The sequence below is a fragment of the Scomber japonicus genome, chromosome 2 (genome assembly GCF_027409825.1).
Source record: "Scomber japonicus isolate fScoJap1 chromosome 2, fScoJap1.pri, whole genome shotgun sequence".
Lineage (NCBI taxonomy): Eukaryota > Metazoa > Chordata > Actinopteri > Scombriformes > Scombridae > Scomber > Scomber japonicus.
In genome coordinates this window covers 25,728,575-25,800,663 of record NC_070579.1, presented here as the reverse complement: position 1 = coordinate 25,800,663, position 72,089 = coordinate 25,728,575, and the positions used below count along the sequence as shown (strand labels likewise).

The window sequence follows — 72,089 nt, the reverse complement described above, 5'->3', positions numbered from 1 at the left end:
GCTCTGGTTGCAGTCATAGTTGTGTATATTCTGTCACTGTCTGTATTGCACACTGTAACACATGTTTTCTGTAACTATATACAAAATGAGCAAAACAAATGCCTGGATATATAATCTGCTTGGAAGCTTTGAAATAATTGATTTTGATGGTCATAACAATCAACTGAAATTGGGAAGAAGGCCATTTTTCATCAAGAGAGGAGAAAATGGCAAATTAAGGAAAGAAAGAATGAAAGAGTAGAGGACAGATAGCAAGGCATGGAGGGAGTCATTTAAGTGCCAAAGCTCGTTGCTGTCAACCCAAGATAAGAGCACCCCATACTCACACACACACACACACACACATGCACAAAAGCTGCTCTTTGCCCCTCTTCCTCCTCAGGGATCCTTGTCACCCCAAACCAAAAATCAGTTTGTCTCACTCACATCAGTCTCCTTGGCAACGACTTGCTGTCCATTTTAATAAGCCCTTAAGGGCTTTCTTAGTGTAACACTGAGACAGTTTAGCTGGGGACATTCAAAAAAATCTAGTCTTTCTTCTTTGACATATAAGAAAACATGAAAAGAAGCAGAAAAAACACAGTCGAGCTGTGTCACATCCAGTTTATATGAAACATTTTTCACTGGTGCTTCACAGAGAATTTCTGCCTGTTGAAGATTAGGGCCTTGCATAAACTGTTTGATTTTATGTTTATGAATACATTTTGACAACTTAAGAAGACAGTAGCAATGGATGAGCAAGAGCTGTGAATAATACGAAAACAAGGTGCTTACAGTATATCCAAAGATGAGGCATAATTCTCCTGTACACACTGTCACACACAAGCTAAATGTAAATGCACAAGGCACAAATTCAACAATTCACCATCTCTTAGACATTGAGTGTCTTGCAAGAGTGAAAAAATAAAAAGTAAACTGTGGATTCCTTTGACATTCAGTTAAACATGTGACAAAACAGGGACAAGAGGTGGCTCCTGTGTCTTTTTTTACCCACTACTCTGTTATTTACCAACCAAGGACTGTATCACTGATCCAAGCACAACACTCTCCACCCAAATGAACGAAGCTCTGAACACAGCCCTCAGACAATCTCGTCCTGTCTGGAGAATATTAGAAAAACAGTTGATTCTCATGCCCAAAACATTTAGGACATGAGCACACTCTCTTGGACTACAGACAGAAATGATGAGTTGCAGCGCACCAAAAACCTTGAAGCAGACAAAATGAACCTTCTTGTGAAAGCAGAAGTTCTAGAAGATTAGATCTGAAGGTTGTCAGGATAACTTGTCTGCTTAGTAGACCACAGTACTCTGACTGCCAGACAGGTTGATATAGTGGCATATGCATCTATTAACTCGTTGTGGAATAATGTAAGTCCACTAATCCCCCATCATCCTCTATCTGCCTTGAAGAGCTGTTGTTTTTTTTAACCATGAGAAGATCAATTCACCCGTAGTCAGTTTCTATAAGAAATGGCTATGCTTGATAGATTATTTCAAGAGCTTTTGAACACTAATTCTTAAATAGAAGAGGAACATTATATAACTATACAATATTTGTATTCACTATCACACACTGTTGCTTAACGTTATTTATTTAGAAGACCTTTTCTATTTTCTTTTGTGCTTTATTTTCTTATCTGGAATCAATGTCTTTGTGTATTTAATTTGTATCTTTATGGACTTTTAAGGTAAGTGATGGAGGGGATGGGTGAGAGGTGAGGAGGGATGTTTGTTTAATTGATTGTTGAACATTGAATGATAGTATCTGTCCTTTAATTTAAAAAATAAAACATTTACAGAGAAAATAAAAAGATGTGGACTACAGAGAATTTCTTCAGCATCTTAATGAGAGAGGAGAGGAATGTGATGTTCCTTTCTTCCCTACACATCACAGCTCAGTTATTGGTGAGAGGTTGAGGAAATGGGCGTAGAACAAAATGTGTGTGTGCGTGTGTGTGTGTCTGTGTGTGTGCCTGTGTGTCTGTGTGTGTGTGTGCGTGCCTCCATTATCCCTGGGCTTTCTACATAACGTGTCAGCATGTGTTCATGCTAAGAAGCTCTGTAGTACTCTACAAAGATCTTAATGTGTGTGTGTGTGTGTGTGTGTGTGTGTGTGTGTGCGTGTGTGTGTGTGTGTGTGTGTAGGTGTGTGTGTGCATCTACAGACCTTGGGAGTGAGGAGAAAAAACAAACTAGAATACAGATGGTTATGTTTGATGGTTATGTTTAAGTGTTATCCTTGAGATAAAGTGTGTGCAGTTGACAGTGGTTATGCTGAGGATAGGTAAGAGCTTGTTGCTGTAGATGTTCAATATGACCACTGTAGTAAGTAATGACTATGGTTCAACATGTGTATCTTGTAGGGAAAATGGATCGACACATTAAAAATGTTACAATGAAAGTTGCTCAATAGGAAAATACACTCTCGGGCTTCCTTGTTTTTGATCACATATCCTACTCTCAATGAGCAGGACAGACAAAAAGTGATGCTCTGGTAACATTCATAATCATTTTACAGCTGTACCTTTTATAACAATTGTGCATGGGAAAAATCTTTTGGGGGCCGTTGGCATCATGTGACCTGCAATTCTGACTGTGGCCACTATGCCAAAAATCGCTTCACAACTCACTACAGCTCAGCTGGAGCTTTGTAGAAAGTAGAAAGTTGCATGAATGTATGAAGGTATACTCTATGCTGAAGTTGTCTTCACAACACTGTCTCATGACCCTAAAACTTTCTGTCTGTAACCTGAGGAGATGGTGAAGAGGTCAGTCCATACAAAAGCTATTTTTCATTAGTAAACCAACACAGACCAACACACCAGCACAGTACCTTTCAATATACTGTACACTGCTGATTTCACACCAGTGCCACATTATTCATTTCAGCAGATTCCCTCTCTACTGTGATTATAATTGCTACATCCTCCACATAAAGATTAATGGAAATTTGGTCAAACATGACAAGCATATCAAATAGCAATATTTGTTTTAAAAAATGACAATGAAATGTTTAAAAAGATCGTCATTGTCATTAGAACCTCTGTGTTATATGATTCCATTTCTTCCTTGGACATCAAGAAATCAAGAAATGTAGCAACACAGTCAAATCATGTATACATGATTTGACCATTTTCCATTTCCATTTTCCATTTCTTATAGGAATATGATCATGAATCATGAGGAAATATTTTACTCAACTAATTCAATTTCATTTCATTTTTTATTTGGTTTAGATAGCTTCTATCAGTACTATAAGATATGTTTAGATAATAATATTTATATCAAACCACACTAATACGATCTATACTTTTGATGCACTGTTCAGATGTGTTTAGTTTGTTTTTTCTTACACTTCAATTTTACAAAACAGCTGGTCACATTTCACCACGTTTTGGATAGCTTATGTTATCTCTGCATGTATAGCAACAAGAAAGAGAGGTTGTTGAGGGAAAAAAAACTCTCAATTAACACAATTTAATTCTCCATTTTATCAGTAGAGACATAAATAACTTAATATAACCAATGGGTTTTTAATGTGGGGGCTGTTTCTCAGCTTACAAATAAAACATAGTAAAAAAGATGTGATTCATTGTTTTATTTTAAGCACATTTCAGGACAGAGAACCTATAATTTAACAGTTGGATTTGATCACTGACAATTAGTAGAAAGCAACCACTGCAAGTATAAAGCATCCACATCCAAAAATAGCCACAGATACAGAGACAGCTTCAACAAGAGAGGACCTGATCTTATGGGTGTTACATCAATCATACAGCTTTAAACTTGAGCATCTTGAACTGTATGAATATTGAGTCATCTCATGTGGTTAGTTAGTTTACCCTCTCTGACCCAACATTTGGAGTTTATAAAAGGCTTTCTTGACAAAACTCACCTTATGAGCACGGACACCCCCACGTCCTCACAGTTCTTGTAGACGTGCCCCCACGTGTCCTGGATGATCTCTCTCTCGGCATCGGACAGCGGCTCGGCCCGCTCCGGACGATCGTCACACTCCACCTCCGCTCTCCTCACTCCGATCAGCTGCGGGGTTGGAGGTGGCGACGGCGGCGGTGGAGACTCCCTGCGAGACATCCTCCTGCGGCGCAGTAGCCCGGAGGCACCCAGCAGGGCTCGGGGGAGGTAGGGAGCGAGGGAGGGGGGGAGGGAGATAGAGAGCTGAGACCCCACGGCGGGAGCTGGGAGAGGAGAGTCGGGATGAGAAGAGGAGTAGAGAGGAGGAAGAAGAGGTGGAGGAGGGGGGAAAGGAGGAAAAAAAAGAAGAGGCAGGCGGCGATCACAGCCAAAAGAAAGAGAAGAAAAGGGAAGGAAAAAAAATGAAGCCCCCCCACTGCCTCCCGCCAAGCTCTCACTCCAAACTCACCCTTGCACTCTCTCCCCTTCTCCTCTACCTGTTTGTCTTCCCTCCACCAAAAAACTTATTTCTCTCACTGTCCTTCTCCCTCTGTCTTCTTCTTCACTCTCCTCTTTCTCTCTCCCTCTCTTATCCTTGCCCTCTCCCCCAGTGAGGGAGATCCTTGTCAGTGAGGCTGATGTTGCTCCCCCGTCACTTCTCCTCTCCCTGATCCTGTCGCTCTGATGGAGGAGATGAGGCGTTTGGAGGATGTGGTGTGTGTTAACTTGAGAGAGAGAGAGAGAGAGAGAGAGAGAGAGAGAGAGAGGTGGTGGAGAAATCTAAAGAGAGGGAGAGCGTCAAGGGTCTCTGACAGCCCCCTCTTTGCACATGTCTGAGCACACATATTGATATATCCAGCCTTGGAGAATGGATTTGTCTGATTCTATGTTCTGAAGACAAACTGTATGAAAGTATAAGTATAAAAAACATAATTATTTTATCATTATTAGTATTAATATCCCATTTATAGAATGTATAATTACCACTGAGGTCACTAGTTAGGCATTATTCACACTGACCAGCTGCTTCATTAGGTACACCTGTGCAGTCTATGCAATCCAATACAAAAGCCATACATTCTACATTTACGAAGCTTATACATTTTCAGTTTTGAAATGACAAGTAAAAAGATATTTTTCCTCTGCTTTAGCCCAAAATATGAAACCATTACCATTAATGTGTGTGCAATCGTAAAATTAATCTTTATGCAGACAAACACTCTTTTCTGTGTTGTTTTTTTGTTCAATTAGCTTCTGAGAAATTAATTTAAAGTTGCTTGGATCAATATTTTTAACAATGAATTACATGACGTCTCTATGCTGATATTCCACTACAGAGCGTTTTAGCCGATTTAAGCGTATTGTTTTGATTTTACGGCAAAGTCCTTCACTGTTCTGGTTCACTCTCACTGTTCTCATTAAACTTTCTTCCACACAGTATCTGAACCAGCATCAAACAGCAGATAGATAAATGTAGTAACTAGCTACTGAACATTGTGAAGCATTTAGCAGCTAAAAAGCCAACATCTGGTTCTGGAGTTGATGGAGACCAAAACTGAACTCAAAGAAGAATAAATAGTGCATATTTGTTAGTTGGTAGGGTTAGGGTTAGTCAAAATAAATGCGGATGCTGCTGGCCAGGCTTACAGGAGGTTTATTATAGTATAAGGTCTCCCTCCTCACCCACCAGTGCCTCCATGGAACTGCCCCCACATACCTCAAGGACCTCCTCACTCCTCAGACATCCACACGTTCCCTCCGTTCTTCCTCCACCCATCTCCTTAAAACCCCAAGGACTAAGCTCCACACAATGGGTGATCGGGCTTTCTGCTCCGCCGCCCCCCGTTTTTGGAACGCCCTCCCAGAACACCTGAGGGCACCACAGGCTACTGACACTTTTAAATGTGGCCTGAAAACCCACCTTTTTAAAAAAACATATGATTGCTGATTTTATGTGTCGTTTTTACTCTGTAGCACTTTGAGATTGTTTTTATGAAAAGTGCATTACAAATAAAATTTATTATTATTATTATTATTATTATTAACATGTGTCCAGACAGTAAAAAAAGCACATTTTTGCCACGCCTCACCCATGCATATTTGATATCAGTTCTGTTATCCAGTATTTTTTTACCCCAATATGAAAACCTTTTTTAACTCATCTGACGCATGTTTGTGTCGTTCCACTGACTTTGTATGTAATCGAGTCACATCTATAATTCCATTGGCCTTCTAAACACAGCTGAAAACTGCAAACTTGTACCTGAGATAGAACATACAGAGATAGATGGCATCTGGCTTGATAAGAAATTCTAACATTTAAACAGGGAAAACCTTGTTGGGAAACAACGTCTGGCTTGTTGTACAGAATCAGTAGCTTCCCTCTGACTTGTAAGAAGAAGATTGTTGAAGCAGATTTCCACTCACTTCGGGATTAGGGAGATGTCAAATATGGACATGCTTCTGGCTTCCCTCTGAGGCCCCTCGATTTCATTTACCAGCTGGCCCTGAGATTCATCACTGGTGATTATTATAACATTCACTACTGCTTTCTATAGGATCAAGTTGATAGGCTTCCCCTGTCTGAGTGATACACGGTAATAACCACAGGTACTGATCCAGCCATGCTATTGTTGGAAAATTGCTTTCTCATATCTCATCTTTGCTCCTCTGGCACTCTGGCCCATGTTTAACCCGCTCCGATGACTGGCTGACGCTTCAGGAGCTCTGAACCAGAACTGATGTAAGAAAGACTGCCTTCACTGTCAGTGCAGCAGTCTCATGCAATAATCTAAAATATCTCTGAAATATCACTTTCACCAACTTGACAATCACTGACCATTCTTAACTATTACTGAGCTTGTACTGTTTTTTCAGTTATCTGTTTAATTAATTGCACACTGTCTAAACATGATAAATATGCATTAGATTGGATGTACTGTACATCTTAGGAACATAACACATGATGTTAAGATAAAACATTCAGTCTATTATGATTTTCTTTCATAGGTTAATTCATAGGTTAATTCTTTTCTTAGCTAATCAGTGTGTATCATACTGTATATTGTGTTATTTGTCTTTATCCACTATTTTCCTTTATGTGCTTTAGCAAGACAAATATATTGCTTGTACATGCCATGCCAATAAAGCAATGTGTGTATAGTTTAATGGTGTCTGGTGTGTCTCAACCACGATGTCCACAAACTCTGTCTGGACATTACAGCAAACAGGAAGCTAAGGGGAACCTGATGCAGGACAGAAGATAAAACAGAATGTCATTACTGTCAACGCACCGGTTGCTACATGATCAAATTTCTGTTTTTAACCCTTGATTCAAATTGAATCAATCGCCGCTGTCATACAGTACCACAGTAATTGATTAAGTCTTCAAAAATAAATCATGGTTGAAAAAGAAGATATTTTAGAAATGTCATGTTTGTCATGAGTCCCAAAATCAGTAAGGAGGCATCAATAAAGTAAAATAAAGGCTCTTCGATGTTGAGCTTATTTTGGATTTGTCATATTTTGTATAGTTAACAGTTCAGTCTTTTATTCTTTAGATATTATCACAATGGTCGGAATGTCTCAACTCCTTTTGCACAGGAACATAAGAGTCTACAAACACTAGACTCAGCCTATAAAATAATCATAGCGTGGTATGTAAATTTTCACCATGCTGTGCACATGATCTCAGTGGCTATGGTCCTGTCAGAGTCTACTGTGTCCCATAAGGAAAGAAAACAACTTTTTTTTACCTGTTTCCAACAGAAGCTTTATTTATTTGAGAATGAATCATTTATACAGGGACAGGACAGAATAACTATTACTATTACTTATTATTATAATTATTAATATAATATAATTATTTTTCATTGGACATAGGTGAACTGACTTTTCCCCTGAAGAAAATGAGATTTTTACAACTCATAAAACAGACACAATTACTCATTAATATGGAGATGTATATAGAGAGCAAGTGCCAAGAGAGCCCATCAATCTATACTTGTGCAGAAAATGGAAGACAGGGCCTGAGGAGGTCAAACATTTATCTCCAACCAATCTGGCAGGGTGGTATTGAAAAAGCTACATTTGACATTCCTTATCTACGCTTGTAAGGAAAAAAGAGAAGATATCTCCAACCTTTTTGTTTGATAAACTGCTGTCTAGACAAAAGCAGGAGAGGGATGGTGGAGGACGATGCTGATGACAGGTCTATTATGCCACAGAGGCGACTGGAGAAGCCAACAATTGAGAGATGGAGCTGTCACAGCATTTTGCAAAATGGCAGATTTCTGCACCACACCAAAGGATGTCACTCTGTCACTCGTCAAGACTAGATGAAATTACTCGCTCAGACATCTTGCATCTGTCACTCAAACTATGCAAGTACTCAGTATGTGACATGAAATTTAGAAAGTGTGGCAACGTATGTGTGAAGTGATGCTATGAGTGAACTTAAGGGAAGCACACATGAGGACAAATAGACAGAAAATGTTCCTGTACAAGTAGAATCGGCAATCTGACATCTTTAATACATGTTTAAAACATGCATTAATTCAAGTTATACTGTTTCAGTGGGACAAACACAACAGTGTATTTGTCATGCAGTTTACAGTATGTGAAAATGTGAGTAACAAATGCATTAAGGCTGCGGTCCAGTTAATGAAGACCATGTATAGATCTGTCTGGCTGATGGCTTACAAAGTTTTTCATTTACCTCTGCTGCCCTCTACTGGCTGCTGCACTTATAAACAAAGAAACATTTAGGTACATAACCAAAATATTTTTCAGTTAATTAAATAAGGTAATGTTTGTTTTTTAAAGTGTCACCAGACTTTTATTGCTGTATGCAATTTGCCATTTTCAATTTTCATCTGACAAGTGGAGGCGAATGCTGTTGATTTGTTATAATGCAATATTTAAATCCACTGCTACGTCACTTAGCTGTGAGGAAATTAACAAATACAATGCTTATATGATAAATATGAGTTTTTGGGGAGGGAAATATATCACTCACAAATCACAACACTGATTTGTTAACCAAAATGTAAAAGTGCAGCATAATACTGTATAACAGAGTGAGTCAGCAGGGATGGTGGTTGGTTGTATATCATCTTTAAAGCTACACTGGTCACTTTTTTCTTACAAAAATCAGTTTGTAGTCAGGGTGACATACATTTCAGATGTGAGTGTTAACTAACTATTGTAAGTAGTATAAATGAATACTCAACTGCTGCTTACACATTGTTGCATCAGTATTAATACTCTAATAATGTCATAAAGTATATATATATATATCATAATATATCAGTCAGAAGGATCAAACAAATACTACTTGATACCTTAATTACATTTTGCTGCTAATATGTACATTTTTACTTGAGCAGATTTTTTTCAAGCAGGATTTTTACTTGTAATGGATTATTTTAACACTGTCAAATATAGTATAGGTACTTTTATTTAAGTAAAGGATCAGGATACTTGTGTATGATGATCCTCAGGGTATGACGCCCTGTGACCTGGATGACTGAAGATCTGAACATAAACCTACCTACTCTCTATTGTATCTGTCCCACAAAACATTATGGTATAGTCTTAAAAATTAAATCTTTAAGACCAAACATCTCATCAAACGCCTTTATCCATAACTAGCTATGACAAAACTACTGCTCTGATGTTCCCTCTGTGGCTCTCTGACTCTATCATGTGGCCAACAGTACTAAGTGCAATCTCTGTTTGCATAAATGCCACCTTTGTTCATCCAGATTGTCAAAATGAGTCACAAGTCATGATGAACCTGTACTGGTGAGCAAACATGGATCAGTTTGTGCTTGTGATCTTATGCTAAGAGGTTTAACCACTTAACGCACGCTGTTCCGTCTAAGGAACGGGACGGATGTTGGGAGGTAGCCACAAGTTCTTCTGGATGTTTTAAACACCAACCCTTAAACATATATATTCATGCCGTACATTGTTGGAAAGCTTAGATTGTCCTGATTCATTCAAGACCTCTCTTATATGGTTGCTCACAGCCGTAATAGTATTAGCGATTAGCTCGGCTAGCCCCTGAGCTAAGTAAGAAAAGCTATAATGCTACATACCTTCAAAGTCTTCCCTTTATCCACAACGATCATCTTATGACTCAGGACTTTCTGTACAGCTCGCCAAGTATCCATTCTTGTGAAATATGAAATCCGTTTTCATAAAACCGAAATACTTTCCTCAATATGTCCATGTATTTAGTCCAACACGTAACGTAATAACACAAATAACAAACCATAGACGGTCCGTTTACGTCATTTCCTGACCTGCGCGCCCATCTCAGAGTACACGTGACTAGATGTTTACGACCGTGAGCCTCTTCTGCTTCTGACGACACCACACACCAGCCAATCGGTGTTTAGGATTAGGCAGTACATGTCTCCAAAGCCAATGAGGACATGTGACCGATAGATATGGCCAAACAAAAAAATATGGTTATATGTAATAATAATAATAATAATAATAATAATAATAATAATAATAATGATAATATTAATAATAATAATAATATGGTGTCAGCTTTCATTAGAGACCAAGATTTTGATTGTAGGCAAAGGGGATGTGAAGTTATAGGTGTTTGATTGTGGTTATACAGCTTTGGTAACCAAGTGTCCATTTGGAGTCTCCAAAAAGGACCTGAGGAAAACGCATGGACATACCTGTTGAAAAATAACTCTGAAAAATTCATCTTCTGGTCTTTTGACTCCAAATTTGGACTGCATGAAGCCAAGACATGTGGCTGTGGCCTCATTGTGTCTATATCCTGCTGAGAGGTCCCTGAATGTCTGTACACATGTCATTGTAAAGGCAAACCTATGGGCGAGTAAACAACCCCATCATTGTAACCTCTGCCACTCTTTGTCAGTCACAGAATCACACAGACACTTTTACAAGAATCCTGAGAGTGTTTCCTTTCCAATGATACCAGACACATCTCTGAGTCTCAAACTATGTGGGATCTGTGCTGTTCACAACTTGGGCATGTCGTTTAGGCTACAGCATAAAAAACAGGGGCGTGTGTTAAGTGGATAAATGGTTTTGATCAAATAGAAACCAGGCTTCCTAGATTACACTCAGTTTAATCTCCACATACCCCCAAATTTAAATTGGTATCTCATAATGGTAATAATGACACTAATAACAATAATAACTTAATAGAAATGATCTTTATTGATTTAAAAAATGGTTCAGATCATTCTGGGAGGTTATTCTATAAAATAGACTAAGCGGACTCCTCAAAGAGTCGGCTTAGTCTATTCTAAAGGAATCCACTAGAAACTAAATATTGTTAATCTGCACAGAGCTGCAGTTCCTGAATGACAATTGTGACCAGTGTGTGTTAACATTTCTAGTGGAGCAACAATGACATAATGACATTATTAATAACATTAATTACAACTTCATGATATTTAAGTGCCACAGCCTAATAATTATGACACTTTCTCACACCCAACACATGGAGTCATTATTGAATTAAGTTACACACATGCTTTTTCCTGCCATGAAAAGTTTTTGCAGTGAAAAAGGTTTATGGCTTAACTACACTGATGCATTAAAGCAGTGTTTTACTATATCCCTATTTAGAAATGTTAGAGACCAAGTTGCCCTGTACCAAAAATTGTGCTGATGTCTCATTTACTAGTTGTATGAATAAACTAAATGTTATGAATAGAGACTGAAAAGATGAAAGATAGAGAATACCTGACTTGCATTTTTGTAGCTCTTCATTATGGATTAATTTTAGACGGGCTTGTGCACAGTCTGCAATAGTGATGTCTATGTTAATGCAGCAGGGGGCACTATTTAAACATAGAAAATCTGTTGTCAACATCATTTACAAATCATTGCAAGCAAAGCAGACATAACAGAGAGTGGATATATGTTACATTTAAGATAAAAGACAATGTGAGATAAGTTAAAATAAGTTAAAAATATATAAAAATAATAAGAAAGCCCAGTGGTTACAGTAGCATCAGAAACACACCAGATAATGATTCTGAAAAGAAAGGGTTTAAGAAAATTTGAAAAAGCAAATAAAATAAAATAAAAAAGAATAATCATAAAAACTGCACAATCAAAAATGATAGCTATAAACTCCATTAATAGGAGCAACATAGAGTTATGAACATCTTGTTGTGAACAATCCTTTGGCTGGTGTTTATCCTCCTACACATGTTTCAAATTTCCATCAGCCCTGCAGTTACCTTTCTTACTCCTTAAACTCATTACCTGCAATACTTTCCCTCATCAGATACTCACTGCTTATACCGGTCCATTTCCTTTGTTCTCTGCCAAATTGTTAAATTGCCATGTGCTTCACGTCTTGCCTTCTGCCCTCTATATTTCGTTTGTCTGTTGAGACCTGCTACCTTCCTGTTTTGGACCTTGCTTGGTTAATGGACTTTTGATTCTTGCCTGGTTCTGTAAACTTTTATTCCTCAATTTTGTGTAATAAATCATTGCACTGCATCTAGCTCTGCCTCAGACATCTGCATTTGGGTCCTTCCCCTGTACCTTTGTGGCACTTCTTGCACCTGCCATGACAGAGCAATCTGGCCAATAATGGACCCAGCAGATTGATTGTTTTCTCAAGAACTACGTGAGATAACTTCTAACCTTTTGTGCCTTTGTAATGACTGGAAATACACCTCCAGCAGTGAGGACAGAGAGGCAGCTGTATCACAGACAGTGTCTTCAAAGTATAAGAACAGCGTCTTCAAAGTCTTGGTTAAGGACTTTATTAACACATCATATCCAGTGGTCACCCTTTGAAGGGATTCACCTTGCCATTTTCATGGGACGCCATGGAGTCTGCAGAAGTGTGGTCCCCATGGCTCCTGGCTCCAGTGCCACAGTGGCTTTTTATTGCCCAGCGCCTCTCCATTGCCCAGCGCCAGTGTCCTGTTCTTTGCTACAGATATCTTTGGTTTCTGTGCTGCAGCAGACTTCAGTACCTGTACTGCAGCTGTGTCCTGTTCCTGTGCTGTATTAATCTGCTGAGCTGCAGCAGTGTCCCCCCTCCCATCACTCTAGTAAGCGGTCCTTCATTTTTTTCATTCCTTCATTACGCACACACACTGCTAAAAGAACATGGCCATTTGCAGCCCAGACCACCTAGGAATGTGTTCTGAGCAATTTGACCTCAATATGTCTTGGGTGCATTCACACCTGTTGTTAGAGCTGTCCTGCCCACTTGTGATCAGATCAACCAAGATGCACAGCGGATGGCGCGCGTGGCGCACGTGTCTTTGTTAGTTTCCCCCGGCGCAGTTGTCATTTTCTCGCCCTCGTCTAAATAGCAAATGCACTTGCACCAGTCTGTGCGCCTTTGGGCATGTTGGTCTCAAAATGAGGTGTAGTCAGGCGCATTGCTATTTTGAGGCAGAGGAAAGCTATTGCGCTACTGACCAAAAAAAAAACAAACAAAAAAACAGGTCTAAAGTCACTGGTCAGTGAGGTTAGCAGCTCATCAGCCAACTTTCCTTTCAGCAAAAGTAACTCATGGTATATTATTGAAACGCATTGCTGGGTAGATGCGCTGTTATAATAGCAATCCGCCAATGTGACAGCAGGGAATGGGAGATTGACACTCTGATTGGTTTACCGCGTGTTACGCCTATGATTAATGAGGGGACTTAAGTCCATCCCTTTTAGACCATGCGCCTGGCGCAGTGACCATTTTCCCGCCGTTACAATAGCAAAAGTGGATTTGGATACGCCCCAAAGGCACTTACGCCACACTCTTCACCCCATGCGTCATAGATCGTTAAAATAGGGCCCTCTGTCTCTATCTCCACAACTTGCTACTTCCCCGGACCTGCCATCCTCAAGCTGTCCACTAGATGCCCTCGGACTTTCCCTCTTTTCTCCATCTACACACCTGCTCAGACCTGTTCCCACCTCTCATATATCCTGCAGGTACTCTGCCCGCTCCTGACCTGTAGTCATTCCCTCATCAGACATTCATTACTGGTCCATTTCCCTTGTATTCTGCCAGATTGTTAAATTGCTATTTGCTTCATGTCTTGCTTTCTAGCCTCTGTGTTCTGTCCGTTTGTTGTACCTGAGACCTGTTGCTTGTTGTTCCTTGTAGGATTTATTTGGTCTGCCTTCTCTTTTTTTAACCCTCGCCTGCCTCAATTCTGTAATCTTTTGTTCCTCCATTTTGTGTAATAAATCAATGAACTGCTTTTAGCTCTGCCTTCCCTGTTGCATTTATTGCACATGCTGGATTATTGTAAAAACTTAATTTTTAATTAACGACTTACTTCTTAATGACTTAACATGAACAATTACAGGCTTGTTGGCCTATCAAAAAGTGACAAATTCTTGACAGTCAGTGAGATTATTCACAATTTATCAACCTGTACTTATTAATGGTTAGTTATCATATCTTTATTAACCATTACTAAAGCCAGGAATAATGATATATGATACATAATATGACATAGAAACAGATATGTATTTGTATTTAAACATTTTAACATTTTGTATTATAATAGCAGTATTTTACCACAGTTATGTAGCTTAAATGCTAACAAATACTACTATTACACATACTTAATTACTGCAAATGTAGTAAAATAAGACAATGTGCAATCTGCAATTGCAAATTTCTCATATTTTTTTATTATATTATATTATATTATATTATATTATATGTAAGTGGACTATAACATAAGTGAAAAATTGAAAATGCTATTAATTCAAACCAATCATCTTACACCACACCGCAGCAGCATCCACTGAGCTGCAGGTGTTGATAGCTTGAGCGGCAGTCATCAACTATCAAAGTTTTGGGATGGAAATTATTTTCGACCAATCACGGATCGACATCAGACTTTGAGAGCCAATCATATTGCAGATTTGTGTTGTGGGTGCTGCCCAAAAAGAAAAAAAAGCGACTGCGGCTGAGCGGCGCATCCTCCTCCCGGCAGCCCGGCGAGAGTTCGGTTGAGAGGGTGCTGGATGGTGGGGGGAGTACCATTGATGAGAGAGGGACTATTTTAAACACACATTGGAGGACCATTACTCTTGTCTACTGGGTACCAATAAAATCCTGGGAAGGGCTTCTTCATCTGCTGTGTGCGGTAAGTGGAGCAGGGAAGCCGGGGTCATTTTAAAGCAGGATCCAGTTAGATGGCGGCTAGCAACAGTATCGGTCCCCGTTAGCTAGCGGATTATTGTGCCGTGACTTCTCAATGATGGAGGACCGTCAGCCTCTGCTAATGTTAGCCGGCGCCGAACAGCCTGTGTGCTATTTATTTAGTCACATCAGAATCGGAGTTGTATTCATATTTGAATGAGAGATATCAGTGTGTGTTAGAAGTTGGATCTTTTTAGCGCTACAGTGAAGCGGTGTGGTCATTGTCCGCACCCAGCCGTGCTGTAAACCACCCACACCCATGATGCCCGAGGAGGCTGCTCTCTAAAAAAAAAACCCCTCAAACTTCAATTAAAAAATATAGACTATCTTTTTAATTGTTGTTTACCTGATAATGACCTCACGTTGTGTGAACCAGCCCCTGCAGGGCTCCCATTGTGATGAATGAGTTAACCAGTGCAGTGCAGTCCCTTGCAGGCTGGGACATGAAGCACAGCACGACAACTTCTCTGAGCTAGCCTTATAGCCAGCTAACCGAGACGATGCAGCTGTTTGGCCTGGTCCACGCCAGGAATATCAGTCATACTACGAGCTAGTTTCACTGCCAATTGCACACTCCCAACCCTCTTTTGTTGAGATATTGCACCGGAGATGCTGCATACTGCATTACTACAGTTCAATGAGGGATGAAAGTAAGTGTTTTTCCAGCTCTGAGTGAGGGGCTGCGGTGACAAGGCAGCCTGCAGCAGCCACCACACTGACTGATCCCCCCTCCATCCCGTGACCTGACCCAGTTTCGTGTCTAACCAGTGCCTGGTTTAAGCATGGGACTTGATTGTAGGTTAAATATCTCTGAGCAGTCATCAGCTGAGGTTGTCTCAGATTATTAAGGAGCAATCTGGAGTGGTGTTTTCCCTCCATGGCTAACATACAGACTTGTCTGAGGGCAAGTTTCACAAAGTTACCCTGTCCTGTTCTGTTTTCAGCTCAGTTTGTGGAAATATTGAATGAAAGAAAGCATAAAACTGCTCATCAGTCATTTTGTGTTACTGTATATCTAGCCCTGCAATTAAGTATTATTGTCTTGTCCTCACCGTTTCCTAAAGCCAAAGGTCTTCAAGTTAACCAGTATTTTCATGATTGATTATCTATTTTCCTCATTAATAGTTTGGCCTGGAAAATGGCAGAAAAAAGAAATCCCAAGGTGACATTTGAAATTTTCATTTTGTCCAATCAGCAGTAAAGAAACAAAATATGTACAATACACTATCAAACAAGACAAGAAAACCTGCAAATCTCTTTTAGTTTTTAGCACTATTGTCAGAATAGTTGCTAAGTAATTTTCTGTCAGTCGACTAATCTTTTAGCTCTAATTATTTCAAAAGCAAGTCCAAGGTTATATATGTTAGGTCAATGCTTTGGTTCATTTCTTTATTACACAACACAGTGGAGGTTTCCTTTGGCTTCTGAAGAGGCTCAAATGGCCAAGTTGCTGTACTGTAGATGATGTGGGTTGGTTATGCACGAGGATGGAGGTGTAAAGCTTGGAGCTCTTGCAGCAGTCTGTGTGGACCAAACAAGTAATACTTTGAAAATAATGCAAAACCCTAAAGCAAAGAGAGAGCAAATGAGCCAAACTAAAAGAAGGAATACAAATAATTCACATTATATTATTTATTGGTTTCAGTTTCTGTCATATGGTAAGAATATATAGTTTGCTTTTCTCAGAGTAACGTAACAGGTGCTCCCTCTAATGCGCATTCTGTCACTGTTTATTTGAGGTGTTGATTCAGAAGGCTGATTGAAACTGTTGTTGTATTTCATGCTCAAACATTTTTTCTTTTTTCATTAAATGATACATACACTTACTGCACACACACTGGCACACCGGTAGGGTCCATTAGTTGATTTTCAAAGTGAATCAGCAATATTTTAAGGAAAAGCTGGCTCCATTGTCTGAGATGTGAGGATTTTCTACTTTTCTAAACTTAATATGTTTGGATTTTGGACTGTTGCTGGGACAAAACAAGCTGCCACTTTATAGACAAAATGACAAATTCATTAATAAAGAAAGCAATTGACAGATTTATGGTGAATATAATTATTAGTTGCAGGCTTACTTATTATACCACAGTATCTCTCCTGTGAAACAGTAATGTTGAGATTTTCACCAAGGCAAACATTATAGAAACGATGGCATTAGTTATTGGCAACATAACTTCTTGTGGAAGAAATATAGTCGCTTAAAATAGAGTCCAAGTTTTCCTGGAACCAGTGCTGAGCAGCCATTAGAGAAACTGCTTCATCACGAAAGCACTTTACCATCAATTTTAGCATTCAGCTGCATTGGCAGCAGTGAGGTTGAATCGATGTCTTACCAGAAATGGTCAAAAAGTGAGTCAACATGCAATCACCCAGCAGGCATTAGGCAGGCTGTTTTACTGTGGTAGCTCTCCTTTAAACATCTCTGCTTGTATTTGACCTTCGTGGTCAGTTTTCAAACCTAGGAGCAGGACTTCATGGCATTTTTTGATATTTTTAAGGTATTAAAATGTCTGGATTAACCGAAATGACATATTTATCTTATTTATTAAAAAAAATATCTTTCTTTAGATTTATCATATATGATCAGCCAATTAAACTTTACGCTCAACACAAACTTTAATTACTGGTGTGACACATTTGGCCTTTTTCATGAAAGACATATCACAGGAGAAGAAGCACAGGTGTAAATAGTCGAGTTAATGATAATCTATGAAGCTGCTTTTGTTTCAGGTGTTCATGCTATTGTTCATTTTGGCTCACTGTCATGTTGTCATGGCTTACTGGAACATTTGAATATAAAATGAAGACATAATTAATGTTGTTAGTAGCACCTCTGCTTTAGTTACTATGAGATGGTAAAATGTCCACTGTGAAAAATTAGACCTAGTGAAAGGATGTTTTTAGTCCTGAGTCAGATTGCTGTGGACTGAACAGCATGAAACTGTTTGGCTAGATGAACATTAAACTCTGTCTCTTCTCTACAGGTGGCCTTGTGTGTTCTGCGTCTGGTTTCCAGCAGAAATGTCACAGAGGAGTGGGCAGGAGGACCCGGAGCGGTACCTCTTTGTGGACCGCGCCGTGGTCTACAACCCGGCTGCACAAGCTGACTGGACTGCCAAGAGGCTAGTATGGGTCCCGTCAGAACGCCACGGCTTCGAGGGTGCTAGTATTCGTGAGGAGCGTGGAGATGAGGTGGTGGTGGAGCTGGCAGAAAATGGGAAGAAGGCGGTGGTCAACAAGGATGATATCCAGAAGATGAACCCACCTAAATTCAGCAAGGTAGAGGACATGGCCGAGCTTACCTGCCTGAACGAGGCCTCAGTGCTTCACAACCTCAAAGACCGCTACTACTCTGGCCTCATCTACGTGAGTATTTTTCATTTATAAGAAACACTACTAACAATTAGTAATCCTCTTATTTATTTTAGGTTAATTTCCCTTGAGCCAAAGGTGCGGCTCCAGTCACAGCTGCAAAATAGGAGATTAATGCTTTGCTCAACAAATGCTGCTCAGAGTTTTCCTACCACTGTTCTTCATGTTAAGCTACCTAGTTCCAGCAATTTAGGGTTGTGAGACGTTCAAAGACAGATCAATTGAATGTTAAAAGTTTGATGCCTGAGATATCCTGACTTTTACTCCTAAGTATTAGCAAAGCTTCCATCATGCAGCGGCATCTTTCATTAAGCGCTCCACATCTTTCTAACCTCAGTTGTTAATGTACAGCAGGCCGTCTGTCTCAAACTAAAGTCAAGCTTTGTTAAGTTGACTTTGTCAGACTTAATGAAGCTCCTCCACAGCTACAGAAGATGTTATTCAACTTTTCTCTGAGGCTGAATAGCACTCCTTGTTCCTATGAGACAACCTAAATATTTCTTCTGACCAAATGATTTAAAAATCAATTAACCTTTTGGTTGGGAAACTCAGCGTTCCTCAGTGAGATTATTTTGTCTCAGTACAGTCCGGTGGTTGTTTGAAGCTGAGCTGCTGTAGTTCCAACTGCAGAATGACCATACTGTGTGTTCTCATCCTCAGAAGTTTGTGCTCCCAAGTTGGACTTACCATGTCCGAACTAGCAAGTATACAAACCCGAACTTGGCGTACTTAGTATTGAGATAGGCCCTATGATTGTTTTTGTGTGTGTAAGCGCTAATGTGACGTAGTGTAGCGCTTATGCCCATGCCACCGCACATTTTGCAAATTTGAAAACGCCTAACAATTAAAATGACATATATTCCAAGCTGCATTAACATAATAATTTAATTTGTAATAATAAGTTTCTCGATTGTCCCAGACTCCGTATTTTTGTGTCTCAGGATATCCTTAATGTCAAGTGCTGACAGTATATATGTAGTATGATTATCAAACAAATCTGACACATCCTAGTTATAACCTCTACAAATATTATTTATAGCATTTCAACTCTTCTCTTCAAAAGACTCAAAACGTATTTCCTTCCATGAATAAGCCATCACGTCCTACATAAGCTGCCGATTTCCCCTGTGATTATGACCCACTTAGTGACATGCATTCCTGGAATAGCCCAGACACAGAGCTAGTGGGCCACCTGAGACCCAAAGAGGAGGCCGGGGCCAAGAGGTTCACACTAAGAGGCCCAGTCGCAAAGACAAAACCTAGCTTGGCTAAAGCAGATTTTACCTGTGAGAAGAATGATTTGTTCCTTTTCCTTTCTTATTGCCCCATAATGTACTTGTTGTAAATAATTAGCATATAAATAGAGCACCTTTCCACTCATGAGTTTGACATTAAACAACAATTAATATCCTACATGTACATGTTATTTTCTAGATGTAGGGTTTATGTGTAAGTTGCTGAAGTAATGTGGGGCTGTAAGGGAGCTGCAGTTGTCGTCCTCTGCTGTTCTCATGAGATTACTCTTGTGGTTTACTGCCTTAATTACTCAGTCAGATGGAGGATTGGAGACGGGAGTGATAAGGTCGTAACATTTGACGGGTTTACGAGAACACTACTTTATGTTTCTTTATGTTGAAGAGGCATGATTACATCAGTGTCATCTTCCGCTAAATGAACTGCAAAACCGCCTGATCATAAGTTACAAACAAACGCTCATACACTAACTTGCAATGATTTGTGAGGTTTGGTGGTAGACTCTCATCAGGCAAATAGTTTGTGACAATGAGAAGCCATCTTAAATAGCGAGTGGCTGTGAGCCTGCAACCAATTACATTCACCATGTGCAACAGGAAGGCATGAATAGATAACTATAAAATAAGACCCTAAAGGCTAAACTGCATTCACAAAATGATCCATTCCCAATACTGCAGATTACAGTTATGGATGAACCTGTAGACTTATACACGGCATGTGAAAAAACAGCATCAATAATTGTTGCGGATCAGCTTTTTCTTAATCGACTAATCAATTAATGGACTAATTGTTCAGAGACTATGAGTGATTAACAGATTAACTTATATTACAAAGAACTCTAAAAGGTTTCTGACCTTTTTTAGTGTTTTATGCCTTGTTGGGGAAAAGCTCTTCCTGTTGATGTCAGCATGGTGGGGGATGCTGGGACCATGGGAGGTGTGGCACTGTGAGCTCTGCCATGTGACTCCATGCCAAAGGCTGCTTGGATGTGAACTATGATCAGAAGTTGTCTCTCACAGTATTAAATCAATGACGGCAAAATACAGCCCAAAAATAAAGAAAATCTTTGTATTATTGAGTATTTTTTTAGCAGGCCTAAGTGGAAAAAGAAATGACCCCAGTTCTGTCTCTCAGCTAAAGGAGGCCAGTGCTGAGTCACACTGTCATCAAGCCGCCTTAACAGAGTTCTTTGTGCTCCCTGATAAGAAACATCTGGCTGCTCAAATAACTGAAATTCTTCTTTACAGTTTTGCTGTCAGACAACTGATGTCTAATTAACAGAGACGCCATGTCAGCTCTTCTCTGGCCTTGCAGATCCACTGTGCATGCTTTGTCTTTTTTTTTTTCTTTCTTTGCTATTAAATTACCATTGTTTTGATTTCTCCTCAAAGCCACAGAGTCCTCAAGTGTGCAGCTAATGAAGAAGGAGTTTTAAGAGGTTTTAGCTGCATCATGTGTGTGTGTGTAGAGCTGTGTCGGTCAGCTGCTTCCGTGTTACTGACTCTGCATGTTTTCCCCAGTCCTGCTTTGGAGGATTGTGTGACCTTTAAGTCAATATCACATACAGTAGCTCTGCCCTTTTCAGTGACTTTCCTCCACACAGCAGGAAGTGGATGTGAAGGTGATAAACATACTTCAAAGTTAAAGTTAAAAGGATTAAGAAAGCATTCCCAGACATGCTCTTAACATGTCTGAGTCAGTGAAATTTTGATGGATGTATCACCTCTTTGCTGTCTTTGCTGATTCAAAGTGGCTGAGCAATTATGTTTCAACCCAGTGGCTGAGGAGAAAGGAGGACCGGATATAGTAACGATGGTGCTGTGATGTATTATTGAATGCAGGCCACTATATGCACATCCTTTGTTGCAGTGGTGGTGCGCCCTGAAGAGGATGGGAGGATGAAACTCCAGGCTGAGAGCTTTGTGTGGATTCTTGTATATCTTCATCGACAGGCTGTTTCTCTGTTCATTAAGCCGGCCTCACACTGGGGAACGAGTCTCTTTATTCACAACTGAAATGTGTACTTTTTTTTTTCCTCTAAAATGTCTGATTCAGCCATTATGAGGCTTGATTTCTAATTTTGTCCGCATGTTTATACTGTTACAGGGCTTTCATATCAAAAAAGAACAAGTTGGACATTGCACATTTCTCATGGCGAGAGTGGGTGTACTTTCCCCAGGCAGCTGTGCAAGCTATAGCGGTGTTGATTTTCAGCCAGGTTTCGCGGCCAAAGTTCCACTAAATTGAACTCCCGACTCTAAAGATGCTGACTGTCACATGGGAATCTTTTCATTGTCAGAAGACAGTAGTGATGCCGACAACAACTTCCCTGTAGAGAAGAATGATGGAAAAGTAAATTTTGTGCCTCTCTGAACTCCTTGAGTTATATAACACTCCCACTGGGACATGTGATTATTTATGTTTCGATGTAGTTGCTTTGTAGGAAATGTTGCAGGTTTTCATTCTGCACAAACTATTCGCTCAATTGCTCATTTTGAAACTGCTTTTATGTGTTTTCTGAGCAGGAGTTGTTTGTCTTTGCTTTACTGATGCTGCACAGCCACAGCACCAGAAATCATATGGTAATTACAACTCATTCAGCTCTTGCCGTGATTGTAATTCCTTTGCCAGACGGCTGGGAGATTTTGGTAAAACCCCAACTCAGTGACTCAAGCATCCCATTTTCAATATTATATTTCTCTGTCTACACAAAAAAAGGGTTCTGCAGCTAGATGAAGGCTTCAGAAGTCGTCTTTTCCTTTTTTTAATCCTGTCATGTGCCTTGTTACATGTACCCGGGTAGCATCCCCTTCTCTCTGCTGTCACAGCAGTCTGAATTTAGGTTAGCTCCCTCTCATACGCAGTCAAAAGCACACAGTGATGACAGGTTTGTCATTTTAATCAAGTGCTGTTGAGTGAGATTAAGAGCACCTCAAGATTTAGAGCAAATGTAAAACTACGAAGAGCTTCTCTGTCTGTCTGGGCACTACTGGAAATAATTTGGATGTAATGTGTAAGGCTGCTTTAGTAGTCCACAAAGAAACATATGAGTTTTTTTAGGGTTTAAAAGACACAGTAAAGCCCTTGTTAGCCCAGTTATGTCTGAATGAAGCACGCTGCTTCATGCAATAGCAGGAACCCCCGAAAATGTCTCCCCTTTTCTCACTGAGAGAGAGAGAGAGAGAGAGAGAGAGAGAGAGAGAGAGAGAGAGGGAGAGAGAGCGAGAGAGGCCCTGTTGCTAAGCACTGCTTGGTTCACACACATTTATTTGGACATTTCCGGAGGGCTGGGAACCCTTTCAACTGTGTCAGAGTTCTCCTCTGTGGACCATAGTTTCTCTAGGTAGTGGACTCAGAGCTGTGACTAGCAGAACTTCTTCTACCAGCCTACAATTATGAAATATTAATGCACAGCAATCAGCAGATATTTAGTGTTTTGTGTTTGTTCCTTTTGTTGTTTTGTTTGTTTCTTCCACAACACGCTTTCTGGCTGGGGTCCTGTTATGCCTGCTTGTGTTGGCACCCAACTCCTTTGCCCTCAGAGCACCACTAATCCCCCAAGTGCCCCCCCTGGGATCCACCATCAAGGATAGCCAGCTGAGTCATTCCTCTCCCCAATGCCAGTGGGCCATACTGGGTCAGTAGCGCTGATCTGTCTGCCTGGCGCTGTGCCCACCGTAGGGGGTCTGGGAAGTGGATATTATGGTGGGTTAGGGTTTGCAGGATGTATTGGTAACAGCCCCACAATACATCCTGCAAACTGTTTATAGTCAGTGTCACTTAGCAAGGTGTGAGTGTTGGCCCACGTACAGAACAAAGTTAGAACTCATTTGGCAAATACTGCTGAGTAGTCCAGACTAACAAATCTCTGTGTGGGCAGGTTGTGGCGCAGAGCGGTGTCTAAAGCATCTGTGCACATTCAAGAGGTGGAGGGGGGTAGTTGGTGGCCATCTGGTGATCTTACCGCCCCCACCTTCCACACATATGTAGACTGTAGCACATCCCTAAGATATATAATGTTCTCGATTTTCAGTTATAAGTGACACAGAAATCAAAATTTTGTCTGTTCATTGATTTTTTTAAAATTAGAATTAAGCCAATGTTTTTATGTATCATTTACTTGATTGTGAGCTACAATGTTTATATGAATTCAGTCTTGTCATGGCTTCATTTAGACATGTGGTGATAATGATATTAGATTATTTCACAGCCCTGTTGCAGTAACATCACAATGTGAATTTTATGGTCCACAGTACAGACTGCAAATATCTGTGTTGTGTATGTGTGAATATGTGGTGTGACTCTCCGGCCAGATGACAGTTGTGATGTGTTTTTCAGAGGACACGCACACACACACACACACACACACACACACATACACACACACAAATCCACACCGCTTCCCCAGCATGCAATAGTCATGTCGCTATTGTTTGTTCCAGCTCAGTAACAGGGTTAGCAGGCTCTGGGCCCCCTGCAGCCTGCACTGGCTGCCACAGACAACATGATTAGAAGAATGTGTATCCCAACCAAGCAGATAGATTAGAGAGGTGAAAATGAAGGTAAGGATGGAGCAAAAAGGAGTGGAAAGCAGACAGAAAGGTGACACCACAGTAACAGAAGATACTGCGGTAAGAGAGGATGCCCGTTTTCTTGGCAGATTATTCAAGACTTTTGATCCCAATCATTGATATGCTATTCAAAAAGCCCTAATCCGGCAGTATCTACTGTATGTACTTCATGCACTCTTGAGTTAATGGAGAGCTCCAGCAGCAGCAGACATGTCAGGGATTAACACTATCCTGGCCTGTCCGTCTGCATGTCTGCCTGCATTATACATACTGTAGTGGATTAAAATCTCCACCTACTGAGTCCGATTTATGTCATCCATCAGTCAAAGAAGACTTGGTGGAAATGTGTAAGAAAAGGACATGTAGAATAGACAAATATGAGGAGGATAAGTACATGGAGGAAGAATCTTTAAGAAAATTGTCCTGCAGTCTTGCACGGTTCTTTGGCATGATCTGTGATTTCATGATCTGCCAAAAAAAAAGTATTTTTAGCAAACAAGAAAACTAAGTATTAAGCTATTATTAAGTAGGGCCCAGATGAACTGTCCTAGCTGATAAAACTGTAAATTGCATTTTCTCTCTACAGTAAGCGTTGTCAGGGTGCAATAAAATCCACACTCAGCACTTTCCTCTTAATTCCTTGTACCTCATCTTGTTCCTTTGACAGGACATTAAAGGAATAGTATGAATCTTTTGGAGTGGGGTTGTAGAAGGTATTTATCCGCAGTCACTGTATCACCTTCAATAGATATACCACTGTGGTCAGGGCCTGTGGTGGAACATATTTTGTGTACACTATATTTAGAATATTGTCACCGCTTTACCTTGCTGTCAAACAACCCTTTTCTTTGGCACTAGATTTTCTCAGCTGTAAAACTTCTGTATTACTACGCACGCTGCAATTAATTACTCTGTGACAGCACTTTCTGACCCAAACAGCTGGTCTGCGACGTAATACATTGTCCAGCATGCTGACCCCCATCTACTCAAGGTATGACCATAGATAAGTACCTCAAACAACCCCACTTAAAAACATGCAAACTATCCTTTTTTAAAATGATCTCTTTTGTGCTTATTCATTGTCCATTAAGTCCATATTAAAATGCTCTAAATATTAACTGACATAATGGAGACATTTTGGTTGCTCTGTGATGAATTAACAGTCAATCATTCTCATCGGCCATGTTTTCTCTTTACAGACATACTCTGGTCTCTTCTGTGTGGTCATAAATCCCTACAAAAACCTGCCCATCTACTCAGAGAACATCATTGAGATGTACAGGGGCAAAAAGAGGCATGAAATGCCCCCTCACATCTACGCTATCTCAGAGTCTGCATACAGATGCATGCTACAAGGTAAGTCTGAGTGTCACTGCTGTGTGTGGGAGGTTCTTCTCTACCTCAGTCCACTCTATTTACAGGAGAAGTAAAGTATGAAAAACAAATAAATACTTTTTAATGTTTTTTTAGGTGTGAAATACTTCAAACAATCACACCTCAAAGTCTATTTAACTTAACTGTTGTGGAGCTGTCAATCATACTTTAATTAGACCTGCAACTAATGATTAGTTTCATTATCGACCATTTGATGTGTAAAATATTAAAATATGTTGAAAAAATTGCATTCACAATTTCTTAGAGGCAATGGTGACATCTTAAGTTTATTGGTTGTGTCCTACTAACACTAACCAAAAGATAAAGATTATTTTTATTTTTATTTGTATTTTATTTACTCTAAAATATGACAAAGAGAAGCAGAAAATCCTCAAGTTTAAGAAGCTGGAACCAGAAATATTTTGGATTCTTTTGCTGGAAAAATGACTAAAACAAAAAAAATGTTCTGTCAATCAACTAATCAATTCATCAGCTAATTGTTGCAGCTCTATTATAGATCACAGCAGACTGAATTAGCCTGTACAGGACCCATAGGATCCATATGTGCGCACATCAGCACTGTTATAACTTAAAGTACCTTAGAGTTGTTTCAGATAAGTTTATTTATGTTCTTCGAGTCATGTACAATTGGCAGGTTTGGTGACTATCCCCCAAGAAATCTGTGTATTTTAACATCATTTTGGACCATTATCATCACAATGTACATAAAAAAACAACACAGGCTGGTGGTTTTTACAGTACACTCAGACATTTGCAAGAATAAAAGTTAAACAATTAAACTCACTGATGGTAATTTATAATTCAAAACAGGATTTGAATTGATTGATATTGCAAGTATATAGCGAAGCACCTTTTGAGCAGTCCAATCCAGTTGCAGCATAAAAATATCAAATATATAAACTCAAAAAAAAAATCTAAAATGTCAAAATGAATAATATTTCTGACATCCAAATACTGAGTTAAGTTTAGAAAGAATGACAGACATCAGTCACTATCAGTTGTCCATCGTGTCCTCTGTCCTCCCTCTGCTACGGCTGGGATTCACTGCCTGCAGGTAGCACTGGTACAGAGAGGATGTCACAGCCAGTAGCTAAGGTTACCAGAGTTTGACTAGTTTGAAGCAATGCGGCAAACTAAGATAAACAGCTAGACTACATACAGACAAATTTGGTTTTAGCTCGTTCATAACAATTCGGTATTGGCGTAAGAAGCACAATGTGGCTGTGTAAAGCATACTGGTGATGGACGGGTAACTATGGGCATAACATTTGAAAGAAAATCACTTTTCCACATGTTTATGCTTGTTTGACAGGTGTTTTGATAAAATAACTCTTTCCAGTTACTTATTCATGTTGCATCTTTTGGACTAAAAGTGACCCTTTTAACCTCGACACAGTTTCAGCTGTGGCATCCAGTCTGTCCAGCTGTAGCTTTTCTGTTACAGTTTTCATTTATTTAGAAACATAAAACCTTGTAAGATAAGACAGTTCAGGCTGAATGATGTCTTCAAAGATCCTTGCCTGGTAGTTGGCAAGTTTCCCAGCTCTATGAGCAGTGACTGACTGGGATCAGACCAGCGAGAACAGAGAGGGTGACCCCATTGTGCTTGACAATAGGTCCTTTGTGTGATTGGAGGGCCGACCAGTGGGGGTGGTGACAAACTGGACAGTCCTGTCAGTCCTTTCAGGCGTTACTTTCACCATGTTGGTAAACAGAAGGAAGTTTCGGTAGCTTAATAATACCTTTTTCCTCTTGAAACAAAAACATGTTAACATGAACTATAATTTGTGGCAATTGCAGGATTTTTATAATGCCTTCCTTTTTAACTACAAATGTTTTTTTCCACTTGAGTCTCTTGTTGTTCTTTCTAAACTTTGAGTAAGAGATGCTTGTTTTGATGTTAATTGAAAGGTTTTACCCCTGATGATGTACAAACACAGGGACAATCTGCAGTAGCCCAGAAGTAGCTGTTGTGGATCATCTAGTCCAGCTAGTTTCTTGCTGTTAACTCCTCCCTCCTCTTCACACCCTCTGTCCTCCACACACTGCTTTTCTACATGGATGAACATGGACGCATGGGGGCAGGGTTTGGCAGCCTGTCAATTAGTGATACTTTGATTCCAACATATTTTTGTATTATTTTACATCAATGAAGCAATGGTCTCTCTTTTTTTTATGCACTTTTGCCTTTATTAGACAGTTAGTATAAAAGCGGGTAGGCGGACCTTAGCCAGAATCGACCTCTTGATGTTTTAGTTATACACCTCGTCCACACCAGCTACGCCTTAAGGCCTGATTTGTAATTTTTAATGCTTTGCTATTCCAACCTATTTCCAGTTGTGGCCATACCAGAATTAACAGTGTTGTGGTTGAAAAAGAGGTTTGTAGGTTGGAGATTAGTGGATGCCAGCTGCTGATCAGCTGTGGCCTTGAGCATTTCAACAACCTGATTAATATTAGTGAATATCCAGCTGTATAGATGAGCATTGAAGTCTCTGGAAATCAGAACACATTGGCAGATATCATCCAATTTTTCAGGTGTCCTTGTTAGGAGCGGGCAACATAGAAACCCTGAAAAATGTATCATAGTATTTGTTGTTTTATTCTGCAATATAGCAATGTGCAATATTGTAATTAAAACGTACATAATACAGCATCTTAACAGGCTGTGGCAAAATAGTTTTTAGGCCAGTTTGCAAATGTACTCAGCTATTGCTAATTAACATCGATTAGCTAATAGCTTAATGTTAATGCTAGCAAAACAGCAAAAAAAAGAAACTCCTTGCTGATGTCTGGTGAAACACCTCTGTTATGTCAAATATTGGTTAGCGACCAACAGAGTCTTTTTCTGCATCATTGCCTAGAATTGTCTCAAATGGTTGACAAACTTACTCTCTTGTAATATGCTGTATCATATTACCCAACCATAGTTATTTCAGATTGATTCATTAAACTTGAGTGATTAATATCAGACCTTTCACACCTCGTGTTTAAACTTAGCAGCGTGAGTTGCCAACTGAACAAGAAAGAACGCTTGAGACAAATAATTTATTGCCTTTTTAATTTACGACCTTTGAAGCTGAGCAGATTGTCAAATCATATTTATGGCTGAAGGGTGTCTGAACCTCGCAGGGATCCGTTAATTACCTCAGCATTGCTGTGAAGCCCGTCAGTGCTCAGATGGGAGGTTAAATGAGGTGTTACCTAACAAAGACTGGATGTGTAAGCAGACCAGTAGAACCTACTGCACATCTGTCATTGATTAGTGTTTCAGATACTTTACATAATTGCACCCACTGTTCCACTGATGCGAACTCGGAGGTGTACAAGAAGCTGATTTTTATCATATCTGGATTTATGTTGTAAAGAAATTCTGCTGAATAAAAACATGTGTTCAGGGACCAGCCACGTCAACAGTCATGATGGATTCCAAGAGTGGACATGCATCAACAGCCCTGGAGGTGTCCCAAGGTGGAGTTGTGAAACAGGGGGTCTTTGTTCGACTAAAAATGGAGAAAGACCCCCTTCTTGAGTCTCTCCCTGGTGTTTAATCAGGGCGTTAGGTCAAGTCCAGCTAGATCCATCTTGGCTAAGTGAGGTTTTTCCCAAAGCACAACTCTTTGATTTGTCTCCTTGAGGTCCATTTTATCAACAATGAACAAAGCGCTCCTCATCTCGCAGGTCAGCAGCATTACTGATATTAATAGAGATTAAATGAACTGTTTAAAGAATGTAAAGTATGCTCCATAAAGTGAACTCTACACTGTAACCTATACTGTCAAGAATGTGTGATAAAATGGACTTGGGAATGTTTATAATGGCAGAGCACGCACACACTCAGCAAACGCAGGCCCACCTGGCACCAATCAGGTCTATAGCAAACAGTAATGGCTTTAATGGCCTTTTGAACCGAGACTTGATGCCTGGTTCTTTCAACCTCATGCCTCCTCCTGGGTACACCAGAGCACACAAAGTACACAGGAAAAGTTTTGGTAATCGTTTGAAAAAGATGCAGCTAAGAACTGTGGATGAGAGAGAGAGAGTCACGATCACTGAAACTATTGTTCTTTCTCTCCCAAACATTTCTTTTTTTTCTCTACTCCAAAAACAACTGGAACAGATGTGGTGGTGGTGGTGGTGGACAGTGACTGAAGCCACTCCTGTTTCCTCTGCAGTAAAGCTCAATAATGCTAGCATTTTTGTCCCAAATGGTACTAGCACAGCCTGACTTATAAATATCACTGCTATTCCTTAAATTATTATGTTAAAAAATTCCTCTGTATCCACATCTAACATCTACATCTGCTGTTCATATTAAGGAACTCCTTGGAGAACACAGAGCTAATACTCACCTTGCTGACAAATAGACCGGCATACAGCACTTCTTTGAAATTGTTCTTGAAGGTTTTTTATACATTTTAACCACAAATGAATTATGTAACCCAAGAAAATGTAACATGAGGTACACTCATCATTATAAAGTAGGGCGGAATTTAGCAATTATTTTCATTGCTGAGAGGTCTGCAGATTTCTCTATTAATAATCGATTCACCTTTTTTCAAGGGCAATTTGCTGTATTTTCGACCAATTTTATTGTCCAATTTCCCAAATTGACCTTTTGAAACAGCTTTGTTTTGTCTGAAAAGGGTTAGGGTTAGGAAGTCTGGAGCAGATTACTTTGCTAAACCAGCCGTCTCTATAGCAGCAGTTGCCTTGTTCTCAAAAATGTTTTATAGAAGCACAATCAACATTTCCAACACTGACAGATTATGAAAAGAAGTAACCCACTGTTTGCTGTATAGACTATGCAGGGGTCTCCATGGCTCCAGTTAGGCCAGAAAAGAACAACCTTTATTTAATATTAAAACCTCTTGTACTATATAACCCTCAGTATGTTGTCGATCCTCTGATTTTCCATCTTCTCACCTCCAGTCACATCTGTTTGGCTGCCACACTACCTGTCACCACTGATTTATTTTGCGTATCATGTAAATATTAAGCACAAAATTCCTAAATGATTTTCTAGACCAGTTTCTTCGCTTCAGTTTGCGTAAATACCTTGAATAGAATAGAAATACCGTTGACAGTATTTCTCATATACAGTTAATCTCCCTGTCAGATTTCATGACACTTTGGTTCTCAGTAATGCTTGTCACAGGAAACCAAATACCCTGGATCCTCATTCAGTTTGTTTTCATCAAGTCTTTGGCTGAAGCATTGGCTCCAGTTCTGCCCTCACCAGAGGCTTTAACCATTATAGCCCTAAAATTCAAGGTTTAAAATGATTGACTGCTTTAACTTGAAACTTTATTGACAGACACCTCTGTGTCAAGTGATCCAATCCATTTTGAGCAATAGTAAATGTTTTTATTCGTTTATTTGAAAAAGTATTGGTTCATGCCACTAAAAACATAACTATAGCTCTCTTTTAATTGACTGTAAAGCCCTTTTGACACCCTGTCATAAGCATAACTGCTCTGAGGTACTAAACTAATAAACAGTCACAAGTCCCCTCTGCTTTATAGGATAGTTTTTCCATCCCAGAAATACGGATGAACACGTCAAAATAGCAATGATAAAGATTAACATTTTGTTATAGTTTAGATTCATGCCAACACTCCTGCTCCATCCAAGAATGCCCTGAAACAAATCCCATAATTGCCACATGGCATACTCACCAACTACTTCATTTTAGCTGGAAAATCAAATATGTGGTAGTCCAGGCATGGTTATTATGCAGTTCTTGAAGTGCTTTTTTGTGTCTGGATGCATGGCTAGATTTGCAGGATTGCGTTCATTCTGGGCTTATTCATTTCAAAATGTACAGTACAGGGTTCGAATTAGTCCTGATGTATCTGTAGTTATAGTGACTCTATCAAGACAACATTGAAGAACTGTGGGATTTGTAGAACAGACGAATTTGGGGGGTGGTGGGTTAAAGGTTAGAGAAGCTGAATTGTGAACAAAAGGTTCATGTTTAGTGTCCAGGCTGATCCAGGCATTTAGCACCTTAAATTATAATGTCAGGTATATACACAGGTGTATTATTAGAGTTCAGACGTTGTTCTTATATGATATTGGCAGTATGAGCTTGAATGCTAGAAATAAGTTTGGTATCTGCATTAGTCCAGAGTGCATGGCTGTTAAGGCTTTTACACACAGGATGTGTCTGGGCCGTGTCTCTCAGACGACCATCTAGTCTGATGGAGCAGATGCACTTCTACAGCTGTCTACACAAACTGTTCATACTTTCATACGTTTGTGCAACTTGAAACCTATTTTTATGTCTTTTGCTTTTTTTTGTTTTGTTTGCTGGTGTAAATAAAGTGGTTGTGATTTGAGCTCTGGGCACACAGTACTGCGCCTGAACGCATCCTGTGGAGACACTGACGTAGGACTGATGCTGCTGCTGATGTGCTGCTTTCACTGTGCGGCCTGTGTGGACTCACTGTTACTTTTAAAGCCACAACACACGCACACAGGTGTCTTTAATTATGTTGCCTGGGTGTGTACCACCTTCACCTTCTGTTACACCTGTTACACCATGTAATTATGGTGTATAATTGATGTGTTTTTAAAAAATACGTTCTGCATGCATTCTGTCATACACCATAGACGGTCCTCTTTTTTTTATGTGATGAGGTGTATGACCCACAGTCATATAATTGATGTTTAACCAACATTTGTTATATGCTTGACAAAAAAGTACTATGGACAGCTGAAGAGGAAATGAGATGTGAGATTTTCATTTTACAGCTAAGTGGATGCTCCTTACTGTAATAACTTGTATAACTGCTAGTTGATGATCTGGGTAATGGATTGATATACCATCTGTACCCGAGCACACATCATCAGTGCTGTTATATCCCTTGTCTTCACAGTCAGCATAGAGACAGCAGTACTTCCTCCTGATAATTAGACAGCATCCTAGTACTCATGGATTCGTCTTCATTACCCTCCACATTCTGCGTTTTACATTACAGTGGTTTTGTAGAGGCTTTTGTCCTGCCATGACACTTTACTATCAGCTTGATCGGCATGCAGGACTGCTTTCTGAGGTGAGTGTTTGCACTTCATTGCCACTCCTAAATACAGGCATTAGCCATCATTGGCGGACACTGACCCAGGCCCAGAGTGCCACAGCCTCACAATGAGCTCACTGTCGTGTGCTGAGATCAGCTCTCCTTCTTCCCCCGACGACTCCTCTTCTCGCCTTACAGAGAGAGATGCCACATGCAGAGCTGCTGTGTTCACGTCAAAGTCGCAAGACATCCTCAAATTTTTCACTCTCAGTAGTTAGACTTTCTCTGACTACTTTAATCGACATCTGTTTAGCAATATTCTTTTAATCTGTATATTTGAAATACTTTCTTCAGTCCAGTTTCTATACCATATTACCATTGTATTTTATGATCTTTATGAACTGTTTTTTGCCCTTTAATTCAAGTATGTAAAATGATTTTTCAATTGTGTCCAGCTCCACTTTAACTAATAATATTTTATGTCTTTGGGGAATCTCTACTGCCCGAGACATAATGGAGTCATGTGAAGCTGGCAAGAGCATTACCAATCATGCGAAACCCACAAAACAGTCCTTATGACCATCAAGTAATGTTACAGAAATAACTGCGCCTGTTTGAGTACTTCTCATCTGCACAGACCCAGAGTCTCTCTCTCTGCTAGTAATCAGCGTTCTACAGTCTGGAGAGGTTGTTAACATTGAGGCATGTTGGTGAATGGAAGTGCAGAGACTCACAATGACTGGATCATATCTGTTTACTGTGTCTGCAGTCGGATGATAAAGGACACACAAGCTTTCTGAGCGCTGCTGTGTTTGTGTCTGATTCAGATAGGGATGTGACTAAAGAGAGATGTGATAGAGGTGCAAGAGGCTAATGGTGGGGGAGGCTGGGGTTGTGTTTGCATATGTGCTGTCATGTATGCTGTCAACGGGATAGCTTGAAAGAAATCCTGAAGGATTGGACTAGCTTTAGTGTATTTGTGTGTGTGTGTGTCTGTGCTTGCATGCATGTGTGTGAAGCCAGTCGACATTGTCACAGCACTTAACTTCAGGAAGTTCCTGGTTAGAGCCAGGAAACACAGGTTGTCCCTGATGAGCCGTCCAGCTGTGTCCTCAGTCAGATAACCGTCTATCATTTTAGCCCGAAAGGAACACAGTCAGCAGCACTGCAGTCCAGGAAACCTTCACCTCTGGCAGTGTGATCCAGTCTGGGATGCAGCATGTACGCCATGTGTTGAACTGTTCACAGCATGACTGAGAGATGTCTGTCTTAACCTTTATGGCTCGTGACAACTAATCACAGGTTAAAACTTTTAATTGTGAGTAGTTCACCAAAGAGCTTTTGAATGCTTAAATTTTAGCACTTTGGGAGGCTTTAAGAGACTTGAAGTGCCCAGTATCTGAATTATTATTTTTGTTAGTCTTCTTGCGACCCCTTTAGAGCTGCAACAGTTATGCAATAGTCATATAATCATTTAATAATATTAAAAATGACAATCATTTTCATCATCATTGTTCTTCCTCTGTACGAAATGATGAGACTAAACATGCTGAACTAAGGTGGTACAGTCACAGTCACCTCCAGTACTGTGATGTTATTCATGCACATCTTGTTAACTTGTCGCAGAATCTTATTTAATGTAGAGAAAGTTTCATAGTCTTCATCAACAGAGAAGTAATATGTTTTCTGTGTTGCATCTTCCACAAAGTAAATTTGCAAGATGATACTGAATTAAGTTTAGAAAAAAATAAACAAAACAAAAAACAACAACTTTGTTAGGGCTGCACTTAGCTTGTTTATTCAAACCACTGCATTTAAAATCAGAAGATGTGACTTTCCCAGTGTAACTGATGACTCACCCCTCTGTAGTCAATCTACTAATGCACCAGCTTGCCAATCATTAGTAACTCCTTCAATTATCTATCATGCAGACTTTGCAATACAATCACAGTATTAATGACCTGTGAGCTCAGGCCTCTTGATGGATAGCCATTTATTCATCAAGCAGAGATACAGCATCCTGTTAGCAATGATAAAACAGGGTAGATGCATAGTTATGCTCCTGCAGGCAAGAGTATTTCCACTTGCAGAAGCAAGTATAATGTAATTGCATTTTGTAGTTTTAGGTATATCCCCATGTTGTCGTGGCATCATTACCCATGGTAAAAAATAAGGTCTTGCTTAAATTCAAATATCTAAATCTGTAATATACAATTGGAGGCATTATTTGGGCACTCAGAAATCTTCAAGTGCATAGTAGACGGACCATTTTGTTTTTAATAACTAAAACTCACAGTTGCAGCTCTTGGAGCCAAATTTGTAGCTCTGAATGAACAATTCAGCATTACGTTTGTTGAGTAAGTATTGAGTCAGCAGAGTCTGATGACTTTGATCTAATCTTCGGACTACTTGCTGCGCAGCCAGCCTTGTGACTGGACAGGAGGCCATGCTCTCGTGGGGGGCATTGATGGGAAGATGTATGTTTTTCCCATGACATCATCACCATTATTTTCCATTATAGGGCCTCTAAATGACTCAGATTCGCCTCACTTGAAGCTCACAAGACACACCAGACTAGAATACCCTGGAGACACATTTAAATGTCATGTCTAATTGCCACATGACCACAGTGGCAATTGCCCTCAGCACAACTCACATTCAAATATTCAGACAGACTTGAATCAGTATTTGTGTTGCGAGTGATTGATGACATATTCAGTCAGACACATTTTTGTCAATTGGCTGCCTTCATTATAATAGTCTGTATCCAGTACAGCATGTCCCAAAAGCCCCAGTTAGTCTTCATTAATATCACTGAAATCTGGTCGCTAGTTCAGCCATAAAATACATCCTCCAGGACTTTCTGTGCAGGTTGGTCCACAGGAGACAATTTAGAAATGTGCACTGTTGGTCCAAATATGTGTAATGGAAGAAAAGAAGAGCTTGGCCATGACTGCTGTTGCCTTTTGTCATATTTGTTTCGATGAGCTTAGCATCAAAAACACATTATTAAGCAGTTTGAAGTTTAACACAAAATGAACTTTACAACATACAAACCAAATCACAGCTAATGAGTGAGATAAATCAAGTAGCTAGAACGATTAGTCGACTAATTGACCATAAGAAAAGTAATTAGCGACAATTACAATAATTGGTTTATTTTTTTAATCATTTTAAAATAAAAATATCACTGGTTCCTGCTTTTAAAATGTTTAATATTTGCTTCTTCTGTAATAATAACTCAATTATCTTTGGGATTTGGATTGCTCGTCAAACAAGAAAATGGACTCTGAGAAATTATTATGGACATGTATTACAACATTTAGTTAACTATGAATCAATTAATTGAAAAAAAATCATATATAATTATTCATATTCATTTGATAACGAAAATAATCATAAGTTGCAGCCTTAAAATCCAGCACCACATCATTTAAAATCTTTACATTTCATACTGAATAAAGCTGCTATCATAAAGGAAGTACACTTGAATAAACCCACTAGCTCCAATTAATGTTAGCATATAGGAGATTCTGATATTATGTTAAACTTTTAAAAAACGTATTTTTGATTAATAAAATAAATGGTATATATTGGTGGCAGACACTGCTAACTAAATTGCTAAATGAATGTTTAAGTTGCAATTAAAGCACTGGCATTATGTATGTTCATGTAAGTTTTCACTCAGAATATGAAGCTTTACACAACCTGAAAAAGCTCACAGATATTTTCAACTATATCTTATCCATAGTTAACATTTACATGTGTAAATGAAGGTTCCTTCATGGCCAATTTTTCTTAAATCATAATCTGCACCAGACGTCATAAAATCAGGAATAACTAGTCCTAGTATCACAATGATACTCAGCATTTCTCTATTTACCAATGTAAAGCTGACATTATACCCACCTTATCTCAGCTGCACAGTGATTTGGTTTCAGTGCTTCATTCACATTACATTTCAGGAAATACCTGTGGTGAAATCCTCTAAAGCTGGAGCTTACTGAGTGACATTTCCAGATTAAAGTTTTTTTATTTTCCAGATTTAAAAAAAGAAAAAGAAAAAATGTCAGGCTGCAGAAAATGTGATATTTAAAACATCTGACAGCTCATATCCACACCCTAAGGTTAACTTTGACCTTTAAATCCACAATCTGCTGATACAATGTTACTTTTGGTCCAACATTTTGGTGACATTGTCAATCAAACTGCACCAAAGCTGAGTAGAGACTGAATCAAAGACGGGGTGCTGATGCTGACTTTTTTTTCTCCTCCTCTTCCCCCCTTCTTTCCCTCTCTTGTTGTCTACCTCAGATCGGGAAGATCAATCCATTCTCTGCACGTGAGTATACAGACTTTGCTCTCTGCTGCATGACACAACCTACACTTTCTCTGCTTTACTCAAACTGTTATTTCAGCACACTGAAGTTATTATTGATAAAATTATTTCAGAGTTAAAGTGAGCCCCCTGGACTAAATTAATAGCATATGGTTCATGGTTCATTCATTACCCTCACGCATGTCTCCTTGCAATTAACATCACACCCTTTTTTTTATTGTTGTTGTCTGATTTAAATGAAATTGAAAGTGACAATAATGAATTTGTTCGTAATTACAAAAGGTCATGTGCAGTGTCAGAGGACCAGATGCCCTGAGACCGTGTCAGTTATTTTCAACTCCAGTATCTCTGTGACACTGACCAGACTGTCACTACTTGAGAGAAAAGTGAGAAATGTGGGTCTGAGAATCGCCTGACATTTCTGTTACGCAGCCCTCTGGCGACATTTCAGTGACAAGTGTGTACAGATGACAGGAATGTAGACCAAGAAAATGCCACAGAGGTATCAAGACATAAACCATGACACATGCCTGTTCTACACGCAGAGGGAGCAGTTAGGCGTTTTACATACATAAAGTCAAAATTACTGTCACAAAAGGACTGTCTTTAATACAATAAACTACCACAAACAATTTATTGTAGGGCTGTCAAAGAAATTTGAACTAATAGGTAAATTGAATTTATTCAAACTTAACTCATGTTACCTAATCTAAAATAATGCTGTATATTTAAATCGTTGCTCTTTTTATTTATGGTCTTTCTATTGCCTCATGTAAGGGACAAGATAACAAGCAGTTTCTGACTTGTTGTCACGGTAACGGTACTGTAAGGCGATTGCATTTTACAAAGTCAGCAAATAGCCTTACCTTTATGGTGTTAAATCCAAAATGCTTCCACACATGCCTGCAGAGTATTAATTCATAAAAGCTGACTAGTTTATTTCATTATACATTAATAAAGAGTCTATTTAAGATGTAAGACATGGCCTGCTGAATTTACAGTATGCTCTGTGAATTTTGAGCATGAACATTTTCAAAACCTTTTCACATATCTGTATATTCTGAATAGGAACAGCTTGTTAAAGATAAAAAACTACATTTTTTAAAAATGTTTGTCTCTGGGAAAGCAAAAAATAGGACCCACTGACAATGACAGTAGAGAAAATGTGGAAGCAAATTTCTACATTTTTGATATTTGGATAAACTGACCACATATGGGAATCTAAATGGTTACTATCTTGACTGAAATAAATGTTAAAACAAAACTCTGGCTCTGATATACAGCAACTTTTTACAAAATACAAAACGTAGAGGCTCCACAAAACATGATTGAGTCAGCACTTGCTGTTCATTTGGCTTGTCTTCTGTAAAGGGGGAGCTGAGGAATCTAACACCCAGCAGTTCAAGGTCAGCAACAGACACATTGACGCAATCCCTCCATGATTATCCTTCACACTTCACAGTGGCAAACAAGACTGACAGCACTTACACACACACCGCTTTCCTGGTCTTCACTTTGAGCCACATCACGCGCTCTCATCCTGAAAGGAAAACAATATTTTGTGCATACTTGGTGCATGCAAATTTGCACTTACTGTAAAACCTCAGGCATGCTCTAAATCTAAACGGCTCCCCAAAAGTTTTTGCATGGGTTTGAAGACTTGAGAAGATTTTGTCCCCTTTTTTTCCTTTAATCCATGGTCACTGAATGAGAGACCAGTTAAAAAGCAAGTCCACATGACCACAACCACAACCACAGGTGCTGAACCGTGCAGACCCTGACCAAAAATTTTGCAGAGAAAGACACACGATCAGATGTGTACAAGTGATTTGATTCAACAGGCATGTCAGTCTTTACAAGCCTGAGAGAGTAACTTCAACCCACCACTTCAACCGTCCACTCAGCGGTGAAGCGGAGATCAACTTGACTTGACTGAATTTTTACATTTAGCTTGTAGGGTAGATGTAGAAGGACTCATTCTGAACAGTTAAAGTATTTCCATGCCCTCTTTTGAGCAAGACTGTTTGTGTGTACTTCTTTTGTCTCACAGAGGTGAGTCTGGAGCTGGCAAGACGGAAAACACAAAAAAGGTCATTCAGTACCTGGCACACGTTGCCTCCTCCCACAAAGGAAGAAAAGACCACAATATTCCTGTGAGTATTACCAGAATCTGAACACTCCCTCCTTCCTCATTACATACTTCAGGCTGCTGTAACCCATAACCTGAACAAACCCATACAAATGTGTTGCCATGAATTGACATACTAAACTTAATATTGGATTTTAATTGAATGATTAATATATGTCATCATGTATTTGTCAGACCATACAACCAGGTCACTATTTTAAGTATATTAGGATTAAATCTACTATCAATAGCTCTGTAACTGTAGTCCTGATCACTACAAATGACATAGGATAGCCACACGTTTATAAGATATATATGGATAATTACACTTAGATTAATGTACCTACCCTTTGTGCACCAGATGTGTGCACACACCATCTAACAATTTGCATTTGTTTATCTGTAACAAACAGCCAGAATCTCCTAAACCAGTGAAACTACAGGCAAGTCTTTATGCTTTCTTACACACCATGTTCATATGCATGCTACACTGACATTTTCCTCTCAAACAAACTTCCTCTATAGACTGGACTCATTAAATGTTTCATAATAGCCTACCAAGAGTTCAACACTGAATGCACTGTATCAATTGAAATGTATTTTAAAGACTGACATGTAAACACTGCAAACAGCATATTTAGCATTTACTTTGTCCCTCTCTCTGTCAGACACAAAATGCAATTGTAAGTAACTTTTCAAACTAGCATGCATCTCTGTTTATTGTGGGGGGGGGTTCAGTCAGTGACCTATAATCACGAGCATGCTGTTTTTATTTGTTGTGGTAGCACCTCAGCTGTCATCTTGTGCTGTATGAAATGTAGCAATTTTCTGCCTGAAAAGTAAAAAAAAAAAAATGCTTATTATAATTTAAGGTATATATGTTATTTCTGTTTAGAGCTGGTGACCACACCTTCATTTAAAGTTTAAAGCATTCAGAAGTTAATGTTTAGAAGGTTTTACTGCAAAACTCAAGTGATTGTCAGTCCTGGTCATCAGGACCCAGAGCCCTGCAGGTAGTCCTTGTAGTCATCTGACCAGTGACTGAACTACAGTATACCTAAGACACAGGGTACAAACAACCTGTTTATCTAGAACACCAACAGTAATCTGTGTGTTGAGGGCCAGGATTACAGACCACTGAGGTATTATAATAACACCTGTTGCTAATGCCATTCATAGACTGCTTAGACGCTAATGCATAGTATGAAATATGTTTAGCTTCAGCTACAGGTTCACTTGTTTCCATGACATTATTATTTATATTTTACATAATAACAATTGAATCTCCCCATGTCCTACAGAGTGGACCCCTGTTTTATGTGAGTAGTATGTAGTTTCTCACCTCTTTCACCTTACTTACAATATAAAAGGGGTGCTTTACCCACTCTGTTGCCATTTACTATTTTTCCACAAAATGTATTTATTAACCCTTTATTGTTAACTGATGTTGGGCAGTTGATGGTTTCTATCCATCTTAATCCAGCTGCTGTAGTTTTGCTTTAATGTTTTGTATTGCATGCTGTGTATTTTCTGTCCTCACGCTGACAATAAGAGCTGCTTCTTTTAAACGTCCTAACACTTACATTTCTTGCAATTAGAAATTCAATCACTGCATTAATCCTCATTTAATAAACTATTGGACTACTAAGATAATGATTTGCCTCTGTAATGAAGCAGGTTATTGACATTATATCTACTGACTAATTCTGTATGTTCCACTCAGTCTAACTTATAAGAATCATCAGAGTTTACACTTTAGTTCCCTTATGGCCTCAGAAGAGACGAATGTGAGAGATGTGTGTCCAAATCCACAACACATTCTGACTGAATATGAACAATTTGAGGAAAATATCTAATTGTCTTTGTCTATACGATGAAAAACAAAACAGATTTGCATCAAGCATAGGCATATATCTGTCTTGTTGTCACATGATTTGAATCAGATCAAATAATACTGAAGTTTTTAATTTCTGTTGTTGATCAGCCAGTCATTGAAAAATTACACTTCATACTAGTCAACAAAGCCCAACTTAACTCACATTAATAAGACATTAAATTAGTGGAAATGACTCAGCAATAATCAAATATAATCATGACATTTAAACGTGTTATATTTATTGATAACAACTGCATTGTTGACTACAGAAGTTATGAGGACAAACTGCTGGTAAGTTACAGCTGACAACATTTTGATCTTGCATTGATGACTCCAAATGATACTGTTCACAGCTGTGTACTACTCTGTACTATAAGCTAACATTAGTTTCACAGACTGACTGGACAAACTTCTACAGGCTCACGGCACAGAATACTGGAGGTCTGATTTCAGAGTGTTCACTGTGAAACGCCACTTTAAAGTTTAACTGTAACAACACTGTTTAGCTTAGATTCATGCAAATAAATGATTGCCGTGATTTTCAAACCAGTTCATCATAATCACTCGACCTAGTGGCGAAGGGAGAACCTCTTAAGTTGGAGTCAGTCTGTTGGCCCAGATGACTTTTTCACATCAGCTTGTTCCCGTCCACATTTAAGTACTTTGTGCCACTTCCAAGTAGCTTGGCTTTTTCTTGCTGGTGAAAAGAGCGACTTGTAATATTTGTGTGGCCTTGTGGCCTCTGGAGCAGATGTTTAGCAGCGAGTACACATCTATGACCGACCTCCATCTCAGAAGATTTAATGGAACACTTTTGACTGATCCTCTTTTATTTCTCTCAATCTGTCGTAAGGCCTGCTGCCCTTCCTGACAAACAGCTCCTGATAAGAGACACACTAGTTGCTGCGGGCTGTAAATGTTTCCTCTGAAGGCAGAGACGTGAAGAAAATGAAATAATTAGTTAGGGGGGAAAGGACAAGGATTTTCTTTTGGCCTCAAAAGGATGGGGTTTATTTGTAGTGTGGACAGATGCTTGTATGTGGCCACAGCTACACAACAATTGGCCATCTCAAGTGGAAGAGCCACTTATGATGGCTCTCCGATGTCTGACACACTCACTTGCAACAGGAATGTGGGTCAACTTGTAACAATGCTAAATTGGACCCCCGCTGGTGTTTGTAATCTGCTTTTTGTTTTTGTGTGCATAAAGCAGACCACACATATGAGTAGAGGTTTCCAATTAACAATTTCAGCTACCAACTTGCACCACAGGACTGTGTTTATATAGCAACAAAGACTTTTGGTTTGAATCCTCTGCACTCTGCGGGCTGTGGCACTGCTCTGATAGTTGGAACAGGTCCAAGTATTATCCAGTTCAGCCCTCTTTCATCCCAGCTGCACAAAAACTCAATTAAAAGCAGCCCATCATGTTCTCTAGCCAAAGATCACATTACATATCTCACATCCTGAGTGAGACATGTGGAAAATGGCCCCCTCAGACCTTCAGTGTGCATGGTTATTTTTGACGAATTGGGAAAATATTTCACTCGGCCACAAGAAGAGAAATAAGGTTGCAGAAGGAGCTGTTTTTTTTCTCACAGACATTTTGGATTCTCTGGTTATGACAAAGTCCACAATGTGGCTTACATGGATACATACAGTAATGAGCCACCTGTCTAAACAGCTGCATAAGTCACGCATTTATTTATTGAGCCTCTTAAAGTGTCCAGTCTGACAAAAGGTTTATAAAACAAGCTTAGAGTCTGTTGTTTATTGTGGTCAGATGAATCCTAAGAGGACGGAGTCACTGTCCGACTTCTCTGTCCTTCTCCAAAAAAGATGATTCTACTTTCACCAGCTGGAGTAGTCTGTTCTTCTCCCATTTGGCTTTGAATCTAATGTCCCATAAAAAAAATCTCATTTACTGGTTTTAATCAGTGCGGTCAATTCACTTCAGCTTTTTTGACATCATTCACAACACCAGAAACCTGTTGAATGTGTTGTCCACCACCATCCACAAAGCATAAAGTTGTTACAATATTTATGACCAAGCACCTTCAATGTTGTCATGATGATTAAAGGATTAATTTACTTGAGTCATATTAGTCTAAATATTTCCATACGCTGCCTTGATCGTTGTGCCTGAGTCTTTTTTAAATTATATGTTCAATTTTAGCAAAGTCAGATTATGTTTAACCTAGTGTGGAGTTTTTAGTCTTCGTCTGCATGAATACCAGATTGAAATGATTTTTAAAACAATTGAATATGGACAATTAGTGTTTGTTCAATGGCAAATAATAACTCCTCTTCCTACTTAGTTTTTTTTGTTGCACGAGTATCACAATTGTGATCATCATCTCTCTGACTTTGTGTCTTCAGTGTATGTACACAGGGATAAAATACGTGGGCTCAGTTCTTCAAGTGTCTGCTGTCTTTGTCTGCATGTTCTTCAGTGTTTCTCCGTGTGTTTCAGTTGCCAGTGAAAATGAATGCCTCACAATTAATTTTCTACTATTTTTCTTTGTTCTTGACTTTCATGTGGTGATGAAGGACTGCTGTAACATCCCTCTTTTTTTCAGGGTGAACTGGAGCGTCAGCTTTTACAAGCGAACCCCATCCTTGAATCTTTTGGGAATGCTAAGACAGTGAAAAATGACAACTCGTCACGTTTTGTAAGTATTGAAAAATGAAATGGTGAGGGTGAGCAGCAGTCTTAATGTGCGTCTCAAAATGTGAATAGATCAGCTTTAGGTCACATGCTAGCATCTTCACGACTGGAGTTCATTTTATAGAATAGGCAGAGGTATTATCCTACTTTTCCTGTAAGAAATGACTCAGACCATATAGTCTGAGTAAGGCGCCTGCTAGTCATTAATGAAGCCTTTGATATACTGGAGCCTTTCAGACCAGAGGCAGCTCCACTCAGCAGACCTCTTAATAGTGTCATAAGGACATGCGGGACGTGAATAAAGTCTTGGCTTAAGCATTAATGTGGCAAATGTATTTTTCAAATTTAAGAGAAATTCTTCTGTAATTACTGACTTACTGTGCTGCCTTGTAAAATGCTGACCAGAATTTTTTTTTCTCAGCATTAGCCTTGGCCTACTTAGATGATACAAATAGCCAAAATATCTTCTTAGTTAAAGTCTGGTGGATCACATCCTGCTGGAGAGGAAATCTTGTTTACAGTTTTTACTTCTTTGTCTCAAAACCAGACCTGTATTTTATGGCTTAGGACATGCTTTCATAGAAATGCTTAACATTCATTGATGACTGTATTGGCTCATTATTGTATATCAAAATAAAGTTAAACATAATATTAAGTGATTAAAAATGTGTTTTTTACAATATTGCTCAGGAACTTCTCAGACCTGTAGATAACTCTGTATCAGTGTTCATGTTAATGGAGGATAAATGATGGTTCTTTGTATATCACCCCCCATCATTCATTTAATTTATTATCAGACACTCTTCACCAACAGACTCCAGTGTGTGTTACAACTGAGTCATTATATTGCTGATCATTTTTTGTCTATCTTGTCTTATGCACTTCCTGAGCGTTCATCTTCTGTTTCCTGCAGGGGAAATTCATCCGGATCAACTTTGATGTTACTGGATACATTGTCGGAGCCAATATTGAAACCTGTATCCTTTATCTCACATTTAAAAATGCAGCTGTGGAAATGTGTTGCCAATATTGTAGCTATATAATTGATCAAAATTCCAAAAAATAAATAAGGTCAGCAAATTTTGATTTTTGTTTATGAGGTGATATTAACATATTTTGAACAACACTGACCCAACAGATTTTTTTCCCTTGACTATTCTGTGTTAGACTTACTTGAGAAATCCAGAGCAATTCGTCAAGCCAAAGATGAGCGCACCTTCCATGTTTTCTATCAGCTGCTGGCTGGAGCTGGAGAGCACCTCAAATGTGAGTAGACTTGGAGTTGAAAGACTATGACACGATGTAGATACTTAATATTCTTTGCTGTCTGTTAGAAATTTAGACCACAACTAATTTTGGCAGCTTTACTGTGTTAAAATTAGTCAAATAGCTATATAGGTAAATAAATTGATAGATAGTAAAAAGCATACATTTTGACATTACAGAGTTACACTTCAATTCACTGAAATAAGTCACTTGCCACCAGAGTCCTTTTCTGAATCCTAACTATGCTTCTAAATGTTTTTTCCACTCTTCTGTCCACAGCGGACCTGCTTTTGGAAGGATTCAACAACTACCGTTTCCTGTCCAACGGTAATGTCACCATCCCCGGCCAGCAGGACAAAGATAATTTCCAAGAGACCATGGATGCCATGCACATCATGAGCTTCTCCCACGAGGAGATTCTGGGTATGTTTTCCATTAAAGGTTGCTCCACTTGTTCCATTTCTTTTATGTCCTGGTGGCATCATTTAAGTATAGGGCAACAGCCTTTGATACAGATTACTAATCAAAGTATCTTATGTCGTTTCAAGTCTTAGTGATGTGAAGGAGTGATACAGAATAAGTGTCAGAGAGTAGTTATGAAAGGGATTTGATCAAAACATTCAGAAATGAATTGGGTCATCCAAAAGTCGACGTGACTTTGAGTAATACTATGCAGCTGTAGAGGACTGTTCACTTGCACCCACTCTAGGGATGAGGGAGATATTAATAAAACAGACAGCAACGACCCTCTTTTGGAAATGTAAATTAAGTTTTTACAAACACGTCTAAACAGCCTTCCTCTATGATATTGCTTTACACGTAACTACAACCCACGCATTAACAGTCAAGCATGTTTTTAGATACTGTGCAGGGTTAGCAAGTATGCCCAAATCAATGAATTGGAATCAATTAATTTATGCTTTAATTTATCCAATTTTAACATTAAATAGTGAAGGATGTCGTCTAAAACATTTAAACATTTTACAGGAGGACAAGAGACAAGAATTTAGATCCAAAAATACAACTTAAAAAAAAAATACAGTATGAGGATTATACAAAGAGATGCCAGAACAGTAAATAGAGAAAAATAGGATTAGGACTTGGAAAATAGATTCTTTTAATACGTCCACGCCCATGAAACCACTTCATGTTTGTCAGTTTGACAGCTGAGTGGCAAAATGGATGATATGTTATGATAATAATTCAGTTTTCTCTGGATTTGTAGCCATGTTGAAGGTGGTGTCATCAGTGCTTCAGTTTGGCAACATTGTCTTCAAGAAGGAGAGGAACTCTGACCAAGCCTCTATGCCTGATAATACTGGTAGGTACAAGCATGCACACACCCACACCCACACACACATACACCCTGCTGTCCTTTTACATGTGCTTCACAGGTCAACCATTCTACTCCTCCTTTTCCTCTTCCCATACACACTTCAGCTCCTTTCCTTTTCCTGCCTCCCTCACTTTTGTGTACCTCATCCACACATCATTATTAGGATTTACTCCTAAAGGAAATTGGGTACAGCCTTCCAGTTCCTTCACATGTGGCACTGCATATTTGGCATTTGAAAGAAAGAGAGAATGAGTTTAATGCCCTTGACGCAGCTCGTGGAGATATTCCCAAATGCAACAAGCAGAACCTGGGCCCGAAGCAGATGTTTTTTTCTAGTAGTGAAATTTGGCTGATATGGACTACTTTTTCAACTTTTCCACAAAATCCAGCCATGTAAAATATGACATTTTCTCTGTTACATTTCATAAGAAATCTGAAACATCTTGTAAAGATTTGAGATAAATGGTATTATCATTCAGTAATAGGCAAACAGCGTTGTTGACCTATCATTGTTTGGGCTGAAGTTCTGTTTCCATGCCTTTTAGAAAATATATAGTAATTTATCTGATTCTCAAACAGTGCTATCAAAAAAGTACTGAGTAAGATCCATTAACAAATCATTTCTGATTTGTGTTTTATTTCTTGTGTTGATGAGAAAATTGAACACACAGGTTTAAGTCAAATGTACAACTTTAAACTACCTACTGTTTATTCAGTTTATTCTAATTTAAATGATCTTTTTTTCCCTTTTTTGTGTTTTTTTTCTTTGCATTTATGTCTTCCAGCTGCTCAGAAGCTTTGTCACCTGCTGGGTATGAATGTAATGGAGTTCACCAGAGCCATCCTGTCACCGAGGATCAAAGTGGGAAGAGACTACGTCCAGAAAGCACAGACTAAAGAGCAGGTCAGTACTGACTGGCACCATGAGTGCTAGAGTTTATATCTCAGGCTGAATCTAAGAAACCTGAACATGTATTAATCTGAACCAGGTTGGAGTACTGCAGTATAAATACAGTATAATGCTCTCTTTGCATGTTTACCCAAACAAACAATATGGAGACTCAGTTTCATATTCTTATACATGAAAACTCTTATTATTTCAATGCATTATAGAGTCACGTCCAGGTTTGCCTCTGGTTCACTAGCTTCTGTAACTCGGTGCAATCGCTCATTCAGCATGTCTTTCATCTGTCTTTCAGAAAGAATAAAACATGTCACTGAGGTTTCCTTTCATATTTTCAGACAAAACAAATCAGAATCTCAACCTCCTTTGTTACAAGCTGAGCTCTTCAGTAACACTGATGATGATCCATTATATCATACAACTGAAACTGGTCTTTTGTCTGCTATTTAGTGTCAAAGGAGGCCACTGAAGATCTCTTTTCATGTTAACCCATCATAATGGATAAAGCTTTTGTCTGGGTGTTCCAGATGATAATAATTTGAGTCTGACATTTGGAGCATTAGGGGTATACGGACCTGCCAAGATATAAGATTCCATTTCTCCTGGGTAGATTTCCTGGCAGCATGTCTGATAATTTCATAAACACGCACAAACCACACACAAATACACGTTATACTTTAGATCTCAAACTTTGGTCATGTAGTTTCCTTTTCTATATTGTCCCTCCATCTTCCATTCTTCCTTCCTCCAGGCTGACTTTGCTGTGGAGGCCTTGGCCAAAGCCACATATGAGCGTTTGTTCCGCTGGCTGGTCCATCGCATTAACAGAGCTCTGGACAGGACCAAACGACAGGGCGCCTCCTTCATCGGCATCCTGGACATTGCTGGTTTTGAGATTTTCCAGGTTTGAATTGAAATTATTTCAGTTTTTAATCTTCAAAAACAACAGTTTGTCTAGTTGTTGTTAGAGGAAATTCATAGTGTTTGTATTTGTTGTCAGAGGGATTTGAGTTGTGTTGTCTGCACACATTTCCAGTCAGAGTTTTCTTATGTTTGTATTTCTCTCCCATCCTGTAGCTGAACTCGTTTGAGCAGTTGTGTATCAACTACACCAACGAGAAGCTGCAGCAGCTCTTCAACCACACCATGTTCATCCTGGAGCAGGAGGAGTACCAGCGTGAGGGCATCGAGTGGAGCTTCATTGACTTCGGCCTCGACCTGCAGCCCTGCATCGACCTCATTGAGAGGCCGGTCAGTGTGATTGATCAGCTACTATCAATGAAATTACTCTCTACTCTGATTTTCTACTTGACCATGAATTATTTTGCTATGCTGACAAACAGTTCAACAGCAAAATAATAAAACATGTGCTATTTTCAGTTTAAATTGTGAAGGAAAAGTTAGTGTATATCTTGATTTTGTCTTTTATTGGGAATCTCATTGTGATGTCTGATAGAGATATTTCCATTTAAATAAAGAGGACAGGTTGTTGTTTGTGGCCTGCGGGTTTAAAATGCTGAATGAACAGTTGTTGTCAGACTGAGTAGCAGGAGTAGGTCATGCACCATTTCAGTTCTGTATTGTGTTATTATTCCTTCAGGCGAACCCCCCAGGAGTGTTGGCTCTGCTGGATGAGGAGTGCTGGTTCCCCAAAGCCACAGACAAAACCTTTATAGACAAGCTGATCCAGGAGCAGGGAACACACTCAAAGTTCCAGAAACCCCGCCAGCTCAAAGATAAGGCCGACTTCTGCATCATCCACTACGCCGGCAGGGTATGCTCATTTCATCTATTTTAAAATCAAGCTCAGCAGATTTCTGTCTTTGCTTCACTATAAATAGAGTGTAAGTATTTGCTTGTTTAAAAGTTGGACGTCCACTCTTGGCAGGTTTTCAAAAGAAAAAACTAAATTGGGTTTTCCTGGAAAATTACAGTTTACTGAAGAATAAATAAATACATTTTAGAGTTTGTTTTTAAAGCATGGGTCAGACTCTCTTCTGGAATAGAGGAAAAGGCAGACATGTACACTCACTGGCCTCTTCATTACGTACACCTGTGCAATCTTATGCAATCTAATACAGCAGCTCTGCTATAAATTCTATATATTTATGAAGTTTATACATTTTCAATTTTTGTTGACATCAGGAAGGTGATAATTCTGCTTTATGTTTATTATTGAGGTTGTACTAAGTGATGGTGGTGTATTAAGTCCCATTATATTGAATGGTATCCCAATATTTTGTCATGGCCATTAACATACATGAGAGGTGCAAAATATTAGGAACGCCACCATCACTTAGTACGACCTCAGTAATAAACATGAAGTAGAAATATAACTTTTATGTCAATGTCGACAAAAACTGAAAGTGTATAAACTTGAAAAAATGAGAATTTATAGCAGAACTGTTGTATTGGATTGAATTAGACTGCACAGGTGACAGTAGAAAAAACAATCATATAGGTAGTCACAGATGTTAGGACTGATACATCATTTTTATGTTTCATTGTTACTGTGTATACTAAGGGCCTGATTTACTGAGATCCCAAATAGTGGGTACTAAATTGCGTGCACAGTGCAATAGATTGCACGTTTCGTTTGCGTGTGTGCGAGCAGAAAGCTGCAAGTGCAAAATGACAAAGTTAACAAATATATTGAGTTATAACAAAAACAAATATTACCAGATAAACCGACATATGGGAGATTATTTGTGACAAAGTCAATGCTGTTAGTAAAACCAAAAATATTCCACTCCAAAATTATTAATACAGGTGGAAAAACTCCGTCCTGTGCGTATTCTGTCATTGTGCCACCGTCTCCTCCTCTCCACAGTAACAGAAGTCATCTGTGCGCAGTGCACAGCCGGTTAATACCTGCCCTTCAAAGGTATTATTTATAGATGCAGTTAGTGTCAGAAATAATGCCTTCAGGTTTGGTAAATCACAATGCGCGTGCTAAATAACATCAGCTTGCACATTTTTTGCACACGTTTTTACACACGCAGACCTTTAGTAAATCAGGCCCTAAGACTTCAGTTGCTTTAGTAATCAACTTGTGTGTCAGCATTCATTCATGACGGCACAGGTTCAGTTTCTTAATATTCAGATAATAAATATATGACTCTCTTACTTCCTATTGTATCCAAGTTCTGACCAGCTTCTTTATTTCTGGCCACTTTCATTTTTTCCAAAATATCTCCTTTCCTCTCTGATCTGATCTGCAGAGATCAAACAGTAAGTTTCTGCCAGTCGGAGCTCAAATTAAAGTTGTGACGTTCTTTTGCGATAGAATTTCAGGGAAATACTGAGTCCCGGTTTGATTTATACAACATTGTATTGGAGTGGATTTAAACATCATTAAAGTTGTTATGCAACAGAACTCAACATTTGTCAAGGAGAGACCTGCTGAGCGCACATCTGCTTTCCATTATGTGGACTGTGTCGTTTTACACCACAGTCTTTCAAAAACTCCCCAACATTCAAGCTCCAAGGAAAAATATGTGAAGCTGAAATGCAGAGCCTGAGGCCAAATGTTGTAAATGTTTTCAACATAAGGGTGGCCTCTACATGAAACCAGTATTTGACATAGACCACCACGATGTATGAGATGTACAAGTATATATAGGCTTATTCTAAAACGTGCCTGTGGCAGGGTTACAGCATCATTCACTGATGGAGAGTCACTGGAATGCTAATGCTTCCTCATTACATTTCCCTTTTCTTCTGAATGACCTTCAGCACATCCCATTGCGTCATAGTTTAGGGATATAAAATCATTTTGCCCAACAATTAATTTAAAATATGAACAAAAATGATTGCTTGTTAACACATCCACAAAGACTTCCAGTTAAAGCCCAACCAATGTACGATTATTAAGGCTGTTAACAATATTGATATCTGAAAGTTTTAAAAATGTTTTTCTGTAAAAATATTTTGTTCTTTTGATAAATTGCACCATTGGGGTTTTGGATCATATAGAGCGAATATTTTTTAAAGATTAATAAATGATGAATTCTGAAAAATGTCGACTTTCTAGAACAAACATTAGTTTTTAAGTTTAATCAGGTGGTTTTGGTTTTTTGTTTTTTAAATATCAACAATATATTATGATAATTCAGTGATATAATTGTGTTCATATCACAGAGGTTGTTCCATGTCGTTGCTACAGGTGGACTACAAAGCAGATGAGTGGCTGATGAAGAACATGGACCCCCTAAATGACAACGTGGCAACGCTTCTGCATCAGTCCACTGACAAATTTGTGAGTGAACTGTGGAAAGATGGTAAGTACCCACCCCCAGTCATTTCTAACAACATTAAACCATAGTGGATACTAATAGTAATACATCCTGTAAAATTCATGTGTGTGTGTGTGTCTACCTGTTTGCTTATTAACAAGCACATTGATTCGTCTCTCACTCAAGCCCACTAACACTAGTCTTGTCTGCCTTGTTGACTCAGGCATATACATTTGATTTCCAATAATTTAACATACCCCTCCCCTCCCTGTCTCTCTCTCTCTGTGTTGTAGAGATTCAGACCATTCAAAGGGCTTCATTCTATGACAATGTCACTAGTCTGGATGAGCCGGCAGGTGAATGACTAGGTCGTGCTGTAGCAGACCTGGGCCAAAATAGTAGCTGAACATGAACAGTGTGGTGAAACCAAGCTGTCGAAGGGCTTTGGAAGCTTAAATACAAGTGCTTCCTAAGTAGTTTAACTAATTTAAAGCATTTTAGTATATTTTTGCCCAGATCTGGCTGTATGTTTCATGCTTCAACCGGCGCTGTGTCTTGTCATAGCTGCACATTTGCTTCCAGGCTGCATGGCTCCCTTATCTCAGCCAAAACCAGTAGTTTCTAATTCCTGAATAATTTAAAGTAGAATGTAGTCAGTCACTCCCTTTAGTCAAACCAGTGCTTTCAGTATGTTTGTGGGCTGACATGGGTCTTGTGATCTTTGATTGGTCAACAGCCCTGAAGCAAGCATTTAGGGTTTAGTGCAGCTGTCGTAGCTTATCTCAGATATTCAGTCTCCTCTGTGATTTGATTCACAAGCAAATTAAGGATTTGAAGCTTGACTGAAGAAAATTTAATGACATTAATTTCCCGCCTTCCTCCTTCCTAGATTTGGTCACAGTAGCAGGGAATTGAACCCAGATGTTTCTTTCGGTGTTTGTTTTGGCTCTGAGCTCAGACGGCAGCGTACAGCCTCCAGACAGCAGGGCCATGCATCATTTCAGTTTAAATGTTGAAACTCCAGCTGTTTGTGACTCATCAAATTCTTGTGACTTTAATGCAGGTGGCGGAACATTAATAAGTGACAATTTCTAGAGTTAATTGAGCATTAAGTCATAACTCATGTGCTGCGTTATTTGCTCAAGTTGTTTTGAGAATAAGTCTGATCACATTACTGCCAGATTATATAAAGATGTAATATTTGATGGATTATTCGGATGATATTCTGTATTTTTCTTGTCAACAAATTCCATAAAAATACCAAAACCAATAAGAGTTAATTCTACTAACAAGTAATAATAATAATAATAATAATAAATGTTATTTATAACGCGCTTTTACAAGTGCTCAAAGTACTGTCAGTGCAGCCAAGTCCTGATTTAGTTCACTCCTCAGTGAGCCATACAGTTTACTGGATATGTTCCTTCATATGATGAATGAACATGGATACTTAATTTAATTTATTGAGTTTATTTTGAGTCAATCAAACATTAACTGTTCTCCTGGCATAAATACTCATTATAGAACCAAATCTGAGGCTCATAATAGTCCCCAAAACCATACAATTTAATCCTATTTGATTAGCATTAAAAACACTATGGTGCTTGGCTGTTTTAGAATGATTTAGCCTATGTTATAAATAAAACTATATGTTCATGGCCTTAAATAGGATAGGGAAGTCTTACAAGTATTGAGATTTTTCAGGGATTTTGTAACAATAACAAAATATATAGTTATCCCTAGTGGTACTTTCAAGAGACACACAAGAATGATCAAAGTTTATGAGGCAGAAGCAGAAAGTTTGGATCCTACATTTCCCATAATGCTCATTTCAGTAGTTCTTCTCTGCCTGGTGTAGAAGAGATTTTTTTTCAGGCAATTTGTTGATGCAGCTTTTTTGTCATAAACATTAAAATGTTAAAAAGCTTTCATGTGGCTGTCATCAAGAACCGTTTCTCATCCACAAGGACATGAGAGGAGCATCTCCGTTCTAGCAAATAACTTTGTAAATGTTAAGTAAGTTAATTGTGATTTAAAAAAAATAGTCCTGGCTGTGCAGACCCTCGTGCTAAGGAATAGATGTGCTGTATTTCCACCTGCAGAAGCTAGTGGTAGTTTTAGACTTTAAATGCTACTCTGTTACACTGGTGCTGTTGGACAATAGTGCGTACTGTCTATTTCATCCATCTGCTCTTGGTCATGTAGCCACATTATGTCACTGTGTTGCGACTGCTGTTCCTACAATGAGTCTGTGCTCCCTGTGAAGTCTCCCCGCTCTGAACACTTCTCTCCATCTCCCCACCAGTTGACCGGATAGTGGGTCTGGACCAGGTTGCAGGAATGAACGAGACAGCTTTTGGGGCTACCTATAAAACAAAAAAAGGCATGTTCCGTACAGTGGGACAGCTCTACAAGGAGTCACTCACCAAGCTCATGGCCACACTGAGGAACACCAACCCCAACTTTGTCCGTTGCATCATCCCCAACCACGAAAAAAGAGTAAATACATACTTCAATCTAATTTGTGAGGGACCTATAACATTTGTATTTATAGGCAGTTGCATCTACTGTTTATGGTCCAAATGTGTCCATGGCAACAATAAAGATATCCTGTAAAGTTGCCATGTAGATCCAAAAAAAAAGCAGAGAAAAGGCTCTTTGTAGAGTAGAAATGTAGAAGAGTACAAATGCCTGTTTCTGTTTTTAACAGTGTTTGTTTCCACCTTCAGGCGGGTAAACTGGAGCCTCACCTGGTTCTGGATCAGCTGAGGTGTAACGGAGTCCTTGAGGGAATTCGCATCTGCAGACAGGGCTTCCCCAACCGCATCGTCTTCCAGGAGTTTAGACAGAGGTGACAAACAACAAATAAACTTTTTAAACTCTTTAGTGCATTTTCCAATGAGGGAGAGGTTGGCTTCATTTTCTGTTTACATTTATATTGTCTTCACAGATATGAGATCCTGACACCCAACGCTATCCCCAAAGGATTCATGGATGGGAAACAAGCCTGTGAAAGAATGGTAGTGTGTTTTGTTTCTTTTTTTTTTTTTTTTGCTGCATTTCAGTTGCTGCTAGCCTGGAAACTTATAGCCTGCAGAGCTGCTGACTGTAGAACTAAGTCTAACTCATGTCAAGGGTTCCAGTTCCTCATTTAAAAAAAAAGTGCATGTAACTCTGTCATCTGAACTCTCTGTGTTCCTTTTTATAGATCCAAGCCCTGGAGCTGGACCCCAACCTGTTTCGTATCGGTCAGAGTAAAATCTTTTTCCGCACTGGTGTTCTGGCTCACCTGGAGGAGGAACGAGATCTGAAGATCACTGATATTATCATCTACTTCCAGTCTGTGTGTCGTGGATACTTGGCACGCAAGTGAGTGTCAGATCTCTGTGTGAGCTGTTACACACATGCTGTAAAAAGTTATAGCCAGAGTATAAGGAGATAGTCTACAGTCTGTAGTTAAATATGTAAGTAGTGAAGCAGCTGTGCTTCCTCTCTGTCTCATACCTCCTTGTACATAGGCCTTTGTGCACTACGGCTAATATATCACACACACACACACATCACATACTTAATAAATAACACTTTTTGGATTCATATAAATGCATCAGTCATATAAAGTTGCATATGTATATTTTAAGCTCCATCCAGTAATTCACACTTTGTATGTATGCAGTGCTGTAAAGGTTTCTAACATATTTAAATTAGCTGCAGGTGTTCATAACACATTATTTCTTAAAAATCATTAAAGTTCAAGTCATGGGGCGTGCAGGTGGTCAAGTGGTTAGAGCGCATGCCACATACGCAGTCGGTCTACTGTTATAATAAAGGCATCTATGCCAACAAAATCTAAAAAAAGATCAAGTCATGATTAATATTTATAACAGAGCATAAAGAAGAACAATTCTTACTACTTCACTTCATTTTACTGCAATTATATCTGATCTGTAAACTAAACACAGCCCTTTAAAAACACTGCCATACCCAGACATTGATTTATCGTATGTTATTGTACCATTGTTCTCCTCCCGTAGGGCCTTTGCTAAGAAACAGCAGCAGCTGAGTGCACTGAAGGTCCTCCAAAGGAACTGTGCTGCTTACTTGAAGCTGCGACACTGGCAGTGGTGGAGGCTCTTCACCAAGGTAAGAACCCTGACAGCTACGTCTCCTAACAAGTGCATGCAGATCTACATCTCAGCCTCACCTCTCACAGGTTGTAAAGTGCATTTTCAGAAATTGGATGGTTTCTTTTTCTCGCAGGTGAAGCCTCTGCTGCAGGTCACCAGGCAGGAGGAGGAGATGCAAGCCAAAGACGAGGAGCTGATAAAGGTGAAGGAGAGGCAGCTCAAGGTGGAGAATGAGCTGGTGGAGATGGAGAGAAAACACCAACAGGTAAACACATCCTCTGTTGTGGAAAGTAAATTGTTTTACCTCGTACAAACGAAAATAATTGTGCTTCTGATAAAAGCCTTATTTACTCCTTATTTATTTAAAAATAGTCCTGAAAATGGTGTGTAAGGAAATAAATGTACTTATTGTCTTCTATCAAAGGTGTGCTGTTGAATTTTAGATTAAATTTTAGAAATGGTTCTGTCTCTCCAGCTCATAGAGGAGAAGAACATCCTAGCGGAGCAGCTCCAGGCGGAGACGGAGCTGTTTGCAGAGGCTGAAGAGATGAGAGCTCGTCTGGCTTCTAGGAAGCAGGAGCTGGAGGAGATCCTTCATGACCTAGAGTCAAGGGTGGAGGAAGAGGAGGAGAGGAACCAGAGCTTACAGAATGAGAAGAAGAAGATGCAGTCACACATTCAGGTTTATATTTTCATTATCTCCTGTTATTTTTTTGACACGCACACAAATTATTCAAGTTGATATGATTTGTGATATAAGTTTGGTTATACAGTCATCATGTGAAAAGAGAATTCTCTTTGTACTTGCCCTTCAAAAACATTGTACATAGTCACAGTTGTCCTCATTTAAAGATTTAAAGCCCTGAAAAATCATTTTTAGTAGTAACACATTTCTTACTATGACTGATGGGATCCTGCCAGAACACACAATTTTCTACCTAACAGTTTCATTTTATGTAAATAAATCTTTCTCTGCAGGATTTGGAGGAACAGCTGGACGAGGAAGAAGCTGCGAGACAGAAGCTGCAGTTGGATAAAGTGACAGCTGAGGCAAAAATCAAGAAATTAGAGGAAGACATTGTGTTGCTGGAGGACCAAAACTCCAAATTCATCAAGGTGAGCAGATTCTAGCCGGAAATTATGAAAAGTTATCACCATTACAGTTAAAGTGATGGATTATGTATGTAATGGGATAGATATTAGAGTTACTTACAGTTTTAATACATGTTTATTTGTTTTGCATATAAACCTTCTGCTGTTTCTCATGTCTGTGTCACTAAACTAAAATAGCACACGAGTATGCTTAAAACTGGTTCCTGCAGCCTCAGAGTCTACATGTAGTGTCACATGTAGTGTCTGAAAGGCTTTAGTATGAACCACATTCTGATTTCACCTAACAGGAGAAGAAGCTGCTGGAGGACAGGATCAACGAGGCAACCTCCCTGCTCACGGAGGAGGAGGAGAAAGCAAAGAACCTCGGCAAGGTCAAGAACAAGCAGGAGATGATGATGGTCGACCTGGAGGGTAAGAAACTCCTGCTGTCACTGCCTCCATTAAGTGTCCACATCATTTGGAAGTTCACTGTGTGACTGGGTTCAATTTCAGATGCTTTGCTTAAATATTTAACATCTTAAAAAAACCTCAAGAGGTAAGTAGGCAACGTCACACAGAGAACATGGAGTGTCACAGGTTACAGTGGGGTCATACAAGTTTACAAACCACAAACATCTAATTGTTAACAGCCCAACACAACTAATGGTAATCAGATTAGCTGCTTTGCAGTTCATTAACTCATTGTAGAGTGGCAAAAAAGTAAATTTGCACAATTGAGGCTCATTAACTGTCATCATGGATGTCCTATGTTTGACCGTTTTATTTTTCTACTCTAACAAAAAACCTTCTTCTTCTCCCTGTTGAGAAATCTGTTAATTTAATGTTTGAGAGGGATTTAGGGATTTAATGTTTATGGACCTTTTTTATGACCCATGTGGTTTTGCCTCCCTGCAGAGCGTCTGAAAAAGGAGGAAAAGACACGCCAGGAGTTGGAGAAGGCCAAGCGCAAACTGGATGCTGAGACGACGGACCTACAGGACCAGATTGCTGAACTTCAGGCACAGATAGAGGAGCTAAAGATCCAACTGGCCAAGAAGGAGGAGGAGCTGCAGGCTGCTTTGGCCAGGTCAGAATTCATAAACGCACATAGCAAGTATTAAAGTAAATACATAATAAATATACATGATATAAATGAATAACTGTCAAAACTGAAAGGATGACCTTAGACACCTTCTGCAGAAGATGAAACACTGAAAATGAAACCCAAGTACAAACATAGTAGCAGCTGCAGTACTAGTAAAAGTATTAAGGTTCAATAATTAACCCTAATAGATGCTGAAACAATATAGTTTAAGTTTGTTCACTTTTAGTAGTTTTCCAGTTGCATGTTTTCATATCGGACATTCTGATTATTTGCACTGTGAGATATTCATGGTCCACTTTGGTACTTAGTGTGGTTTCATTCAAAAATCGTGTACCAGACTTATAAGTTTAGTCATTTTTATGCAGCAATAAAATATGTAAAAGTAAAATATTTGAGACAATGAAACAGCACTATGTTGCTCAGCCTGTTCACTCACTGTAAAACAAAACATTCAATTCAAGCGAAAGATACAAAAGATATTTTCTCAGCTCAACAACTGTTCAACAGATACAAAAGGATGCTGCGTAGCTCACAGCCACTTCCAAGCAGATTAAACTACTCAATACAGTATCACTGTTTGGTAATGTTGCTCATTTTAGTATGTAATGTACACACACACGCTTTCTCACCAGTGCATTATATCCCATTTCCATGACAACGGCAAAGCACTGAGGTACAATAAGAAGAACAGAAATAGACCTTGCTGTTGTTGAACTCTGAATGAGTCGACTCTGGACTCGCACATATTTTCTTCACCTTTCTCTCATTTCAACCCTTCCTGGCTCTGCTCTGCTCTCTGCTCCCAGCTAGAGTATTTTCCTTTAACGACACTGACCGAGACCTTTCATCTCGTTTGCAGCCATGTCTGATTACAGGAAAATTGATGGTGATTGAAGCTCTCAGTCGAAGGCTTTCAATTGTTTTTTTTCCCACACGAAGGAATAATGAGCCGGGCTAAAAATGTTCGTCATTTCACAGTGGAAGAGAAACTCTGAGGAAGCAGGTGTTTTATCAGTAGAAGATTTGAGTCTTCTATGTCTTCATTGAGGAAAAACGTTGCCAGTTATGGCTGGAAGAGACCTGCTGCGTCTTCCCACTTGTGAAACCAGCATCAACATATTTTCTTAATTTAGGTCACTCCATCTTTGATCTGGATTTTCCACACTGCTGGATAAGCATCAAGAGCTACATGTTTGGTTTAGCATTCATAAGATAAACAGATGTGCAGGTCATTTATCTGAAGGTCAGCTCAGATCATTTTAATGTAGCTTCTCAGTGGTTTCCTCTTAACAGCAGGCCACACATTCAGACTGCAGGGGTCGATGGCAAATGTCTGTCTGGCTAATTTCACACACAGACATCATCAGTTAGTCACAGCTCGAGATAATTAAGCTTCCATTACACTTGATGTGCCTCATTTTGAATTCAGCGGCCGCTCAGAGAACATTTGTAGTATCTTTGTTTTGACAGTGGGGAATTACTTCTATATGGAAGTCATTAGTGCCTTTAATCAAAGCGGCAGCCTTTTTTAAATTATATAAGTGAATCATGATGACATCCGGGGTGTAATCAGTGGGTTTCTACATAAGCGAGGAATGTTATAGAAACGCTGCAGCCAGCATGAGTTTTATTTAGTCTCACTTCCAGCAGCAAACAAATGAGCCGTCTCATTTTTGACAGAGAATAGAGGTTTGTGTGGACAGCTTGCTTCACTTCAGCTGTGTATGGTTTACCACACTGCCACCCTGTGTGCACTGCTAAACTCACTTCAGTAAAAGAAAAAAAACGACATCACTGACTTTCATTTGATGTGCTCATCATGACTTCAGGCTGACAATAAAAGTTTGAATAATGGCAGGCAATAAATTTACATTATTGTGGAAAAAATACTCACAAAATGTGCTCGCAGAGACATTTTGAGGATGAAAATATTCTCCTCAGAAGAAGTTTTCATGTAATTACTGCTGAAAATTAGCAGTGGAAACATTTGAGATAACTAAAATACTGAAAGATGTTGAAGTGGCAGTTGAAATCTATTTACTGAAAGGAGTGGAAATGTAGTTTCAGTGAAAGTTCAAGCAGTGAAAGGAGCTGAAGTGGCAGTGATAAATTGAGCTGAAGTTGCCAAGAAAAATCTTTTTAATAGTTGTTTAAAGGTGAAGATGTGAGACCTGAAATGATTTGAGTGTCAAAGTGTGAACATTGTACAAGAGTTGAACATACTCTTTGTTCTTTTGCTCATCCTGTTATTTTGAGGATTAGTATAATAAAAATATAACACTCATATTGAGCTTTAAGATATTAATGTTGTATAGGAAAACTGATTTCAAGTGCGTTTGTGTGTCTCCAACCAGGAGTGACGAGGAGGCGGTCCAGAAGAACAACGCCCTGAAGCAGGTTCGGGAGCTGCAGGCCCAGCTGGCTGAGCTCCAGGAGGATCTGGAGTCGGAGAGGATGTGTCGAAGTAAAGCTGAAAAACTTAAGAGGGACCTAAGTGAGGAGCTCGAGGCTCTGAAGACAGAGCTGGAAGACACTCTGGACACCACTGCTGCCCAGCAGGAACTCAGGTGTTTAAAGCTGGTTTATAAATGATCTCGAGGTGTGTTTCTGATCATCTCAGAAGGCGTCCTCCCCTCCTAACATACTTCTGTGTGTTCAAACCCCAGGACCAAGCGAGAGCAAGAGGTGGCAGAGCTGAAGAAGGCCATAGATGAGGAGACCAAAAACCATGACGCCCAGATTCAGGACATGAGACAGAGGCACGGCACCGCATTGGAAGAACTGTCCGAGCAGTTGGATCAGGCTAAAAGAGTGAGCAGCTACATACAACATCAGTATTTTTAACAGACACAATCCCAGCAGTGTATTTATCTCAGTCTAAATTCAGAACATCACACAGAATAACTACAAATATAAAACCATACTTTTTATTTTGTCCTGTGTAGTTCAAGGCCAACCTGGAGAAGAACAAGCAGACTCTCGAGAATGAAAACAAAGAGATGGGCAGCGAGGTGAAGAGTCTGCAGCAGGCAAAGGCCGAGTCGGAACACAAGAGGAAGAAACTGGAGGCCCAGATGCAGGAGTTCATGGCAAGGGCCACTGAAGTGGAGAGAGCCAAAGGAGAGCTGGCTGAACGCTCACACAAACTCCAGGTAAACATGAAATAAAGGGATATATAACCAGAAATATTTTCCCAGTTTCATGTTAATTGTATTTTCACTGCATGCTTTGTTTTCATTTATTGTGCTTTGGTCATAATCACATTCTTTTTACTTCTCCGTTAGACGGAGCTGGACAACGTGTCGGCCTTGTTGGAGGAGGCGGAGAAGAAGGGCATCAAACTGGCCAAGGACGCCGACAGTCTGGGAAGCCAACTGCAAGACACACAAGTATGAAAGACAGCGTTATCATCATCCTGTCTGTCAAAACTAAACCACAGGAAACTTTATCTACAATCACCAGGGCTGTTTCTAATTTATATGCACAGGGAGAAAACACTAAGATATATAATACATAACTGACAGGGATTTTCTTGGTGAGATCAAAAAACCTGCATTGGCTTGTGAAAGTATATCATCAAAGAAAATAAAGAAATAGGAAAGAAAAAAAAGAATAACATTAATACAGACATTTAAAAAAACAACAATACTCTCTGAGTACTAATGAAAAATAGGGCTTATAGGATTATTCATTCCATAACGTGACTAATCACATCCAGGAATTAAAATGAACAACTTTAAACAAAAGACAAAAGTAGAACAGAATGAAAATCAACAACAAATCTACATGGTGTTAAAGTTTTTATGGTGATGTTGGAATCATGACATGCAAAACTAGAGCTATACAGGAAAATATGTTGTTTGTTTTGATGTGTTTAATCCATTCATCATTGAGATTCGATCCTGTAATAAATCTTTAAACCAGTTAGTTCTGAGGTGTGTCTTGGTTGAAAGGCAATATGTATTCACTTTTTACACCAAATGACAGGCTTCTCAAGCTGCCATTCCCTAGAATCTAATCAGCTTTACCTGTTTGAGAAAATCAGCATCAAATTCAAAACCCTGACACCTGCTTACAAAACAGCAACTAAAACAGCTCTCACCTACCTGAACTCCCTCATTCAATGAAAGACGCCTGGTACAACATCCACAATGGGGCCCTAAGTCACTAACCAGACTCTTCTCTTCTGTAGTTTCCCCAATGGGTGAGACAAGTTAAAAAGAGTCTCTCTCAATCTTCAAGAAAAGACTAAAGACCCAGCTCTTTCACAAACACCTACGCATTTGATGGACTGAAAATGAAAAACAATAGCAAAAATAAAACCCAACTGCTTCTATGGACTCTATACATTGCCTCATTGCGCTGAGAAGAAAATGAATCTTTACCTGAGTTCTCATGTACTTACAAATCTGTTGCTTGCTTTGATTACACCTCGCTCATTAGTACATACTATGCATAACAGAAAGCTTTTATGCTAAGTTTCTTGTCTCTGATCATTTCTCTGTTTGTGTTCTTGTGTGTAGGAGTTGCTGCAGGAGGAGACTCGTCAGAAGCTGAACCTGGGCAGCCGGGTCCGCCAGCTGGAGGAGGAAAAGAACACCTTGCTGGAGCAGCAGGAGGAGGAAGAGGAGGCACGACGCAACCTGGAGAAACAGCTGCAGACAGTGCAGGCTCAGGTATGAGGTGGAGGACGCGGCCATGTATATTCACAAACATTAATTAGACGAATAAGAATACATGTAGAGATACATCCACATCTGCAGGTCTGACACACACCAACGTATGAAGCAGGCACACGTTTGTGGTGCTTCTGACACTCGACTGTGTGCCAAAAGGGAAGCGTCAGGCAAAAGTTTCCAGCTGTGAACACCTGCCGTCGATGTGCAGAGCAGCATGCAGAAAGTTGTAAAGCAGTGAGGCCTCGCAGCAAATTAAAGACCTCATGAAGCGAAAATCTGAGCTTGGTTCAAAACATAACATAACATAAATACGTAGGCAGGAAATTGAATGATGGGAGGGCTTGTTGCTGGCCATTTGCCGAACAGCAGTGAACATTTAGAGTAATGAAGTGTCACCACATATATTCTACATGCTCCAAAACAAACAGCTCGTTGTTCTTGTTTATTTATCCCTGTCATGTTAATCTGAGATTTATGCTGCTTTAAAGACGGATTGCAGTGAGTCAGAGTTAACAGCATTTTACGTACAGTCGTCACAAATAAACTTGATGAAGAAATTCTTGCATCAAAAGTTTTAAATTGACTGCAACGTAAATTTAAGACAGACTGCTAACTGGGTCTGAAATTACAACAGCTGGGTGTGTTTTATGGACTTCATCAAAGAGCGCCAGCTGCTGCGAGTCATAAACAGTAAGGTGATCCGCGATTGTACTGTGTGTTAACTTGGAGCTGTGATATGTGATATTATCTCGATGTGACCTGCAGAACTTATGACAGGAAAAAAAAAACCTGAACAATGCAGCAAAATGTAGCTTTTTATGTGTAAAGTTACCTTCAGTGAAAGGGTTTTTGAATTAAATGCAAATGAATTGCCTTGAAACAGATGTTACTTTCATATTTTCATTCTGTTCCTACCACAGAAACAAAGTGATGAATGCAAATGTTTGAAACTTTTGTCTTAATTGATGAAAAATGTCCTTCCTGTAGCTGTTTGAGACAAAGAAGAAGCTGGAGGAGGATGTGGGAGCAATGGAGGGTCTGGAGGAGGTGAAGAGAAAACTCCAAAAAGATATGGAACTGACGAGCCAGCGTCTGGAGGAGAAGGCCATGGCCATGGATAAGATGGAGAAGACCAAGAACCGTCTGCAGCAGGAGCTGGACGACCTGTCGGTGGACCTAGACCACCAGAGACAGATTGTTTCCAACCTGGAGAAGAAGCAGAAGAAGTTTGACCAGGTTCGGTGGATCGTTCAAAATGTTTCACAAAGGATAGATTGAGGTCAGATGTGTGCTCTGTGTTAAAGGTCGTCCCTGCTTTGTCTGTAATAGATGCTGGCCGAGGAGAAGACCATCTCAGCTCGATATGCTGAGGAGCGAGACCGTGCGGAGGCCGAGGCCAGAGAGAAGGATACCAAAGCTCTGTCTATGGCCAGAGCTCTGGAGGAGGCCTTGGAGGCCAAAGAGGAACTGGAGAGGTTTAACAAGCAGCTCCGTGCTGAAATGGAGGATCTGATGAGCTCCAAGGATGACGTGGGGAAGAATGTGAGTGACCTTTGACCTCTTGTATGACACTGCTGAGGACCACTGTGTGAGGACCTTGGATGTTCGTTGCACTCAGGCTGTACATTTTGCTGACATGTTTGGGTCTTGTTTCTCCTGACACTGCATACAGGTCCATGAACTGGAGAAGTCCAAGCGTACGCTGGAGCAGCAGGTGGAGGAGATGAGAACTCAGCTGGAGGAGCTGGAGGATGAGCTGCAGGCCACTGAGGATGCCAAACTGCGTCTGGAGGTCAACATGCAGGCCATGAAGGCCCAGTTTGATCGAGACCTGCAGGCCAGAGACGAGCAGGGAGACGAAAAGAAGAGAGCGCTGGTCAAACAGGTACGCAGGGCAACAAGAGTGAATGTCTTGTGTTTGTCTTAAAATACAGAACTTTGATCTGAGAGATGAAGACATTCCTCACAGGTTCAACCTGACATGCAGCGTGTTGTTTCCACCAACAGGTGCGTGAAATGGAGGCAGAGCTGGAGGATGAGAGGAAGCAGAGGACTCTGGCTGTGGCCACCAAGAAGAAGCTGGAGATGGACCTGAGTGAGCTGGAGGGACAGATCGAAGCCGCCAACAAAGGCAGGGACGAGGCTATCAAACAGCTCCGAAAACTACAGGTGCGTATCCTTCAAACACACACACACACACACACACACACACACACACACACACACACACACACACACACACACACACACACACACAGAGAGAGAGACTGCTCTGTGCTTAACTTCATATTGTGATGGAGTAAAGTGAATTAAACCTGTAATCGCTGTTAGAGCTGCATTTCACTAGTTTGACCAGTTTTATGTCTCATGTCCGTCTTGCTGTCACAATCCAGCTCATATTTTCTGCTGTGTCAGCCTTTAACTTGGTCCACCCTGTTTCTGTGCTCCTGCAGGCTCAGATGAAGGACTATCAGAGGGAGCTGGAGGAGGCCAGAGCCTCCAGGGACGAGATCTTCACACAATCCAAGGAAAACGAGAAGAAACTCAAGAGCCTCGAAGCTGAAATCTTACAGCTACAGGAGGTAGACTCACTGTTTTTTAAAATTGTTATTTGATTTCTAATGCTTTTTAACTATAAACAAGCAAAGTGACTCTAATGACGCTGTGTTTGTTGTTTGTGTAGGACCATGCAGCGTCAGAGAGAGCACGTCGCCATGCTGAACAGGAGAGGGATGAGCTGGCTGATGAAATCGCCAACAGTGCCTCTGGAAAGTCAGTGTCACCTTGTAGTTTGTATTGATTTTTTTAGAGTGTTTATAAGTAATAGCTGACCATGTGGCACCTTTTGTACACTCAGCTTTTCCATCATTTTGTGGAGGACAAAAGTCGACAGCTTTAGTGAAATCTAAATACATTTTCTGGAGAACAGGAGTTTGTTTGTAAGTGCTTGTAAGTGCTTGTAGATTAAATTAGAAATGAAGCTGTAGGCATAAATCAGCAGATTGAAGTCAGGATGTGAACTGTAATACAAATCTGTGTGTCAGGTCGTCGCTGCTGGAAGAGAAGAGGAGGCTGGAGGCTCGTATCGCCCAGCTGGAGGAGGAACTGGAGGAGGAGCAGGGCAACATGGAGCTGCTCAATGACCGCTTCAGAAAGACTTCCATGCAGGTAGACCGAAAAGTGAAAACATGTCATAATAACTGCCATAAAGCAGTTTCAAAGTGGTGTGCACATCATCCTTATGAGCAAAGAAGAAATATAAGTATAAATATACATTTCTTCTCCTTCTCTCCTTCCACTCTCAGGTCGACAACCTGAACACTGAGCTGGCCGGAGAACGCAGCGCTGCACAGAAGAGTGAGAACGCTCGGCAACAGATGGAACGGCAGAACAAGGTCTTGTATAGTTTCTTAAATTTGTACAGCAGAAAGATCAGATTAATCTTAAAGGAATCATTCCACATTTTAGGAAATGTACTTATCTTCTTTCTCTCTGAGAGTTGGATAGAAGCCTCATGTGTGCAATATATAATAAGGTAAATCCAGGATTAGTTTAGCGTAAAGATGGGAGGCAGGGGAAAACGGCTAGCTGCTGCTGTAACTGTTTCTTGGTGAACCGCATCAACCAACACAGGGATTACATTTAATGGACATTGTACATTTTGTCATATTTAATGTTCATAATCCTAAAAGTTGCATTTTGTAAATGCAGGAGTTGAAAGCCAAGCTAGCAGAGCTGGAGGGGGCCATCAAGTCGAAGTTTAAGGCCTCCATCGCCGCCCAGGAGGCCAAGATCCTGCAGCTGGAGGATCAGCTGGAACAGGAAGCAAAGTAAGTATCACAACGTACCAACGTTTTCACAAAGCAGCATCTGTTTATAATCAGTTTGAATGAATATTCTGGCACAAGTGCTGAAAAGTAGAGGTACATGTTGTTTATTTTAAATATAAATAAAGTTTTCTGACATAGATTTTATATTATTACATGAAGTTGGAAGAAACATCAAATAGAGCTCTTGTCTTTTTCTGTTTCAACCCCCCAGGGAGAGAGCAGCAGCTAACAAAATCGTCCGTCGTACGGAGAAGAAATTGAAGGAAGTGATGATGCAGGTGGAGGATGAGCGTCGCCATGCCGACCAGTACAAGGAGCAGGTGAAGAGACTCGTACCTTTTTATTGACACATGAAGAGCAAAGTCATGAGTCAGTACTTTTAGTCCAGCCAACCATCTTTGACCTCTCACTGTCTCTGTCTGTCTGTCCATGTACTCGTCCCCTTGTCAGATGGAGAAAGCCAACTCTCGTATGAAGCAGCTGAAGCGTCAGCTGGAGGAGGCGGAGGAGGAAGCCACCAGGGCCAACGCTTCCCGCAGGAAGCTGCAGAGGGAGCTGGATGACGCCACTGAAGCCAGCGAGGGCCTCACCCGGGAGGTCAGCTCGCTCAAGAACCGACTCAGGTACGAGGAGGACTCAGCCAGCTCCTTCCCCCGATGTTCTGTGTCCCTTTACCAAAAATAGTTCAATAAAACAGCAAACACAGCTGGACACTATAACATACAATAATGAGAGTAAGAGGAAAAAAGTGGATACAACCTTTCTTGATGCCACAACCATATCAGTGATATGTATTTATATACTATCTATAAGGTGCCACTTTTGTTGCATTAATCCAACTTATTGATACTAATACTTTGGAAGTTATGAGTATTTCTGTCTTTGGCTCTCTCTAGTTCTGGCTGCCTACCAGCACCTCTGAAGCTCACTAATTGGATCTTTATTGGATCTTTTGATCTCTAGTTAATCTGTATACAAAAATGTATAGAGCTGCATAATGAGTTGATCAATTGACAGAAAATTAAGTGGGAAATATTAATAGCTAGGTAAAATGTCAAGTATTTGCTGGTTGTATCTACTCTAATGTGAGGATTTGAAGCTTTTTTGTCAGATATGATGGTAAACCAAATATGTTTGGATTTTTGGACTGTTTGACAAAACAAGACATTTGAAGATGTCACCTCATACCAGGCATTTTTCACTGTTTTCTGACATTTTACAAACAAAACAACTAATCAATGAATCTATTATTTTCCCAATTCATGAAAATAATTGTTGGCTGCAGCCCTGCAAGTGTCACAATGACAAGCTGTGGATTTAGTGGTAATTAATGTTGTTGTTGACGAGTGGCGGGGTGCAGTGATTTCCTGAAGTCATTGTGAGGTTACTAGGCAACCCCTAGAGGGTCCAGGAGGTAGCCACAGTACCCAGACGCCAAGAAATAGTCAGAGTATGTAGTGAGCTTCAGAGAGGCTAGTAGGCAGATTTTTTGCCTTTGGATGGAGCCAGATAGTTGACCCCCTGTTTATGGTCTTCATGCTAAGCTAAGTTAAGCTAATCACCTCGTTGCTCTAGCACCATATTTTACATACACACTCAAGAGTGGTATTGATGTTTTTATCTACAAATAACAATTTAAATAATAATAAACATATTTAGTTTTTTCGTGTGGAACTGTGACCTTGAGCATCAGTCTGAAGTAGTTTTGTTTGTTTGTTTGTTTGTTTGTTTGTTTGTGAGCAGGCGTGGTGGTCCGGTCAGCAGCTTCTCCTCTGGCCGCTCGAGCCGCCGTAATCTCAACCTGGACGGCGCCTCCGTTGACATGTCCGATGACGACGCTGACAGCCGCGCCAGCGACTTCAACGAGACTCAAACTGCCAATGCGGAATAAACACAACGACCCCCCTCGTTCCTCACCTTCCTCGTCACCCCTACACCTCCCCTTCACCTCATCCATCCATGACCTGCACCCAGTCCCCCCCCCCCCCCAAAAGATCCTCAAAGATCTTCATTCATCTCAAACCACTGACTCGGACAGAAGATTGGAGCAATGAGCTGTCTTGGGTAAAGCAGCACGCCTCTGCCCTTTTTTTGTATCAGTTAACACTGCAGGGAAAATCCACCGCCCTCCCCCTGAAGTAACAACTCCTGTCCTGGAGAGTCACAGGGGCAAAAGGACAAATCTGCCTTATCTGTTCCCCTCTGGCAAGCTGCTACTCCTGGCTCGTATCATCTCAGCATCATAACGAAACAACTCCCCCTCCTCCTCCTCCTCTGCCCCCATCAGGCGTGAAGTTCTCTGCTCAGCTTATTGAGAAAGTAACTGTAGGTACAAAGTGCTTTTTATCCATATGAAACTGCGTGTGTGTGTGTGATGTAGGCTTTGAGATGTGAACACACTCCATACTGGAAATGCAGGACTACAAGGTAATGTTTTTCACTCCGGTGTTGTTCTAAGTGTTCTGCTCTCACGTTGTGTAGAAGCCATCTCACTCCCTCCTCACAAGTGTTCAAACTGGCTGACTGTCCTTTTGCAAAGTGAAAAACAACCCCTCTCCCTTCCCCAAACCCGCCCCCACACCCCCCCCCTCCAGGTCACTGTGGCCTTCTGACTGCCACACCGGCTGCTTTTGTTGCATGAGTCTCCTTCTGATGTACAGACTGTTGTTGAGCTTCAACGCTGCAGTGCTACAGGAACGACCAACATCTCGGGACATGCAATACAACGAAACGGACTCTGAATTGAAAATGTATTACTGTGAAAAAAAAAAGAAGGTTTTTTTTTTCTCTGTTGCTTCATCTCAACATTTAGTGAAGGAATGTCTCGCTGGGGTTTTAACCACGAACCTCGTAGCTCACAAGGTCAACATGTTTTCTAATGTTGAGCGTTGGGAACACTATGGGGTTTTTAATGTATATCGTCCTGTAAAATGGAGAGAAGACACTGCAGAAAAATGCACAGAACTGCAGAGGATTTTAAACTGGAAGCTAACGGGAACAGAAAGCTCTTAACTGGAAGCACTAAAGCGGTGCTGAGCCCACATTTCCAACACTTAATGTGACACGAAATGGTTTCAGCTTAGATTAAATGTGTAGTACCATTTAGAAACGGAGACAGATTTGAAAGTCGTCTCACTACATTTCAGTGTTGGTGCCTCGTCACACTTTGCCCCCCCCCCCCCCCCCCCCCCCCTCCCCCCCCTCGTGTATTACAATTACATTTGAGTCACAGAGCTCAGTGAACATTTTTCTGAGAAATATAATCAGCAGGAAATCTTTGAAAACTCTGAAAACTGCTACTCTGGAGATATTTACAGACTTCTGAAAAAACTCTGGATGCTAAAATATTCAGTCTGCTGCGATAGAAAAGATCCTCATGCATCCACTCTGAGGCTGCCAGAAATGATATTCATTAAAAAGTTTAGTTTTTACTTATGTTTGTCCATATTTTACACATAAATCAACATGTGTCCTGTGTTGTACTAAAGACAGGAGAGGGAGGCATTTCTGGATGTGTGGATAGAAAATGAGGATGAGGGGCCGTATTGAGTCCTGCTCAGTGGGACTAAACGTAACGGACTCAGAGTTTCCTCTTAAGATTCATAAAGTGAGAGAAGAGGTGGCATTGACCCTGTTGTTACAGACAGGTGACTGGTCTGTGTCAGTGAATGTTGAGGAAACAGATACATCAGTGTGATAAGTTAGATAAATACATTTCATAAATTAAAAAAGGTCAAATATTTACTGTACAGTAGCTCATATCAGACAGACATCATCTACATGCTGATACTCGAGCAGCAGTAAGTGGTGTAAAAATGACTTTCTAGGGTTTTCAAAGATTTCCGGTGTTTATTACTCAGAAGACGCTCTGTGACTCGTGTATGATGTCGATACCCGTTAACGATGAACAAACAAGCGCCGGTTTGTCCCATGATCGAGCACTTAGTTTTCACAGGTGGTCTGACAGTACGTTTCCTACCACCTCAACAGTTTAACCACTACAGTGTAAAAAAAAAACTACATGCCAGGAATCACTCATATCCATCCATCAGCTCTACTTTGATTTTTTGGCTCGTCCTTTCTTCTGGATTATGCAGATTAGGATGGATGTCAATTGCCCGTTCTCCTCAAAACGTTAACACTTAACAGTATGTTTCTTTAAAAGTGCCTTAGACACTAAATAAGAACATAAGCGGGCAACGGTTTTTCTGACAGATGTGGAAAATAAATCCTAATGAGATGAAACCGGTACACCAAGAAGATACTCAACACTTAATCTTTGTTTCTCTCTTTTTGTATTTTTGCTGTGCTTCATATCATATCCGACTTGTACCTCTATCGTTCATAATAACCTCCTAGCTAGAGTGTTTGGGTCAAAATCAGTATCACAGTATTATGTTTAACTACATGAGAAGACGCCTCAGCAGCTGCATTTCCCCCCCCCCCCCCCCCCCCCCCAAAAAAAATGACTTTTGTATAAAGATTTCTCTGAAGTCTGAGTATTGAAGTGATTTTGGGAGATGAACTGCTCGGGATTTCATTTGGTTGGAAGCTTTAACATCCACAAGCAGATAACTAATTAATTTTTCTTTAATTATTATTATTATCCAGCTGGCTGTTGACAACCAGGCATTCAACTGCAAATACTCCCCATCATATTATTTCTTGTATACCTGTATTTCTAGACGTTAATTTTTTTTCTTTTTGTTTTGTTTGTTTTTGTAAAAGGAAAATAAAGCATATTCATTGTAGCTGTGACGCTGTTGTGGTTTGTTTATGGGGTGCTTGGACCAGGACTTGCACTATATATGTTTTCTAGTCACATTCAAACCTTTACTGTCTGAAGTCCTGAGTGAATTAAATTGAGCCAGTATTTTGTACACTATTTTTCAATCTGAAAGGCACGGCAGGATATCTGGTGACTTTTTTTATGCTTTACTTATTCTCAATAATTCTGGTAAAAAAAAAAAAAAACAATGTACTCCCAGATACCAAAATTCTTTTGGCCCATATCTGGCCCACACCTGACATGTTCATCCGGCCCACATACAGCATGGAATGATGGCACTTGGGCGGTCCGCTCATGTTTGCCAAAAGTGGGCCATAACCAAGCCATCACAATGCCAGATGTCAACCAAAAACACACCAAATAAACCAGTTCGGCCAAGACTGGCCCAAATATGTTTCAACAAAGGTGGGCCAAGTATGTTTCCTTATATGTGGGCCTCTTTAGGCTCACATCCGGATTAGTCATTGCCATACTTGCCATATTTCGGCCAAAGATGGGCCATATTCGTTTTGTGATATTTGGCCCAAATGTAGCATTTACTACATGGGCCAGTTTAGGTTCACGTCTGTTTTGTCCGGGCCAGAAGAATGCCTACAGTGCCGGATCATTGCCTCAAGTGGCCCACATTCGCATGCTATCTGGGCTGTATGTGTAACCTTATCTTATCTTGTCTTATTCATAGACCTCTGTTGTTCAAAACTAAGAAATCAACACACCGTTGAACTGGCGGTCTTCAGTGATGACGCTGTAAATTCTCACTAGAGAATCCGCTGCTGAAAATAGTCCCTAACAAATGCACAATTTACACAGCTCTGAGTCACAGTTGTTATAATCTACAGTGCTCAGCTGTTTGAAGAAATGACTCAAGGCTTGAGGGTTAGTGCCACAAACAGGGTTCACCTACAAAGATGAGCTGCTGGTAGAGAGCGGTCTGACCAAATGTGTTAGCGGGATCATAATCAAGTTACATTAAATTTATTGAAATACTGCAACTCA

General features: G+C 39.8%; 2 protein-coding genes across 6 annotated transcripts in view; one reads left to right on the top strand and one right to left on the bottom strand.

The window, feature by feature from the left end:
• Positions 1-4,097, bottom strand: part of cygb2 (cytoglobin 2) — a 16,467-nt gene extending 12,370 nt beyond the window's left edge. The window contains exon 1 of the mRNA XM_053325382.1: positions 3,898-4,097. Within this exon, the coding sequence (XP_053181357.1) occupies positions 3,898-4,097 (200 nt within the window). The remainder of the gene's footprint in view (positions 1-3,897) is intronic.
• A 14,032-nt stretch (positions 4,098-18,129) lies between these two features.
• On the top strand, positions 18,130-68,195 carry myh10 (myosin, heavy chain 10, non-muscle). Of its 5 annotated transcripts, XM_053325109.1 has the most exons (44): positions 18,130-18,474; positions 25,505-25,661; positions 37,037-37,064; positions 39,112-39,214; positions 39,603-39,632; positions 39,858-39,872; positions 40,491-40,508; positions 43,645-43,737; positions 44,647-44,710; positions 44,901-44,999; positions 45,279-45,422; positions 46,225-46,320; positions 47,121-47,239; positions 47,991-48,143; positions 48,317-48,490; positions 48,840-49,013; positions 51,405-51,519; positions 53,780-53,973; positions 54,204-54,325; positions 54,425-54,494; positions 54,683-54,843; positions 55,506-55,614; positions 55,732-55,863; positions 56,074-56,280; positions 56,577-56,714; positions 56,999-57,122; positions 57,606-57,777; positions 60,150-60,362; positions 60,462-60,606; positions 60,741-60,947; positions 61,080-61,184; positions 62,319-62,471; positions 63,462-63,710; positions 63,804-64,016; positions 64,147-64,359; positions 64,482-64,643; positions 64,928-65,056; positions 65,158-65,246; positions 65,519-65,642; positions 65,780-65,869; positions 66,186-66,304; positions 66,516-66,624; positions 66,755-66,927; positions 68,048-68,195. In XM_053325109.1, the coding sequence occupies exons 1-44, from the start codon at positions 18,130-18,132 to the stop codon at positions 68,193-68,195; spliced, it is 5,997 nt and encodes a 1,998-aa protein (XP_053181084.1). The 5 variants fall into 5 exon arrangements, with proteins under 5 accessions (XP_053181084.1, XP_053181064.1, XP_053181079.1 ...); XM_053325089.1 differs by lacking the exons at positions 39,858-39,872; positions 40,491-40,508 and adding an exon at positions 51,768-51,830; XM_053325104.1 differs by lacking the exon at positions 39,858-39,872.
• Positions 68,196-72,089: the final 3,894 nt, after the last annotated feature.

Coding starts and splice junctions, on each gene's coding strand:
- myh10 (XM_053325089.1), top strand. CDS start 18,130: ATGTCACAGAGGAGTGGGCAGGAGGACCCGGAGCGGTACCTCTTTGTG. Junction 48,144..48,316: donor CTGGTTTTGAGATTTTCCAG/GTTTGAATTGAA, acceptor CCCATCCTGTAG/CTGAACTCGTTTGAGCAGTT. Junction 54,495..54,682: donor AACAAGCCTGTGAAAGAATG/GTAGTGTGTTTT, acceptor TCCTTTTTATAG/ATCCAAGCCCTGGAGCTGGA.